The sequence below is a fragment of the Panthera uncia genome (genome assembly GCF_023721935.1).
Source record: "Panthera uncia isolate 11264 chromosome A3 unlocalized genomic scaffold, Puncia_PCG_1.0 HiC_scaffold_11, whole genome shotgun sequence".
NCBI classification, from domain to species: domain Eukaryota; kingdom Metazoa; phylum Chordata; class Mammalia; order Carnivora; family Felidae; genus Panthera; species Panthera uncia.
The window spans coordinates 15,251,325-15,321,995 of record NW_026057578.1 but is presented as its reverse complement, the minus strand read 5'-3'; the positions used below and the strand labels follow the sequence as shown (position 1 = coordinate 15,321,995).

The window sequence follows — 70,671 nt, the reverse complement described above, 5'->3', positions numbered from 1 at the left end:
ATGCAGAAGTACTCGAGGTGCCGCAGCACCGGGTCGTCGCGCATGCCTTCCGTGCCGCGACCCGCGGCCACCGCGGCCACGGCGGCCGCCGCCTCGCGGGGCTGGTACTCGGGCAGGCTGTGGATGCACATGGCGGCGATGGAGGCCAGCACCACGCCGATGGAGACGCAGCTGAAGAGCTTGCTGGGCAGCGAGTAGCCGGGGTTCTCCATGGTGAGCCAGAGGCGGCGGCGCAGGCGGCCGCAGCGCGCGGCCCCGTAGCGCGCCAGCTCGCGCTGCACGTCGGAGATCTCGTCGGGGCACGGGTCCACGCTGCTCGGCGTGTCGCTGTCCTCGTCCCAGTCGCGCGGCCGCGCCACGCGCCGCTCCAGGTAGCGCGCGCGGCAGCAGGAGGCCAGCGCGCTCTCGCCCAGGCCCCAGTAGTCGGCCTCCTGGCCGAAGGCGAAGACGCACAGCTCGTCGAGCACGTGCAGGCGGCCGGTGCGGTAGAAGTGCAGCAGGCCCAGGAAGAAGCCCGGGTGCCGGTCGAAGTAGAACTCGCGCGCCGCCGCGTCGTAGTCGTCGCACAGGCGCCGCGCCTGCTCCTCGGACGCGGCGGCCTGCAGGCGGCCCAGCCGCGTGCCCGGGAAGCGGGCCAGCGCGCGTGCGCTCAGCCGCCGCCTCACGCCGCCCACGTTCACGCGCAGCGCCTCGTCGCTCCGCCGCCAGGGCACGCGGGCGCCGGGCCCCGGGGACTCGCTCACCATGGCCTGTGGACACGGGGAGGGCGGGATGCGGAGCGGGGGTTGTCCCCGGGCCTGACTTCCGGAGGCCCGGTTTAACCCTCCTGCCCCCTCCACCAGCTCTGGTGTGCAGACGGCGCTCGGGAGGTAAGTGCCCTCTGATCTCAGACTAGGGTTTGAATGCCCCTCACTCCCCCGACTCAGAGTCTTTGGCTAAATCATTGAGCCTGTCCCCCGCCCTCCCCCCCCATTTCAATGGCATGGAACAAATGCTGGGATCTATCTTGGGGGGTTATGAAAGTGACTGAATGGCAGGATGTCCTGGCACCCCAGGGTGTGCTCAGATAGGATGTCTCCCTTTTCCAAACTTGGATTTTCATATGCCAGGGGCTTAATGTGGGATCTTGGACACATGAGCACTCTGAACCTCAGTTCCTTCCTCTGCAAAATGGGGATAGTAATACTGACCACCCCTGGGTGGGGGGGGGGGGTGTTGGGAGAATCAGTTTAGACCAGTAGTTCTCAAAGTGTGTCCCCTGCACTTGCAGCATCGGTGCCACCTGGGAATTTGTCAACGATGCAAATTCTCAGCCTGCTCTAGACTTACTGAATCAGAAACTGTGGGGATGGAGTCCAGCAGTTGGGGTTTTAACAAGTATGGAGGGTGACTCTGATACATGGTCAAATTTGAGAGCCGTTGGCTTAGACCATTTGAAGCATCTCTGGAGTCAGTCAGATGGAACACACTGTCTTCTGTGACCAGAGACAAGTCCTGTCACCTCCCTGAGCTTCGGTCAAGTGGAGATAAAAAGATCCACCTCCAAGTGTGGTTAAAAAGATTAATAGAACTATTGTCTTTATCAGGCCTGGCTCCCAGAAGGGGTTCAGTAAATTATCCACCTGTTTCACTGTCTCCCAGAGTCAGCCAAACCTGGGTTTATCTCCATCCCTGATGCCCCCCAGGGCCTTGAGGAAGATGCTTTTCTCCAGGTCTCAGTTTCCTACACAATACCAAATGCAGACAACAGCACCTACCCAAGGCAGGCTGGAGGACTAAAGTAGCTTATGGGGAAAGTGCTTCGCCTTAGTTGACCCCAGAAGATGTTGGGTCCTTCCACTGCCCACGTCTCCGAACTCTACTGGGACTGATGGCTAGTGACTCACCTCCTGATCCTCAGTAATCCCATCTGCCCCATCCCATCAGCAATGCCCGCTTCCCAGGGTGGAATGTACACCATCGAGCGGCTGGCCTGGTGCCTGGCAGGGAGCCAGGTGGGGTGCCCTTCACTCACCCTGGGCTTGGTGTTAAGCTGGTCGGGATCAGGGTGGTGTCCTTACCTCTGTCACTTCTGCGTCCTCAGGCCAGTCTCCTCCTGCTCTCGGCTTTGGGTCTCTTATCTATAGAACAGGGAAAGTAGCAATAGCACTTAGGGTGAAAGCTTACCGTGAATGCATGTGCAAAGCCCCTGGAACACAGTTGGTGCTCAATAAATGTTAATCATTTGCAATTTCTTCTGGTCAGAGCTAGGTTCAAATTCTGAGTCTGCCATTTGCTGACTGTTGACCTTGAGGGGCTCCGTTCTGAGCTTCAGTTTCCCCATCTGTAAACTGGAGGACATCACACTTCCCTTGAGAGGTTATGAGGCTTAACTATGGCAAGATGTTTATGGGCAGCACGGCCCTTGGTTCATAATCTGTGCACAGTAAATACCTGGGACGCGGACGCAGTTCCACTCCCACCTCCTCCATTGCACCTGGTGTCAAAAGATGAAGCTTCTAACCCAGTTGCATCACCCATTATAGCTACATAACGGTGGGCAAATCCCTTTCTCTTTCTGGAACTCACCTTCCTGCTCTATGATTATGAGATCATGAATTCAACAAACCTTCCCTAACAAGAATCTGAATATCAGTAAGAAAGATTAAATGACTTGCTCAACATCACCCAGCTAGTCCATGGCACACAGTTAAGGTTGGAAACTAGGCTTTTCCATTGAAGGCTCTCTCCACAAACTTATTTTGAGCGCCTACTATGTGCTGTTCGCAGGGCTCTATATACAGCTTCACTCGGTTCAATGCCTACACCGACCCTGCTAGGGAGGTTTTCTAATCCCATTTTACAGATGAACCAATAGGACCGACCCCAGGTCACTGCCACCCCACAGCGCTCCCTCCAGGCGAGGGGGAGGGTCTCAAGGAGGGGACTCTGGAGCTGAAAAGGCAGTGCCCCCACCCTCGCCTCCCACTGTGCAGCCCCCGCCCCGGGCCACGCCCCTCCCCAGGGGAGGTCCCTTACCTGTCAAGGCCCCTCCAGGGCGCCCACCAGGTGCTTCAGTCCCCGAGGGCTCCGTGGCTGGGGAGCCGCTGGCCAGGCCGGGATCGTCTCTGTCCCAGCGGCGCCGCCGAACCTCGCTGCTGCCGGAGGCCCCGCCGCCCCTCCTTCCCTGTCTTCCTCTGTCCCCCGCGGGGGAGGCCACATCGATCGCTGCCGGGGGAGGGAGGGAGGGAGACCGCGGGCTGTCAGAGGCGGTGGTTTCTATTCCTGACTCGATTGGGTGGAGATGGTGGCTGGAGACTGGGCCCAACAGCCAGGAACATCCCCATCCCCCCAGTCAGGGGCCAGGGGAGGAGGGGTCATTTAGGAGACTGAGGTGCCACTAGGGAGGGATTTCAGCCCAGGTTTTGCCTACAAAGGAACAACAACAGCAGTAATAATCCCTTCCTTAATTGCGCCCTTGACATGTGTAAGGCACTCTGCTTCAGGTGACTTATCCAAGTCCTTCCTGACACAGACTTGGACGAGGACAGATCACCTGCGCAGGTCACCTAGCTTGGTCTTGTGTCTCATGTCTTCCAGGACTGCAGGTGGGGCTCTGCCTTAGGGAGTTAGAGAAGGGGGCCTTATTCCCCAAGAGCCCCTTGGGGCTGTGAAGCTTGAAACAGATCATTTTGTCCCCCAGAAGTTCTGTCTCCCCCCTAGCTATGGGTCCCTGATTTCCACCTTCCAAGTGGGTTGATAGGGTAAAGGAGAACTGTGTCAGAGCTTTGTCAAGGTTATGTCATCCAGAGTGCCTGGCTGGCTCAGTCCATGGAGTGTGTGAGCCTTGATCTCGGGTTGCAAGTTCGAGCCCCATGTTGGGTATAGAGGTTACTTAAAAATAAAATCTTTTTAAAAAGAAAGATTATATAATCCACAAGCATTCATCAAGTGCCTACTGTGTGTCTGGACGGAGAGAGGGTGCTGGAGACTAGGATCTGGGTTCAAGAAAGGATTTCTATTTCACATATACTAATTGTTATTATTAATAATCATAATAACCAGCATTTTTTAAGACCTTGCCTTGGGCCTCGGGTCCTACAGGCCTCATCTCATTTATGCTGCAAAATGGATAGGTGCTATTATTATTCAAAGATAAGAAATGGAAGACTTTAGGACACCTGGGTGGCTTAGTCAGTTAAATGTCCAACTTTGGCTCAGGTCGTGATCTCACGGTTCATGAGTTTGAACCCTGCATCGGGCTCTGTGCTGACAGCTCAGAGCCTGGACCCTGCTTGGAATTTTGTGTCTCCCTCTCTCTCTGTCCCTCCCCTGCTCACACTCTATCTCTCTCACGAAAATAAATAAACATTAAAAAATATTTAATAAAAAATAGGGGCACCTGGGTGGCTCAGTTGGTTAAGTGTTCGACTTGGGCCCAGGTCATGATCTTGCGGTTTGTGAGTTTGAGCCCAGCGTCAGGCTCTATGCTAACAGCACAGAGCCTGGAGCCTGCTTTGGATTCTAAGTCTCTCTTTCTCTCTGTCCCTCCCCTGCTCTCACTCTGTGTGTGTGTCTCTCTCTCTCAAAAATAAATAAACATTAAAAAAATCTTTAAAAAATTTAATAAAAGAGAAATGCAAGGCTTTGAGAGTGAGGTGACTCACTCCTAAGGTCGTATGGCTAACTTCCGGGACCTCTAGAACAGAACTGTCCACTGAATAGTCTGTGAGCCACATATGTAACTTAAATTTTTCTGATAGCAAGGGGCGCCTGGGTGGCTCAGTCGGTTGAGCATCTGACTTCAGCTCAGGTCATGATCTTGCGGTTCATGAGCCTGAGCCCCATGTCAGGCTCTGTGCTGACAGCTCAGAGCCTGGAGCCTGCTTTGGATACTGTCTCCCTCTCTCTCTGCCCCTCTCCCACTTGCACTCTTTCTCTCTCTCTCTCAGAAATAAATAAACATTAAAAAAATTTTTTAAATAAATGTTTCTGATAGCAACTTAAAAAATTAAAAACAGATGAAATTAATTTTAATAATATATTTTATTTACCGCACTATATTCAAATTAATATAATTTCAACATGAGATCGATAAATTACTAAGAAGGTATTTTACAATTTCATTTTTTTAAATGTTTATTTATTTTTGAGAGAGAGAAAGAGCATGAGTGGGAGGGGGGCAGAGAGAGAGGAAGACACAGAATCTGAAGCAGGCTCCAGGCTCTGAGCTGTCAGCACAGAGCCCGACGTGGGGCTCAAACTCATGGACCACGAGATCATGACCCGAGCCGAAGTCAGACGCTCAACCGACTGAGCCACCCAGGCACCCCACATTTTTGTTCTCGTACTAAGTCTTGGAAATCCAAGATATTCGTTTTTTATTGCTGTGTAACAAATTACAACAAACTTAGCAACTTAAAACAATACAGATTTATTATCTCACAATTCCTCTAGGTCAGAAATCTGAGCACCTCATGGCTGAATTCTCAACCCGGGTCTCACCAGGTTGAAGTCAAGGTATCAGCCAGGGCTGTGGTTCCCATCTGAAGTTCGGGGTTCACTTCTAAGCTCACAGGTTGTTCATTTCCTTGTGGTTGCAGGACTGAGGTCCCCATCTTCCTGCTGGCTATCTGCTGGGGACTCTCAGCCTCTGGAGGCTGCCTGTGGCTCCTTGCCACATGGCCCCATGGGCAGTTCACCACATGGATGTTTGCTTTCTTCCAGGCAACCTAGTGTGTGGACTTCCTCTTCTGTGAGCAGCCAGAGAGAATGCTCTGCTCTTAGACCATCATCTGCTTAGGACAGGCCCACCCAGGACAGTCTCCCTTTCCTCACATAACACATTTCACATGTTCCATCTACACTGCAAGAGGAGGAGGTTATACGGGGGGGAGGGTCACCGGGAATCATCATAGAATTCTGACTCCTATATCCACATACAGTACTTCTCATTTGGAATAATCACATTTCACACACTCAGTAGCCTCATGGGGCCAGTGGCTGCCATACTGGACACTGCAGCTCTAGACTTTACCAGTTCAGTTCTTCCCTCAAAGTAAGAAGTTAGAGCAGGAAGTTCACAAACAACTTGCCCAATTCCCTCATTTTACCAACAAAGGAAATGAAGATCTGCAGAGAAGCAGGTCTCCCATTTCTTGGCCTAGTACTCTCTCTGCAGCCACTTAGAGGTACCCTCTACCCCGGAGTTGGACCAGTAGCTTCCAAAAAGCGAAAAGACAGACCTATTTCCCAAGGGCAGAAGACACTGAATCTAGGATCTGGTTTCATCCCCAGATCACGTGGGAAGTAAATGGAGTGTTGGACGAATTCACCAATGTAGAGTGGGAAGAGGGTCATTATGGGCTTTTGAGGCTAAAAGAGGTATCCGTACCCATTACATTGGGCTGTGCCCCAAATTCTCTTTCAGTCCTGGCCAGAAAGGGCCATCTGGATCCATGAGGCTTTACCCCAAAGAGTAAGTCTGATGTCGCATAAAGTGCAGACATTTTTATACTTGAGTAGAGTCGGTGCATCAGGCAGCTTCTAGAATGTCCCAGTGATGTCTGCCTCCTGGTATGCATGCCCTTGTGTAATCCCTTCCTCTTGAGCATGGATGGGCAGGATTTCCTGATTTGTCTGCAATGAGCAGAATATGGCAAAGGTGAGGGAATGTGGCTTCCAGGATTGAGTAACATAAGATTGACTTCCTGCTGGTTTTGGCGAAGCAAGTTGCCGTGCTGGAAAGGCAAGGACATGAGGCCAACTTCTGGCCAACAACCAGCTAGAAACTGAGGAAGTCAGTCCTACGGCCCTCAAGGAACTGAAATGCTGCCAACAACCTAATGAACTTGAAAGTGGATCCTTCTGCAGTCGAGACTCAGTGAGGTACCAGCCCTAGCTGCTCATCTTTATTTCAGCTTTGTGAGACCCTGAAGCTGAGGACCCAACTAAGTTGTGCCTGGATCCTTGACCCACAGAAACTATGAAATGATAAATGCGTGCTGTTTTAAGCTGCTGCATGGGTGGTAATTTGCTACTCAGTGATAAATAACGAATACAGTGGGTTTGTGTCCTGCCTTTCCCACTAAATCTCTGTGGGACCATGGGCCCAGTGATGTCTCCTCTTGGATTCTCAGCTTCCTCATCTGTAAAATGGGAACAATGCCTGCCTTTCAGGAGCATGGTGAGAAGTAACGCACACTGTCGCTCCTCCATGAACAACTCTTCCTGCCTTTCTTCACCCAGCATCTCAGGTACGATTCAACTTAGCTGCAAGAATGCAAACTGAGCCTTGGTGGCTTAACTGGAGGGGAGGTGACTCTTTTCAGCAGTCCGGGTGCAGCTGTCCGTGAGGGGCACTGAAGACCCAGGCTCCTTGTCGCTTCCTCCTCCACTGTCCTCATGTGGCTCTCATCTTTGTAGCAGGTGAGGACCATGCATTGCCCAGATCAACTCAGATCCCTTTTCCAGTTTTGTGCACACCGGCTCCTAGGATGCTTTCCCTCCTGACAGTATCTGAATCTCTTTGTCAACTGGCATCCTTAAGCCTCCTGCAGCTTGCTATGCCACACACAGGGAGAGCCTGAAGTGCCTGGGAATTTTTTTAAGGTTATTTATTTTGAGAGAGAGAGAGAGAGAAAAATAGAATGAGCTGGGGGGGCGGGGGGCAGACAGAGGATCCTAAGCAAGCTCTGTGCTGATAGCAGAGAGCCTGATGTGGGGCTCAAACCCAAGAACTGTGTGATCATGACTTGAGCCGAAGTTGGACGCTTAATCGACTCAGCCGCCCAGATGTCCCTGAAGTGCCTGGGAATTTATGTCCTCCGTCCCATAGGTACTACTAACTGATGCCTGAGGGATACAGAGGCATAAATGCTCCAGCTCCCTTGCTCTGCGGGACAGCTCTGAAGAGGCACCTGCTCTCATCTCTAGACCCCCCTGTGAGACTTTGCTTGTTGTCACACCCTTACTGGCCTCCTTCCCTTTTTGGTATACTTCTCTGCTCCCAGACCCATTTTTCCTGGAACGTTTCCAGGACATCACCACCCTGTGAACCTTCATCTAAAGATTTGCTTCCAGGGAACCCACTTCAGACAATCACTTATCTCAAAGGCTCTTCTTGTCAAATGGGAATAACAATGGCGACCTTTCTCAGGGTGATGGGATGGATGAATAAGATGATGGTTTAGAGTGTGAGGCATAGAATGGGCACTCGCTAAAGAGAAACAAACATTATCTGAATTCCACAAGCTCTCACTGCTATAGGTCAATAATGAACGCCCCCCTCCGCCCCCAGATCTCACTGGCTTCCTATCACAAACATTTATTTTGCTCTTCCAAGTTAGAGTCTTGACAGCTTCAGCCCAGGCCTGCCCCAGTTATCCTTCATCCTGAGACCAGAGGGCTTCTGGGCAAACACTTCTCATGGCAGAGGGCAGAGGCTCCAAGAAGGCTGGTGCCTTGCCTTGAAATTGGCACACTGTCACTTGCATCCGTGTCCCATCAGTTCCAGGGCCAAGCCCTAACTTTTTGGGCCACGGATGACCTCTCCCCCCACAGAGAAGCCATGGTAACGGTGGGGAAGGAAGAGGCATCTGTGGGCAACAGTACAATATACCGTATTATCTGTTCCAAGCACCTGAATTTACAGATGGGAAACTGAGTCCCAGAAAGACGGGAAATATCCAAGCTCATAGATGATTCTCTTCCCTCTCCTCTCTTGGACTTCACCATGTATCCATACATTAGCATTTGCTCCTCTGGAGTCAACAGCTCAGCCATTTGAACCCCATGAGAAGGACTATGGCAGAGAGGAAGTAGAATCCTTTCCATCTTCCAAAGGGCAAATAGAATCCCTGAGTGGTGACTCACCTGCGACCACACTGCCAGGTCAAGGGAACAAGGAGAGAAGACCCAGGATTCCCAACTTAACCTGCACAGTTGACTTCCCAGCCCCAGATTCTCTTGGGACACAAGAGGAAACCCAGCAGATAAAACAGGGAGAAATCTGCCTGCCTCCTTCCCCTCCCCAAAGCAAATCCTGGGTGAATGGGACAGTCAGGAATCCAGCTGTGTGGGTCCAGGAATGTCCCTTAGCATGTCATTCCCTTGTTGACCCCCTTCTCTGCCCTCTTAGGCCCTGACTATAGACCGGCCCTTGAGAAATCGAGGTAAGTGAGGTATTGCCCAATGGGAGACACACCCTCCCCAAAATAACGACATCCCAACCATTCAAGCAACATTCCCCACATGTGCAGCAATTCGAAATGATCATAGGGTGTACCTGGGTGCAAAATTGTACAACTCAGTTACCCCAGGAGGGAGGTCACAGTTCTGAGATTTGTGTCTTTAACACATCTTTAACCCCCCGCTCATCTTCATTTACAACAGAGACAGCAGCCTTGGCGGGTGGCAGCACTTAGGTAGAATTCAATACCATTATTTAATACCGTGTGATCTGACAAGACCGACTTTAATGGAACTTGGCCATTTTCATTGCATCTGCTGTTACAGTTACATTTTATTTGAGGCAGTCATCCTGCATGTCCCATTTTATAGTGATGGTAGCAAGCTTTTCTTTGGAAATAAATTTATTTATATACAAAAGCGAGTCCACTTAAAGAAAAACATTAGATACATAGTACAGAGAGTACACAAGATATCACAATGCTATTTTGCAGGCGTGGCGAAAGTTGTGGAAAGGGGTATGTGGCTAGGTAATGTCTGGAAAATTCTGCTAGAACATACCTTGGTGGTGGCTGGGCTACCTGAGGGAGGGGCTAGGACCCCCCAAAAGAAGGGCCTATCTGAATTGGGCATTTTAGGAGAAACTGTACGAAGAAATTGTTGGTGGCACAGGGTGACAGGAGTCTATCTGTGCACCTTGACTCCCAGGAAGAGAAACGAGGGGTGGATGGGAAGTGACAGCAGATCAGTGCTCATCAGAAGGTTGGAACTGCCGCTGGCAGAGATAGTGCTGTCTGGGCGGGGTCCCAGGCTCCCCCCATCATCACCTCTTCCTGCTAGGAACCCCATCCTGAATATCCGAAACCAGAATTAGCCTGAGGAGAGAGAAGGAAAGGGTTACCCCACCCACCATATGGCTCTGGGTTCTTTAGAAACTTTGATCCCCCATTCACCCCCCCCCCCCCCCGAGCCCAGCCCTGGGCCACTAAGGCAGGACGGCCCACCCTTCTTCCCAAGGACAAACCAAAGTTCAGAGCTAAAAGTCTAGGGTTGTGGTCCAGGGGACACACAGCAAGGTCCACAAGAGAACGGAGGGTGTCCGCTTCCTCCATGGGCCTGACGAGGACCCCTCCCATCCCACCCTCTTCCCCAGGTCTGGTGTGGGCAGCCCCAGGCCTCTGGGAAGGTGGGTATCCGGTTAGGCTTACCGAACTGGAAGAACGTCTGAGGCAGGGCCTGAGAGAGGGAAAGACCCTGCCACGCATGCGCAGGTAGCGTACCTCGTGCAGGGCTGCGACAGTCACGGCCACAGGCGCCCAGGCAGCAGCGAGCCGAGCCCTTGCAGTCTGAGTCCTGGTGGCACAGATGCTGTACGGGGCTGACGCAGCGCAGGCGGTCCTCCGGGCAGCTGCCGGGCTTGACTGCAACACAGGGGCCTGGCTGAGCCCTGCGTGGGGCTCGGGGCTCGGGCGCTCCGCAAGGTGGGGGACACTTACCTGAGATCTTACGGACACACTGGCGGAAGCAAGCTTTGTAGCAGCATTTCATCCTTGCGGGACACTGGCTGTCATCCACGCAGTGGTCAGGCACCGAAAGGAGGCAGGGCCCGTCGTCCGGTGGGCAGCCCCCAGATTTCTCTATAAGAGAACCCCCCGAATCTTGCAACTGGAGGCAGTCCAGAGTCACGTCATAAAGCACCCACCTGGGAATCACAAGGTCTGAAGTCTCTACCCCTTACTTCTTGCCTGTCGTTTGGCAAGTTTGTTTTTGTTTTTTAGGGCGGGGGTGGGTGGATGGACTTGCTTTTACTTTTATTTAAAATTTTTACTGGGGTATAATTGACATAGCATTGTATTTGTTTCCGGTGTAGAACAAAATGATTCGATATTTGTATATATTGTGAAATGATCACATGTCTAGTTAACACCTGTCCCCACACACAGTTACACATCGTTTTCCTTATGATGAGAACTTCTAAGATCTTCTCGCTTGGCAACTTTCAAGTAAGCAACACAGTATTGTCAACTATAGTCACCAGGCTGTATGTTACATTCCCAGGACTTATTTCTCTTATAACTGGAAGTTTGTACCTTTGACTCCTCTTCACGCATTTCACCCACCTCTCACCCACGCCCCCTGGCAACCATCAATCTGTTCTGTGTACCTATGAGCTTGTTTGTTGTTGTTGTTGTTGTTGTTTTGTTGTTGTTGTTGTTGTTTAGTTTTGATTTTTAGATTCCAATGTGAGATCATACAGTGTTAGTCTTTCTCTGGCTGATTTATTTCACTTAGTGTAATGCCTTCGAGGTCCATTCACAGTGTTACAAATGGCTGGCAAGTGTTATGGTTTTTGGTTTTTTGTTCTTTTGTTTTTTACTGCAAGCGTCAGTGTTCTGTCTGTGCAGTGGAAAACTGGACTCCTTCCTCCCGGAGCTGGTTTGAGACTCCAATGACATGAAGGATAGGAAAAAGTGAAGTTCAAAATCTACACCTGGGCCACCAGGCTGTGCCTGGTCTGGGGCTGCCCACCTCACTGTTCTCAGCCTCCACACCTTCCCGTTTGGGGCTCCTGCTCTGCTTCTGGCTGCTTCTCTTTTCAGAGCCTTGCTTCTGCTGTGCTCTGGCCTACACCCCATTCATCAGGTCTCAGCAGTAGGGAGACCTACCTCTCCGGCCTCTGACTAACCAGGTCAGCCCCGTCCCCCACCCCACACACTCCCAAAGGATCTTTCCTTCAGCGCTGTGACTCCGACTCTATTTGTCTCCTTCTCTCACTTGACTGGAGGCTATGAGAATACACCCCCACCTGCTTCTCTCACCATTAGGCTAAAGTACAGCCCTTAATGCAGAACACCAGTGGCTCAGCGACTATTTGAAAGAAAGGATTTTGAAGGGGGTCCAGCATCGTGACAATGTCAGCTGCTGCCAGCCTGGTGCATTGTCACACAGCCACAGTCAGCCACAACCACACTGTGTGCTTGTCCTGTTCCAAGTGGCGTTGTTTCAGGGATCTGTATTAACTCTGACTTTAAGGTAGTCCTCAGACGGCTCTAGAATTTTTGTCCCAGAGCTTATCCCGCCATTTTTCTTGTTAGCATTTTGGGCCATTTCCAGATGTCATGCAGAAGGCTTGAATCTGTACCTTCTTCCATTGAGAGGGAGAAAGCAACGGTTGATAGGGCACTGACTGCCCAGACCCACAGGGCCTGGGCTAGGACTCTGACTCCTCTGATGACCCACCCCTCTGCTCTGGCCACCATTGAGTCCTGTAGAGAGGATGGAGGCCAGTCCCAGGCCTTCATTTAGTCTAGCATCAGAGAAAAGGTGCAAGAGTCCCCAGCACCAGCTGGATCCGGTGCTGGGACTTTACCTTGTGTCTACCTCCCCCCTCCAGCTCCTGACTGGATGCTGGCCACACACACAGTAGGCACCTTGCTCACACAGTAAGTGCTCAAAACTGACTTCACTGGCTTGGATTGGGTTGTCTTATACTAAATTGCTGCCCCCTGCTGGAGAAAGAACAGCTAGTCTGTGAGGGAGGCCACTACTCAGATTAGCGCCTCTTCCCCAGGCTGGTGGTAGATGGGTGGGAAGACCCTGAGGTCCCTGGGGTAGCCTTGGGGAGTGAGCTGGGAGGAGCTGTCTGAAGTCAGAGAAGGAGCTCCCTGTGGGCTGGGGTTGGGGACCCTATCATACAGCCAGGAGGGCTTCTAGGAGGAGGGACCAGGAGGTAAGACTTGAGGAACAGACAGGAAGAGAGGGTCAGGACTGGCATTTCAAGTGGCTCAGTTTTGTCACCTGCAAAAGGGGGATAAAAATAGTCCCGATCTCTCAGCATCTCAGTGAGGGAGGAATGTGGTGAGGACACATGAATCCCAGCCAGCAGGGGTCTGGCCTTGGAACTTGCTAGCAACCTTCCCTCCTCAGCCTGGGGTCTCTGAGCACTCTACTCCCCAAACCCTGCCTCTGAGGAAGGCACAAGTTAGAGTAGAGGGGGCAGAGAAGATGCAGGGAACTGCTCTCCAGGACCTGTTTAGGAGGGAACCTGTCCCCATTACTGTCTGCTTCCCCCAAGGCAGGGCCAGGGACGAATAGGTGTATGTAGGTCACAGTGTACCCGTCGCAGAAAGACAGGAGGTGGAGACCTTGGCCAGGTGGGGAGGCACCTGTCTAGCTACTCAACAGCCCCATCCTCCCTCACCTGTTGACAGGTAAGCCCCAGGCTTTTCAAGGAGGCTGGGGGAAAAGAGGGGTGAGGGTGGAGCTTCCTAACAACAGATCCCAGAAACCATATCCCTGCCCAGTTCAAGAGTCCCTTGCACAGATTGGGCTCTGGGACAGGAAGGACTCGAGAAAGACGGAAACAAGATGGGCAGGGGCCAGACCCGTCACAACCTTGTTAGCAACAGAAGATGACAGAAAGGGTCATCTCGTTGCCATGGGGGCCCACAGACCCTAATACCTCCATGGAGACAACGTGGGAGAGCAGGTACAGACAAGTTTGCTCCCCCCACCGCAGAGACACAAAGGGATGCGTGTTCACCCATGTACAGGTGCACAGACACACATTGGCCATACCTAAACATACTTGTGCAGACACAGCAAAGACACACACACACACACACACACACACACACACACACACACTACATTGCCTGCTTTCCCCAGACCCTCACTCTCCCCAGAGAGGTAGGAGCTGCCAGGTCCCCAGAGCAGAGAAACCTACCCACACTCACCTCCCTTCCTCCTGGCCAAGGCAGCAGGTAGCTGGCTCCCCAAAGCCAGGAGGGCCACCAGGAGGAGAAGGCCCCAGGCCCTCATGTTTCTGCTGCCGGCACTTAATAAATCCAGGGGCCCTTAAATGAACTCCCGCAGCTCCAGGGAGGCTAGAGCAGCTGAGTCAGGGGAGGAAGGACAGGAGGTGGCTGGAATGGCACCTGTTTGCCTTGTCCTGGCCCCACCCCGTGCCCCAGAGCTCCAGTGCAAGGGCCCTTGTGCAAGAACCAAAGATAGGTGGGAGCAGGTGCTCGGTGTTGGGGGCCAGGATCCAGTCCTGCCTGTATTGCTGACTTGGGCTGTGATCTCAGGCAAGTCTGCTCCCTCTTCAGGCCTCGGTTTTTCTCATTTGTCTAAAGGATGAAGGTTGTTGAGACAGACAATCCCTTTCCTGGCTCTCGAAGGTCTCGAAGCCCCAACAACGGCTTAGGCAGGAGATAGAGGTCGGCTTGGAATGGCAAGAAGGGGGTTGCAGAGTTCTGGATGCCTAGGGGGAATTGGGGTTAAGGTCAGGCAGGCACAGTGAGTGAGGGTAGCTCTGGCCCCTCCTGGGCTTCTGTGGATGGGAGAGAGAGAGATCTCCCCGCCTTTGGTGATGTCATCTCCAGTGGCCTCTGGTAGAACCACCCTCTGCCCTGGGCTGGCTCAGCTGTCTGGGTGGATGTTTGTTTGGCTGAGGTTACCGGTTGCAGCAGATGTAGGTGGCTTTTGGGCCTCTTTCCCTGGCCCTGAGAGATCCTGAGCAAAAAATCATCAGAGCCAAGGACTGCACCTTAGATTTCACATTATTTGGCTCCTGCATTTGGTAGAAGAGGCACTGGGGCTCAGAGTCTTAAGGAGCCCCAAACAGAAACCCCCGTGGAACCATAGCATCTTACCAGGACCGCAGGGGATCTAGGCCTTCCTCATCACCCTCCCATTTGAAAGATGAAGAAACTGTAAGCCGGGGATGGGCGGGGACTGACTCAAGAACCCACAGTTAATTCCTAACTAAGGTGGGACTTCTGTCATTGCCTCCCCATGGTCCCCATCAGTTACCAGGCCTTGGGAGCAAGGTATATAACTTCATCTCACGCCAAGAAAGAAAGAGGATATTCCTTTCAACCCTCACAGTTGGGAAGTTCTTCGTTGGGTTTAACTAGAATCCCTCCTGCTGTCTTTGAAGCTCTCAGGAAAAGAGGGAAGGGCCCTATGTTCTATGATGTGATGTTTCTTTTGGAATAGGAGAATTTTATGGGACTGGTTTTTTTCCCTGATTACGAACTACACATATATATTGAAGAAATGCTTTTTCAATTAAGATGATTTTGCAGACATTTTCCTGTGTCGTGAAGTATTCTCCAGTTTCATCATTTTTAATGGTTACATGGTATTTTGTAAGGCTGATATGCTAAAGCATATAGTTTCCTATTGTAGCACTTAGGTTTCCATTTTCTTCACTCAAATAAAGCCGTGACAGCAACCTTTGTGTATATATTTTGAATCGTCTCTATTTTCTTTCTCTTTTTTTAAGTTGTCACTTTTTTAAGGTTTATTTTTGAGAGAGAGAGAGCACGAGTGAGTGAGGGGGAGAAAGAGAGGGGGGGGGGAGGAGAGAATCCCATGCAGGCTCCACGCTGACAGTGTGGACTGGAAGCGGGGCTCCAGTTCACCTGATGTGGGGCTCGAGCTCATCTGATACAGGACTCAAACTCATGAACCATGAGATCATGACCTGAGCCGAAGTGAGATGCTTAACCAACTGAGCCACCCAGGTGCCCCCACATCTCTATCTTCTTAGGGTAAATTTGTCAAAGTAGAAATGCTAGGTCAGTCAAAAGGCATAAACTTCTAGGCATAAAATAAATAAGCCATGGGGATGTAACATATAGCATGGTGATTATAATTAATAATACGGTATTGCATATTTGAAAGTTGCTAAGAGAGTAGGTCTTAAAAGTTCTTATCGTAAGAAAAATGTTTGTAACTACATGTGGTGATGGACGTTAACTAGACTTATTTTGGTGATCATCTCACAGTACATACAAGTATCAAATCATTACATTGTACATTGGAAACTAATATGTTATATGTCAATTATACCTCAGTAAAGAATCTCAAAACCAAAACCCAATTTTAAAAACCCAAACAAACAAATAACAAACAAAAAGAAACACCAGGTCAACAGCAGTGATCGCTTTTCAGGTTTGGAATACCCGGTCAAATTGCATTTCAGAAAAGATGTAAATGAGTGTGTGAGCCGCTGTTGTTCTGTAGCAGGAATCTCCTGCTTTTGTCTGCCTGGTATCTCGTCCTTTGGTGGAGTCATTGCTCCCCAGTCCTGTAATTCTGGTTGGCTGTCAATCACCAGATACTTCCCCTGCTACAGGTGAGGGCGTTTGACTCAGGCTTGAGTTAACTGGACTCTTCTCTTACCTGCCCACCCCTCCATTCAAATCCTGAATGGAGAAGGCAGTGTCATAAACAGAACAGTCTAAAATTCAGTTGCTGTTGCTTGCGACCCAAGATCCTTAACAGATATACTCAGCAAAGAAAGACAGGATATTAAGAGAGAAGTATATAAAACCTTTACTAATGGAAAAGTATCTCATTTTAATTTACCTTTCCCTGAAATTGGTGACAGCATTTCTTCATATGTTTATACTGACCAAGTGTATTTCCTGTTTTTATACTTTGCCCACTCTTACTGGGAATACATTTATTTTTATTATTGAGTTGTAAAAGCTGTTTACATGTTAGGGACACTACTAACATGTCATACGCAAGAGGCAGTATGGTAAAGTAGTTAGCCAATGTAAACTGGAGTCAGGCAGACCTGGATTTGAATCCAACTGCCGCTAAAAGGGCGGGCCTACACCGGCCGACTCCATCTTGTTCTGTATCCTTCACCTAGACCACGCCTCCTCCCCTTGAGTAACCTCCCGCTCACCCGTTCAAACTTCCTGATCAAAACACGCCCAGCGACCTGCCTAACAGGACTCTGACCCTTCCCCAGCCAATCAGCTGAGGCCACAGCCATTACCTCACCAACTGCCCCTAGACCCCTATAAAACCTTTGTGCTTTTGAAACTCGCTCTCTCTCCCCGGTATCTCACCGTTGCGTCGGTGCAGGTAGGGGATTGAGCTCGAGCTAGCTCAAATAAAGGCTCTTTTGCTTTTGCATCGGACTCGGCTCCCTGGCGGTCTTTGGAGATCACGAATTCTGGGCATAACACCACCAGGTTCTAGCTGTGTGACTTCGGACAAGTCACCTAACTTTTTTTTTTTTCTTTTAATTTTAATGTTTATTTATTTTAGAGAGAGAGAGAGAGAAACAGCACGAGTGGGGGAGGGACAGAGAGAGGGAGACACAGAATCTGAAGCAGGCCAGGCTCTGACCTGTCAGCACAGAGCCCGATGCAGGGCTCGAATTCACGAACCCTGAGATCATGACCTGAGCTAAAGTTGAACGCTTAACCGACTGAGCCACCCAGGTGCCCCAAGTCACCTAACTTTTTTAAACCTCAGTTTACTTTTCTATAAAATAGAGATAATATTTATTTTACAGGATCGTTCTGAGGATTTAATAAGATGAGCTTAATAACCACTTATTTTAATCCCATCCTGCAAATATTTGTTTCTTTGGTTTTGCTTTGGTTTAGCCCTGTGTCAGGCTCTGTGCTGACAGATTCTCTTTCAATCTCTCTCTCTCTCTCTCTCTCTCTCAAAATAAATAAATAAACTTAAAATTAAAAAAAAATTTATAGTCAGTCTACAGGGTGTGAAGTCGTATCTTGTGATTTGGGTTTGCGTTTTCCTAATGGCTAATGATGTTGAGTACCTTCTCACGTGCTCATCAACCTTTTGTCTATCTTCTCCAGAGAAAAGTATATTCTAGTCTTTTGACCATGTTTTAAAATTTTTATTAATTTTTTAAATATAATTTATTGTCAAGTTGGCTAACATACAGTGTGGACAGTGTGCTCTTGGTTTTGGGGGTAGATTCCCGTGGTTCATCGCTTACATACAACACCCAGTGTTTATCCCAATAAGTGCCCTCCTCAATGCCCATCCCCCATTTTTCCCTCTCTCCCACCCCCCCAATCAACCCTCAGTTTGTTCTCTGTATTTAAGAGTCTCTTATGGTTTGCCTCCTTCCCTCTCTGTAATTATTTTTTCCTCTTCCCTTCCCCTATGGTCTTCTGTTAAGTTTCTCAAGTTCCACATATGAGTGAAAACATATGATCTCTCTTTCTCTGACTGACTTATTCTACTCAGCATAATACCCTCCAGTTCTATCCATGTTGCTGCAAATGGCAGGATTTCATTCTTTCTCAACCACATCTTCTTTATCCATTCATCAGTTGATGGACATTTAGGCCTTTGACTATTTTAAAATTGGGTCATTTATCTTTTTATTGTTGTTGGATACTAGGCCCTTATCAGATGCCTGAATGGGAAATCTTTTCTCCCATTCTGCGGGTGGTCTTTTCATTATCCTGATAGTGTTTAACTCTGTTGGAGCTTATTGTGTTTTAAATATCCTTCATCTTGAAACTATTATATGTAAAGCAATCAACGAGCTTACTCTTTTATTTACCTTCCTTCCCCTCTTCCTCCTGTTGATGGAAGTTTTACTGTTTATATGTTCTCGCAGCATGGCATATTTACATACTGTTTGTTACCACTTTGCCTTAGTCTTATTTCCGCAGTTAAAATGTCCAGTGTTCAAATGAGATACCACCTCACACCTGGCAGAATGGCTCACATTAACAACTCAGGCAACAACAGATGTTGGCGAGGATGCGGAGAAAGAGGAACCTGTTGGCACTGCTGGTGGGAATGCAAATTGGTGCAGCCACTCTGGAAAACAGTATGCAGGTTCCTCAAAAAATTAGAAATAGAACTACCCTATGACTCAGAAATTGCACTACTAAGCATTCATCCAAGGGATATAGGTGTGCTGTTTTGAAGGGGCGCATGCACCCCAATATTTATAGCAGCAATGGAAAGAGCCCAAATGTCCACTGATGGATGAACGGATAAAGAAGATGTGGTATCTATATACAATGGAGTATTACTCGGCAATCAAAAAGAATGAAATCTTGCGATTTGCAACTACATGGATGGAACTGGAGGGTATTATGTTAAGTGAAATTAGTCAGAGAAAGACAAAAATCCTATGACTTCACTCATATGAGGACTTTAAGAGACAAAACAGATGAACACAGGGAAGGGAAACAAAAATAATATAAAAACAGGGAGGGGGACAAAACAGAAGAGACTCATAAATATGGAGAACAAACTGAGGGTTACAGGAGGGGTTTTGGGAGGGGGGGATGGACTAAATGGGTCAGGGGCAGTAAGGAATCTACTCCTGAAATCATTGTTGCTCTATATGCTAACTAACTTGGATGTAAATTAAAAAGTAAATTAATTAAAATTAAAAAATAAAAAATAAAATAAAATGTCCAGTGTTCAACATGAGTCATTTTGGTAATTCCTACAAACCTTCTGGGTCGGGTGTATCTCATCCCTTAGAACGCTCAGGAAAGCTCTTGGAAACAATTTTCCTTGAGTTCTTGCATGCTCAGAAATATATTCTTGTAGCCTTTTTACTTAACAGACAGATTAGCTGTGTAAAAAATCCTCAGTGCATATTTTTCTTTCAAGTTTGGCTCTGCTCTTTTCGGGCTATCATTTAATCTGATTAGCTTGGATTTTGGATTTTTTGAGGGGTGATGGCTTCCTAAGGGCTTCTGTTTTCTATCTTTACAGTCTAAATACTTGACTTGCATGCCTTTTGTGTTTTCCACGATGTGAACTTTCAATATGTAGACTCAAGCCTGCTTTTATTTCAGAAATATTTTCCTCAATTACAGTTTTAAATAATTCTTTTATTTTGTTGTTTTGGTTTTCTTCTTTGTGGGACTTGATTTATATGTCTGTTGGGTCTCTACTGACTTTTTTATACTTAAGGCTTTCTCTGTAATCATTTTAAAGCTGTTTTTAATTTTTATTTTGTGTTCTTTGCTTTCCTTATTTTCCTTCCTTAGTTTTTATTTGTGCATTGTTTTTCTCCTTGTCTTCAATTTCTTTTCTGAGCTCTTTCAGATTTCACTTCACATCTTCCTGCTACCTTGCAATCGCTTCTTTGAATTTCCATATTTCTGCTTTATGTGGTTCTTCATACTTTCAATTTGTTTCAGTAATTTTCCATGTTCATTTTAGAATATCCATTTTTTCAGTTTTGTGGTGGCATTTCACTTAGGACTTTTAAAATCCCATTTTAATGTATATATTTTTGAAATTTTATTTATTTATTTTGAGAGGGAGAGAGAGCACGTTAGCGTGTGCGGGGGGAGGGGGGAGGGCAGGGGGGAAGGGCAGAGAGAGAGGGAGAGAGAGAATCCCAAGCAGGCTCTGTGCTGTCAGCACAGCAGGGCTTGAACCCTCAAACTGTGAAATCATGATCTGAGCCAAAATCAAAAGTCAGATGTTTAACCGACTGAGCCACTCAGGCACCCCCAAATCCCATTTTAAATGTTTTTAAGTTTTGCGACTCATTTCTGCTTTCAAAATTAGTATTTTTGTATGGCTTATGTGATTTCCAAATTTCTTTCTTATTTTAAAATCACTAGATTTTCAAGGACCAGCTATTGAAAGGAATATAGTAGGAGCGGGGGTACGGGTGTGGGGGGTTGGGAGGGAGTATGGGGGGTTAGCAAGGGGGTTGGAAGGTGTTTCTTAGTTTCTTAGCTCAAGGGCTCCCTCCTCCGTTGCTACAATAATGGGCAGTTCCTTAAATACTTGGGTTTTTCCCGATTCTTACGTACTGGTCTGAAACAAGAGGTCTCCTACCATCAGCCATGGCCAAAGAGATACTGCTCCGGTGTTTCAAGATGATGACCTCTCTCCTCAATACGTCTCCTCCTTCTCCCGGATGCATTTTCTTATTTCTTTTCTTTGGACACCTCCCAGCACTGTACCTTACCTTTCTTGTTCTCAGCCCTGCTCACCTCAACTTCCCGCTCAAGGTGCACACTCTTCCTTCTAGGAGGTGAATATTTGCTGATGTTTGGAAGTGTAAGTAGGGGATGGACCAGGGGCATGAACAGTGGCAGGAGAAAAAAAGAGTGGATGGTGACATGCACTGTTCAGTGTCTTCATCGATGTGCATTTCAGCTGCTCCCAGCATGCTTTCCTGCAGCAGTTGGAAATCCAGTGATATGTGTCCCAGACTCTTTCATCTCCAGGACTGCAGATGTGATTCAAGTTCTTACAATCAAATGCGTTCACACAATAGCTGGATTCTTCTGCTTGAACTACCTGGACTGATTTCTTTCCACTGCATCTGAATCATACCCGACACTCACTATTATATTTTTACATTATGACACTTATATTTTCAGCACCCCTTATTAACACTGGCACCAATGGTTACATGTGTATATTCCATGTATATAGTTTATTTAGGTGTTACTGTCCGTTATACTCTTTTCTTCATTCACGTGTTGCCTTGAATTCTTTTTTCCTTTTTTAAAAAATTTTTTATTTAATTTTGAGAGAGAGAGACAGAGCATGAGTGGGGGAGGGACAGAGAGAGGGGGAGACACAGAATCCAAAGCAGGCTCCAGGCTCTGAGCTGTCAGCACACAGCCTGATGCTGGGCTCGAACCCACAAACCATGAGATCATGACCTGAGCCGAAGTCAGCTGCTTAATCAACTGAGCCACCCAGGCGCCCCTTGAATTCTTTTTTTTAATTATTGATGCTAATTTTCTTTGATATTTTCGATCACAACAGTGACTTTTTGTTGTGACAAGTGAAAAACTGAGAAACTAGATGTATAATGGAAAACCTAGTTGGGGTGCCTGGGTGGCGCAGTCAGTTAAGCGTCCCTCTCTTGATATCAGCTCAGGCCATGATCTCATGGTTCGTGAGTTCAAGCCCTACGTCGGGCTCTGTACTGACAGCATGGAATCTGCTTCAGATTCTCCCTCTCCCTCTCCCTCTGCCCCTCCCCTTTTCTCTCTCTCTCAAAATAAATAAACACACTTTAAAAAAAAAAGGAAAACTTACTTATCTTGCTTTTTCCTATTCCCATCACAGTGATGTAAGCAATGTTAATAGGGTAGCATATATTCCTTCATAACTTTTTCCTCTTTCCTACATAAATAAAGCCATGCATAGCAGTTGTATGTGTTTCTACCAAAGTATTATCAAACACATATGTTACCCTCTAACTTGTTTTTCTCTGTTGGTAGGATTTCATGAACATTGCTAGGATTCAGTAAACAGATCTAGTGATATTCATCCCTTTTCTATTTATACGTATAATAGGATCACATCAGACATGATGAGTTTTTTGGTGAAACAATACTTTTTTCTTTTATTTACCTTTTTTTCTTCTCCTATCCTACCTTCCTAACCTCTATCCCCTCATCAACTGTTTGGTGAACCTCTACTAATAGGACGTGCAGCCTTCTTAATAGAACCATAGCCAGATTTGTTTAATATAACTCTATTAAGAACACACTCTCACTATGTGCAAAAAAAACCCAAACAATAGGAGGTAATGTCCAGGTAAGACGAGGAAAGGACGGTGGCCTGAGCTGTTCTGAACAGGTCTTAGCATGACATTAAAGTTTTCATTTGCACACCATGCCACAAAGGACCTTTCTCCATCATATATAAAGAGTGCTTAAAAATGAAGAAAAAGGCTAATGAATCTATAGAAAAGTGAGCACAGGAAAAGAAGCTTTCAGAAGAAGAAACGTCAGGGGCTCCTAAAATGTGCAAACATGGAAATGTGAGAGATGCTAACTAAAGCCATCAGTAAAGTATCATTTCTCACCTACCAGACTGAGACATTAGTCTCATCCCCACATCAGACGCACCGTGTGTGCCTGGAATGGCACAGGACGTGTCGCCCGCTGCCGGTGCGGGTACAAAATGGTACAGCCCCCACTGAGCGAATTAAGACAAGATTGTAAAAATCTCAAAAGCACTTAAAAAATGGTAACTCTAGGAGTCGATGGATGTGTTCATGAGCCTGGTTGTGGTAATCGCTTCACAGTGTACACACACGTGAAAACATCATATTGTACACATTAAATAAATATAAAATCCATTTGTTAACCGTACTGCACTATGCCAGGAAAAAAATTCAAATGCATTTAATCTTTGTACTAGCAAATCTGCTTCTGGGAAGCAAGCTTGCAAGTTAATGCAAAAAGTCACATGTGTATTTCGTGATAGTAAAAGACTGGAAACCACTTGAGAGAGCAACAGGTGTGGGTTTATGGAAGGTGAAGATAATTCGTAAATGATTTTACCCCGTAGCCTTGGAAACGCGTGCGCGCGCGCGCGCGCGCACACACACGCACACGTGCGTGCACCCATCCACCCACCCCCACACACTCACACACCCCAAGGGAAATCACCAATCAACCCAAGTACTAGCACATTATCAGAAACCAAAAACTTAAACCAACCTGAGTACTTTTCACCCATCCAGAACGTCTCTTCCCTCACTTCCAGAGTTAACCACGATCCTAGATTTTGTGTGTATATGGCTTCCTCATTTTCATCTACCCCCCGAGTAAATGAGTTTTACCACATATCTAAGTGCGCCTAGACAATCTATTAGTTTGCCTTCGTTTTGAGCCTTAGACACAAGCGTGTCTAAGAACAAAATATGTTCTTGTGAGACTTGAATTTTTCACCCAGCATTAGTTTGATTAGAGTCGCTCTGTGAGATCTAGAATCCCGCCTTCCCTATTACTTTCGTGGTGCATCTCAGAGACTACCCGTTGAAATAGCAAAGTGAGGTGATTTGTCGTTAGACTTTCAAAGCAAATTTCCCTTCAACAGTTTTTCTCAGGGCCAGGAAGGCATGAAAGAAAAGCCTTGATGCTGGGAGGGGCGAACAGTTAGGATGGATCTGGGTGGGGCCGGCAGGAACAGGAGTAATGGGGGAACTCAGAACACTGGACCTGCCAGCCAGCCCTGCTTCTCTGTGAGAAAGGGGGACAGCTCCCAGGCTGATGTGACATGGTATCTGCCATTTCTCTTCTGTGAACAATCCTTGGGGAAAGTCCCACGGCCCCTCCCAGGATAGGGGTGGATACTTCCTGGTAGAATTAAGAAAATGTAGGTCTTGTGCCAGAGACAAGCACAGGCCCGCCCCCTGGCTCCAGGCCACGCTGGACAGCATAAAACGGGGTGGCCTCAGCTCTTGGCCACACGCATCTTCCTGACATCATGAGGCCCAGCAGCTTCTTGGTCCTGGCGGTGTTCCTTATCCTTGGGACTCTGGCAGCACAGGCGGCTGTCACAGGTGAGTAGACAAATGGCCTGGGTGAGGCTGGATTGGGCCCTGGCAGGGAGCACTCTGGGGCAGCAGGCAGGCTGGATCGAATGCTTTGGTCTGTGGCTGCTTCCGCTGTATCCAGAGAGAGCAGAAGTTGTCCAGTAGAATCATGTGCTTTCCATGCTAAGACTGAGCTGTCAGGACCATTGCCGGACAAAGCGTGGCCATGTGGCGTTGGCCTCAGGGGTTGATAGCTGGGCAGAATGTGCAATGAAGTGGGGAACCCCAGGAGTCTGGGTCTGGGTGTGGGGTTTGCCTGTCTGCCCCCAGAAAGCACCTGAGTAATCAGCCTCTAAAAGGAGGTTGCACACCAACAAGACCTCAGAAATCCTGTAGTTTGAAGACCCCCATTTTACCAAGGAGGACATTGATTGTCCAGACAACCTCCAGAGCCAGGAGGGAGCTCAGGGCTCCTGGTGTATGTTTCAGGGCTCTTTCCCCACCCCCCAAGTTGCCTCAGAGATGACAATGTGTCCTTCTCACCTCTGGAAGTCACCCCTGTCTGGCCTCTCCTCCTGAGAGGACTTGTCATGGAGGGCGGGGGGAGAAATGGATACCCAAGGGAACCGTGGTCCTGTAGACCCTCTCCCCAAAGCCCAGAGCACAGCTTTCCTAGGGCACAGACCCCAGCTAGCCCAGATGACCCTGCCCCATCTCCGGCCATGGTTTGGGAAACACGGCAGAGAGCAGCGGTTGGACGAAGAGGAAAGACTAGATAGTGAAGCAGGTGCACTGGGTCTAAATGTGGCTACATTTCTTCTTTCAACCGTTCCTCCTAAAGGGCAAGGCACAGACAAAGGTCATGTTCTGGTCAAAGGACAAGATCCGGTTAGAGGTCAAGATCCAGTCAAAACCAAAGATCTGCTCAAAGTTCCAGTGTCCACTAAGCCTGGCTCCTGCCCCAACATTCTGATGCGGTGCGCCATGATGAACCCCCCTAACCGCTGTTTGAGGGATACCGAGTGCCCCGGGGCCAAGAAGTGCTGTCAGGGCCCTTGTGGGCTGGCCTGCTTGGATCCCCAGTGAGGTGAGAACCTGGTGGAGCAGGAGGAGACCCCGAGGGCACAGAGAAGGCTGAGCAATGGGAATGAGCCTGGGTGGGTGAGAGGGAGGCTGTGGAGAGGGGATGGAGGGACTGAGGCTCTTTGAGCCTGTAACTGACGACCTGAGAGGGCCGTCACGTGGACGTGATCCTGCCCTCCACTGCCTCTGAGTGCTTTGACCTGCCGAATCACTTCTCTGGTCCTCTTCTCTCCCGGCCAGGTGGGGCGTGTCCTTGCTGCCCCTGTGAAGTCCCCAGGGCTGCTGGCCCTGGCCCTGTCGCACCACCCTCTCCGGCCAGCGCATTCTCGCTCTCACTCAGGATGCCCAAGACCGGACTTGGCTGCTTCTCTCGTTGACTTTGCAATAAAAGACCACTTTCTGCTCCATTTGCTTCTGGCTCCCATGATTTTTGTGCTCCTGGAAGCCCCAGGGAGATGGGTGAGGGGCTGAGTGTCCCTCCCCTCAGCGGGATGTGAAGGAGAGCAGGGGTGGAAGAGGCCCATTCCTAGGGCTTAATATGAGAACTCCACTAACTGACCCCACAACTGGAGTCTCCATTTCATTAGGGGATGCTGCCTTTCGCCTAAGGCCAGGGAATAAAAAACAAAAGGTTGCACAGACAGCAGGCGGTTTCTTTCCAATCGACCCCACATCCTGACCCCGCTACTGCCAGCCCGCCAGTGTGACCAGCCAGCTCCAGTGGCCCTCCCTCCTTTCCTTTCTTGTTCCCCAGGGATCTTCTCAAGAGAGACACTGGAAATCCCCTCTTGCTCACCTGTCCGTGCCTGAGATGCCTCCATTAACCCGTAATTCCTCTGGGTTAAGCCATACCCTCCCCCAGCTTTCTATTTTAAGATGTGAATGAGGAGACAAGACGCACTAAGTCCTTGACCCTTTAGTGTGGACGGTGAACAGTGTCCTCCGGAGACACGCAAGGTGGGGGCAGGCAGACTCGAGTAGCGCGGATCGTGGATGGTGCGTGTTAGGCGAACTTGAATGACCTCATGGCTCCGCTGTTGACCCACCTGCTCCACTGCCCTTGAACAAGGAGGCTCTCACAGAAAGAGGAGAATTCGGGGTGGAGTTGAAAGTGCACAGGCTTAGGAATCAGAGGACCTGTGTTCTAGTCCCAGTCCAGCCTCCCCACTTGCTGGACGACCTCGGACAAATGTCTTTCCCTCCCCGAGCTTCATTTGTCTATTAAATTTGAGGGGGTTGGATGTAATTATTCAGAAGTACAGTTTAGCCATTCTGGACCTGAGACAACTCTTTTTGTGTTGAGTTCCTGCTGCGAGTGGAAGTGGGGGGGCAGAGACTCAGGGTGAGAGAGCAGGGAGCGCAGTGTCCTTTGCCCTTTCCAGAAGCATGCAAACCAGGGCTCCCTCTCGTTCTCCAGGGGACCGGCTGCACTGCACTGAAGCCGTGATCCCAGGACATCTTGGACAGTAGGCAAGAGCCGTGCCCAAACTTCTGGCCCGACAAGTGCAAAATGCAGCACTGGCACAAAGATTACTTCATTTTTTTTAATTACATTTTAAAAAACGTTTTTATTTACTTATTTTGAGAGAGAGAGAGCATGAGCAGGGGAGGGGCAGAGAGAGAGGGACACAAAGAGTCCCAAACAGCCTCTGTGCTGACAGCACAGAACTCAACATGGGGCTCAAACCCACGAACTGTGAGATCATGACCTGAGCCAAAACCAAGTGGCTCCGCTTAACCGACTGAGCCACCCAGGCACCCCACGAGGATTACTTTATGTACTATTTCTCTGTTCCAGACCCTATACTAACTGTGTTATATGTACTGTCTTATTTATGTCTCAGAAGAACCCTCTCAAATGGGTATTATCACACATCTTTAATTTTGTTAAAAGATTGAAGCCATGAGAGGTTTGGTAACCACCCAAAGTCACACAGTTAGTAAATGATAAATCCTATTTTTAATATAAACAAGCAATAATCAGAATAAAAAACTTAAAATTGCACTTACACTATCAACAAAATTATACCATTCCTTTATCTATTTTTATTAAAAAAATTTTAATGTTTATTTTTGAAAGAGAGAGAGAGAAAGAGACTGAGTGCAAGTGGGGGAGGGGCAGAGAGAAGGAGACAGAATATGAATCCAAATCAGGCTCCAGGCTCTGAGCTGTCAGCACAGAGACCAGTGCGGGGCTCAAACCCACAAACTGCGAGATCATGACCCGAGCCGAAGGTGGATGCTCAACCACCTGAGCCACAAGGCATCCCTATATCATTCCTTTAAATAAATGTAACAAGAGGCAGGAGGAATTTTAAAAAAGAAACCTATACAAGTGTTCACAAGGTACATAAAAAAAGGACTGAATACTCACTGATCTGTGGGAAGATGCCACATGGTGAAGATACCAATATTTACCTCTTCAATTGACTTTTTTCCCAGCTTTATTGTGATAAAACTGACATATGGTATGATTTGAAGGGTACGTGTGATTATTTGATTCATGTATATATTGCAAAATGTTTACCATGATAAGGGTAGTTAACAAATCCTTCACCTCATATAATTACCATTTTGTTATTTTTATGATGAGGACATTAATACTCTTCTCTCATAGTGACTTTCAAGGATATAATACTACATTATTAACTATATTCACCAAGCTCCACGTTAGCTCCTCAGAATGTATTGGTCTTATAACTGAAAGTTTGTACCCTTTGACCAGGTAATTTCCTCCCCTCTCCCAGCCCCTGGCTATCACCATTTTACTCTGTTTCTATGAGCTGATATTTATAGATTCCCCATAAGTGAAATCATACAGTATTTGCTTTTCTCTGTCTGACGGATTTCATTTAGCCTAATGCCTTCAAGGTCCATCCATGTTGTCAAAAATCCAGGAACTCCTTTTTTTTATATGGCTGAATAATATTCCACTGAATATACCATATTTTCTTCATCCACACATCTGTCAGTGGACACTGACATCTCACTATAACTGGGAAAAAAAATTCACCAGATTTCCAGGGCAGCTGGTGTCCTTGTAAATTTAAATCTCCAAATCCATTCTTCCGTAACTATAGAATTCAACAAGAAGAAGACTAAAACCACATAAACCCCCTGACATCAATGTAGTCAGAAGTCAGGGAACAGCAAAACCTTCAAATTACCTTTACTGAAAAGACTCTTGATTTTCAAGGAGACGTCTCTTGAATTCTTGCTTCTACCCCTTTCCGTGAGAAAAGCGAGGTCCAGAAATATCTGTAAAGAAGACGAGAGGAATGGAGAGCTTAGGACCGAACTAAAATCATTCCAAGAAGATGGCTCCGGTAAGTGTGAAAATACCAGAAAAAAGTCCCGAGTAGAGCATTTCTATGGTACAGGTGCCACAATTAATGAAGCAATATCTATACATTATTGCAAACTAAAGTCCATACTTTATTCTTATTGCCTTATGTTCTTTTTTTTCCCGCCAGAATCCCACCCAGAATATCATGTTACATTTAGCTGTTGAGGGTCTTTAGGCTCCTCTTGGTTGTGACAGTTTCTCAGACCTTCCATGTTTTGATGACCTTGACAGTTTAGAGGGGCACTGGTTAGGCTGTTGGGTGTGTCTGATTGTTCTTCTCATGACTAGACTGGGGTTATGGTTTTTCGGAGGAAGACCACCAAGGCGAAGTGCCCTTCTCATCACTTGACTTAGTGCTGGTGATGCTGACCTGATGATTAGGCTGTCACGTTCGTCAGGCTTCTATGCTGTAAAGTTATTCTTTTTCCTCTCTTTCCATGTTATTCTCTCAGGGAGAAAGTCACTCTGCATACCCCACACTTACGATACTCCTTGAGGGAGAGGAGGCTCAAGACATTCTTTGGAATTAATCTGTATGAAAGATTTGTCTATTCTCCTTAGTTTTTTGCTTTTTTTTTTTTTTTTTTTACTTAACTATCCATTTATATCAATGTAGACTTGCAGACATTATGATTTTGGGTTGTATTTTGTTTTGTGGCTCAAGTTGTCAGAAGGACATTTTTAATGTTAATAACCACAATTCACAGTAAAGATATACAGTTTTTTAAATGTTTATTTATTTCTTTATTTGAGAGAGAGAGAGCCCACAAACAGGGGAGGACCAGAGAGAGAGAGAGAGGGAGACACAGAATCTGAAGCAGGCTCCAGGCCCTGAGCTGTCAGCACAGAGCCCGATGCAGGGCTCAAACCCACAAACCATGAGATCATGACCTGAGCCAAAGTCGGAACTGACTGAGCCACCCAGGTGCCCCTTTTTAAAAATTTAAAAAATAGGGGCGCCTGGGTGGCGCAGTCGGTTAAGCGTCCGACTTCAGCCAGGTCACGATCTCGCGGTCCGTGAGTTCGAGCCCCGCGTCAGGCTCTGGGCTGATGGCTCGGAGCCTGGAGCCTGTTTCCGATTCTGTGTCTCCCTCTCTCTCTGCCCCTCCCCCGTTCATGCTCTGTCTCTCTCTGTCCCAAAAATAAATAAAAAACGTTGAAAAAAAAATTTAAAAAGAAAAATAAATAAATAAAAATAAAAATTTTAAAAATATTTAATTTATTTTTTATTTTCATTTTTTATTTTTTTAAGATATGCATTTTAAGTGTATAAACACCACATAATACATACAGCATGTTCCTTTATAAAGAAGTTACTACAGCGAAACAGACCAGCAAAAAACAGAAACAGACTCATAAATACAGAGAACAAACTGGTGTTGCCAGAGGGGAGGGCAGTGGAGGATGTGCAAAACACGAATAAGAGGTTAAAAGTTCTAGTCATAAAGTAAATAAGTCACGGAGATGAATAGTATAGCATAGGAAATACAGTCAATACTTTTTTTAAATTTTTAAAAAAACATTGTTATTTATTTTGGAGAGACAGAGAGAGAGTGTGAGCAGGGGAGGGGCAGAGAGAGAGCGGGAGACACAGAATCGGAAGCAGGCTCCAGGCTCTGAGAGAGAGCCCCATGCGGGTCTTGAACCCACCAATTGTGAGATCATGACCTGAGCCGAAGCCAGATGCCCAACCGACTGAGCCACCCAGGTGCCCCGTCAATAATATTTTAATAACGTTGTATGGCAACAGACTGCGACGACACTTACTGTGGTGACTATCGCATGATGTATCGAATTGGTGATTCACTATGTTGTGCACCTGGAATTAATATAATATCATATATCAACTGTACTTCAATTAAAAAAAAATCAGGATCTACAGGATATGCAGGGAGACATAGATTGAAGGTTACCCACAGGAGAATTTAACACACCATTGCTGCAAGATGGTTCAAACGGACAACAAAAAATAAGGATACAGAAGATCAGAGGAGAGTATCCTTAAATACTTACATCAGTGAAAAAGGAACAATGGGGGCACCTGGATGGCTCAGTCAGTTAAAGGTCTGATTGTTGATCTCGGCTCAGGTCATGATCTCACAGTTCGTGAGTTCGAGCCCCATGTCAGGCTCTGGCTGACATCACAGAGCCTGCTTGAGATTTTCTCTCTCTGTCCCTCCCCCACTCCAAAATAAATAAATACACATTTTTTAAAAAAACAAGTAGATCAAAATTTACACACACAAACAAAAAGTCAGGAAAAAAAGGACAGAGTAAACCAGAGGACGTTTAAAAAAGTGATAATAATATGGGCAAAATAATAAATTTATGAGGTTGAGCCTAGGAAAACAGTAGCTCTGGTTAATAAATCAAAATCTTATTTTTAAAAATATTTACAAAATAGACAAATCTCTACCTACTTAACTTTGCTTTTTTTAATGTTTATTTTATTTATTATTTATTTATTTATTTATTTATTGAGAGAGAGAGACAGACCATGAGTGGGGTAAGGGGAGAGAGAAAGAGGGAGACACAGAATCAGGAACAGGCTCCAGGCTCCACACTGTCAGCACAGAGCCCGATGCGGGGCTCGAACTCATGAGCTGCGAGATCATGACCTGAGCCGAAGTCGGACACTTAACTGACTGAGCCACCCAGGCGCCCCTCTTTGATAAAAAGAAAGGAAGCAAAAATAAATAAAATGAAGTACAACAGTGGAAAACACTATTGAGAGAGACAAAAATCATCCTGAGACCACTTGGCAGACCAGCTTTCTTCCTCACCGCTTCTGGCTGCTGTCCTCAGGGTGAGGAGGCTGTCAGGTGCTGTGTGCATGGTTGTTGTCAGGGTGAGGACAGAGGGGACCAGCGACTGTCTCTCCCGATGCACAGGCGGGCTGCTATTTTCAAGGCTGATGGGGAATGATGTTTCAGCTTTACAGAGCGGGGCTGGGGACAAATGTCAGGAGAATCCCAGGGCAGACTCTTGAGCTGATCCATGAAACCAATCTGAAAAGGTTTCCTAAACCTGCACCGGATCTCAGCGAGGACCAGCCCAGCAGTCCCAGTGGTCCCAGCAGGACCACTTTCCCTGGCCCGAGAAGGGTGTGGTGACCCTCAGAAGAAGGGTTTTGGTCGCACCACCAGGTAAGCCGCTGAGCGTAACACTGATGGCGGCCAAGGACAAGGAGGCTGTGGAATGCAGTGGCCAGCAGGGTGACGAGGAAGAGTGGCTGTGGGCCTGATGCCAGCAGCAGGGGCTGGCGCTGAAGTTTGTCCCACTCACCCCCATCCTCTGGCGTCTCCCTCCGCAAAAGCATCCATCTGGAGGTACTGCTCCCCAGTGTGACTGCAGCACAAGGCGGGCACTGGGTCTGACTGGGACGGGTGCAGCCCAGACCCCTTCAAGGAGCCCCTCTCGGCCCAGCTGCGCAAGCGTAACTAAATGCTTCTCAGGCACCACCTTGGTGCTCGAGCTGGGGCCCCCCAGCCAGGGACAGGGTAGGGCTATGGTACTTTCTGCCCAAGGGAGGACTCCTCGTGGAAAATGCTTGCTCCAGGGCTCCCGGTGGGGCCGGCAGAGACGCGGTCAGGTCAGCATGGCGCTGGCTCCCTTCGTGGGCCCAGTCCTGCTTCTCTCTGGTACTTTTGCTGGTGGCACTTTGCAGTGGAACTTGCGCCCCTCCCTCTGTCCCAGCCACTGCTACGCTAAGAACCCAGTCTGCAAAATGTGCCTCCAGGGATTTATGAAGATTCGGGCTGAGGGGTGTATCGTAAGAACGAGAGCGTCCAGTGTGACCACAGCCAGAAACACAGCCAGTTCCACAGCTGTGTGATGGGGACACCTGGCTGCCGCACACTCCCCGGGGCCACCGGTGCCCGTGACTCAGGCGCTGGCATGGACAGTGATACTGTGTGGCCCTGGGGAAGAATGCCCCTTTGTCCTTGCTGCTTGGAGCCACTCGGGGAGATGTGACGTGCCAGGGGGAACTTCGGATTTGCTGAGCAGCCCTGGGTGTCGGGGGCGAATGAAAGTGAGTCTGTTTGTTCAGTTCCTGCAGTGGGAAACCGTCTCTGCCTCTCATCCAGACTCAAATACAGACGCAGAAAGAAGGGCGCCCAACATACAAGAAGGGCGTCCCACACAGTGGGCAGTCAACAGACATTAAGTAGCTTCTCCACGGTGGATTTCCATAAGGTTCCAAACTCCCCACGAAGCTCTTTGAGGTGACATTTGCAAAGGGAATGGCATAAAGGTTCCTGCCTCTGAAACAGAGGCCACACTCCCTAGTCACCATGGGAATGTCCTGGGAAAGTGCCTTCTCATACTGAGCTAAATAAACACCAAGACAGCTGTCTTACCAGTTTCTCCCTTGACAGTCATTTATTTCACAAGGCGACTTTTAATAAACCCCAAATCAATTTTCTGCCCCTATTTTAAAAAATTTAATGTTTTATTTTTGAGAGAGAGAGAGAGAGGCAGAATGTGAGCAGGGGAAGGGCAGAGAGAGAGGGAGACAGAATCCCAAGCAGGCTCCAGGCTCCAGGCTCTGAGCTGTCAGCACAGAGCCCGACTCTGGTCTGCTCCTATTTTAATCTTGGTTTACATTCTCCGCTTTTCCACACTACATGGCGCTTGGTCTTCCCCAGTCTGCAGCCTGGTGTTTTTATGGGAACACTTATTCAATAACACTGTCCCACGGTCTTTTCCTCCTGAACCACAATAAAGCACAGCACTGCTGCCTCCGGGCAAGCTGACGTCACATCTTGTTAGCCTACGTGGCCAAAGCCTTGGCCATCGCGTTCACCCCCCTCCCTGGCAGTGAGACGCTGCAGCCATTGGCTGCCGGAATAAATCCTCACTTCTTTCTGTCCCCGTGTCTACTGCTTACTTCCACTAGTCCTCACATCTGTGACAGTCCGTGCATGTGCTGTTTGAACCACACTTGGTGGCTGCAGAGAAGGCAGGGACAGCAGGCATCTGGACTTTCCATCATCTGCGGGGGACCTGGCCTCAGCCTCCCACTGCCAAGACGAGCCTGGCAGGAGACTCCCTCATTACAGGAACGGTGTGTGTACGGTTAGAAGTCAAGAAATGAACGTTGTCTAAAACACTCCCACCTCAAGGGTCTGGCCGAACTTGCTGCCTGTAGTTGAACCACGTGTGAAAAGGAAGGGGATCGGAGCAGGAGGGTCTCCAAGGCCTCTTGGCCGGCATCCTCGAAACCACCCACTGCCTCATAACTCTGCATGTAGTGGTGACGATGGGAAAGGCGGGAAATGAGAGGCTGTGTGATATTAGTGAAATTACCCTGAGAGGTTAATTGGGAACAGCTCAACTGCTACCGCGCTTCTCCTGAAGACATAGCGTTCTCCAGCTGAGGAGTTTTTTTGCTGAGATAAAACCCTGATGTCGTATCTGCAGGCTCTGTGTGCACTTTGGGGGCTGAAAAGGCAGGGTCACTGATAATTTTTGGACATTCTTTGATCGCTTTCTAGGCTCTCCTTGTCCAGAATATCCTCGGATGAGGAGACTCTGTTCCAGTCAGCCATGTGTGTCTGCCCCGAGGAGGTCAGCGTGACAAGGGTCATGCACCGACACCGCGTGCTTCTCAGCTTGTCACAGATGCCCTGAGCTGCAACCTTCTGCTGCATTTGGATTGGAAATCCCCTTCGCCATAATCCAGATTCCTGCAATGGGAAACCTGAAGCCTAGGGGAGCCATCAAAGTCCACACTAGGCGTCAAGGGCACAGCTGGGCCAGGAACTACCTGTCTCGATACTGTTTTTTCTCTTTCCATAGGATGCCGACTAGCTGACTAACCCTGGGGGACCGGTAGCCTTTCCAAAAAGACTTGTTGATCTATTCATTCTACCTGAACCAGAAATCAAGTTCACAGCAGGCATTCCATGGTCACAACATCACTCAAGACAAAGAGTAGAATCAAAGATATGCAGGTTTGGGAAGAAGATAAGAAGACAGTGCACAAAAGGCCCGGGTAGCCATTATCACGAGGCATTCTGCATCATTTTGATGTCCTCACATTGATCTTTCTGCTCTTCTCTTGCCAATTTCCTCCTTACAGGGCAGAGAGACCTTTGCTGAGACTCTTGGAGTGTTTCTCAAGCAAGAAAGGTCCTAAGCGACTAAGCCACCCATTTCACAGTAAGGGAGGCAAAGGCCAGTGACAGACGGAATTGGCCCAAATCAGTGGTGGGGAACCAGTCTCATAGGCCCAAATAAAAAAGGAGTCATGTTTATTTGTTTAAGATTGTATTTTATTTTTTTATTTTTTTAACATTTATTTATTTTTGAGACAGAGAGAGACAGAGCATGAATGGGGGAGGGTCAGAGAGAGAGGGAGACACAGAATCCAAAACAGGCTCCAGTCTCTGAGCTGTCAGCACAGAGCCCGACGCGGGGCTCGAACTCACAGACCGCGAGATCATGACCTGAGCCGAAGTCGGACGCTTAACCGACTGGGCCACCCAGGCGCCCCTCATTTTTCTATTAGGTCATCTCTTTTCTTTATTATTTTATGGAATAAATTTATGGAATGTATATTTCCATCATATGTCTTTACTCTTATTTTTCCAATTTCGAATTGTTTTTCCTACTCTCTGATTGATTTTTGCCCTACAAAAGTTTTCCATTTGTATGTGCTTAGCTATATCAACTGGCTTTCAGAAGGTCGTCTCCATATCAGTAGTATACAAAACTGTAGTCATGTTTTCTTTGAGTATTTTTATAACTTAAATCCTTCATCATCTAAAACTTGTTTTGAGATAATGGATGGGACAGAAATCCAGTATTTCCTGCCGGAATTGCCGACCATCTCTTTCAATATCACGTACTGAATTTTCTGACACTTCTCTGGTGATGTGGAATTCTGTCTTTACCATTTATAAATTCCTATAGGCCCTGAATTTCCCTTTTCTTCCATTGACATGTGTCTGTATGCCCCCACCATTACTGTATGTCCTAACTATGTTGGTGTATTTTTATGATAATTTTGGTTGCATTAATATATGTCATTGAGCTGGGGCACTGGATGGTTCAGTCAGTTGAGCATCTGACTTCAGCTCAAGTCATGATCTCATGGTTCATGAGTTTGAGCCCTGAGTCGGGCTCCAGGCAGCCTGGAGCCTGCTTCGGATTCTGTGTCTCCCTGTCTCTCTGTGCCTCACCCGCTCACACTCTGTCTCTCTCTCAAAATTAAATAAACACTAAAAAAAATTTTATGTGTCCTTGAGCTTACTGTGGTCATCATTTCGCAGTGCATATTTATATCTAGTCATAAGCCGTACACTGGAAGCTAATATAATGTCATGTGTCAATTATACCTCAATAAAATACAAAATAAAATAAAATTCCTGACAGTCTAGCACAAGGGGGAAAATGTGTCATTGGGTAACTCCTCCCATGATAATTTATCATCAGTTTTGTCCTGGCAAATCTCAAATGCTTTCTTTATCAGGTGGCATTTAGAACAATTTTAAATCATTTAGAAACCCTAACTATTGGTTATTTCATTGCAATGCATCAAATTTATAGTGTAAGAAATAGTGTATCTGGGCCACCTGTGTGGCTCAGTAGGTTGAGCATCCAACTCTTGATTTCGGCCCAGGTCATGATCCCAAGGTTGTGGGATCGAGCCCTGCATGGGGCTCTGCACTGAGGGTACGCCCTGCTTGGGATTCTTTCTCTCTTTGTTCCTCTCCCATGCTTGCACACTATCTCTAAAATAATAATAAAAAATTATATATATATATATTATATATATATAATAACAAATTATTTATATATATATATATATATATATATATGTCTGTTTTTGTGAATGGAATCTTATCTTTTGCTATGTTTTCTCACTGGTTATTGAATGTAGGAAAGTTACTTGATCTATGAAATATGGTAATTTCTTATTTAAAATGGCCTCGAGAGCACTAGAAAAGCAGGAAACACACTAGGGCCATTTCAGAAACACTGTCTCTCAAGGGTAAACTGCACAAAGAACCAAATCTGTAACAAAATAAAGATAAAGAGCCTTTAAAAATAGACTGAAAATTTTCAAACAATTTTATGGGTGGACTTAACAGCTGAAGTAAAGGGAGACTTGTCCTGTCCCTTCATAAATAGGCTTCTACTTGAAATAGGGCACTTGCTATGAAAACATTAATTGCAATGGGAAATTCCAGTTAGAAGATTGCAAGCATGTTGCCGAATATGTTCAATGGGCTCTAAAAAGTAAACAAACTAAAAATCAAAACAAACTCCTGGTTTAAAAAATTGATCTTCAAAATAAAACCAAGAGTGGAAGATCTCCTGCTGAGAATCTGGAATCTATGGATTAGGACACCGTTAGGTATTGTGAGCAAGAGAGTCACTGGAAGAACCAAAGTCTCATAAAGATTAAGACACAGGGGCACCTGGGTGGCTCAGTTGGTTGAGCGTCTAACTTCAGCTCAGGTCATGATCTTACGGTTTGTGGATTCAAGCCCTGCATCGGGCTCTTTGCTGACAGCTCAGAGCCTGGAGCCTGCTTCCGATTCTGTGTCTCTTTCTCTCTCTGCTCCTCCCCCGCTCGTGTTCTGTCTCTGACTCTCAAAAATAAGTAAATGTAAAAAAGAAAATTAAAAAAAAAAAGACTAAGATGCAGAAGGACAGCTGACCAAAGTCTGCTTGACACTGATCCTTTCAGGGAGGACTCAACACCCAATCACATCCTTTCCTTAACTGTCCCTGATGAACACAAGTACTGGTCCACGACACCCAACCCTGGATTCTTCAACCTTGGCACTGTTAACATTTTGGGATAGATAATTCTTTTTTTTGTGGGGATCAGAGTTTTCCTGTGCATTGTAGGATGCTTGGCAACATTCCTGGCCTCTGCCTAGATCATCCCCCTGTGGTGTGACTAAATGTCTCCAGGCATTGTCTGGTGTCCTCAGGGGGGCAAAACTGCCCTGGGTGAGAGCACGTTGGATCCCTCCAAATACCAAAAACACTCAAATACTGAAAATTTCTAACAAGCTTAGGTCCTTTCCCATGTCCCAGCCTGTGAGTGTTACTTTAGAAAGATTACCATCATTCTTCCAGGCTGTCTGTTAAGCTGTGTGGCTGTCAGCATCACACCCAGCTTGTAGGCTCCACGAAATTGACAATTGATTGCTCTATTTTTTCCAAACATTCCCTGTGGCAGAAATTGTTTCACAGTTTTATCCAATTATTTGAGCCCCGTTGCAGAAGTAGTCTATGAGGTCAGTCTTTGAGATTTGTTCCCACCCAGGAGGGTTCTTTTTCCATGAATCTCTCAGGGAATTACTAGTTGTAAATTAATCAACTAGTTGGCCTGTCACTGAGCTTTTTGCTCTCACGGAGCTGCCAACTTCTTCTTAATTGCTTACCACCAAAATCTTCATTGTGTTCAAGAGCGCCTATAGGCTTGAACTTTCCCACGTTCTGTTTTAAATAAAGTCAGTTTTGGGGGGAGAGCTTCAGAGCTCTCTGTTGTTACAGACTGCCTCTTACCCTGGGCAGAATCTCTGAGCTACATCCATGGAGCTGTGTTGGAGATAGTGTTCAGTGTGGCTTGTGAGTAAGGAGCCCAGAAAATAGGTCATTGTTTGACACCACCCTCCACAAGAGACCCACAGTTCCCCAGTACCACCTATCTGTTGCTGAGACAAAGAATCAGATACCCCTCTCCAGGGTCTTTGTGCACCCCGGGGTTAGAAGAATGAGTATCGCTATAAGCTTAGCTACACTTGAGCCACTTTCCAGGACCTTGCAGACTCTGTTCTAACCAGCCATGTGTGTCTGTCCCCAGGCATCCAGGTTCTTTGCAGCTCATAACAGATGCCCCAAGCCACAACCCTACATTGAGTTTGGAGTTGAAATCCTTGTGGACAGGATCAGAAAACCACATCCTCCTTACAGATGGAAAACTGTTTAGGAGTCGGGAGCAGAGCTGGGAATGGGAACTATCTGTTCTGATTTCAAATCATTTTTCTTTCCACAGGAGGTAGACCAAGGCAGGGGGATTTAGGAGTTTTTCAAAAACGACCATTGACACATTAGTTTAGCCTGACCCTGAATGAAAGTATAGGGTTATACCTTCCGGTGGCGAGTGATACTTGTCCAGTAGCAATTCCAAACCCATAGAACAATATAAGCCAAAGTGTGGAATTAAAGTAAATGTATTAATTGCAGTATTGTTTGCAAGTGCAAAGTACTGGAAACAAACTAAATGCCCACACACAGGAAGGAGGGTGATTAATCAATGGTGGCACATGTATACGCTGAATTATTATGGCAGCTGTAACCAGGAATGTGGATGAAATATTTACCTTTACTATTGTTCTTTGTTTCTTTTTCTGGTTTGGGATTACTGTGGAGTGTTCTTCCATTTCTCCTCAAGGACTCCATTTAGCATTTCTCATAGGTGATGTCTAGCAATGATGAAATCCTTCAGTTTTTATTTTTCTGGGAGTGTCTTTTTGTTTCTTTTTTTTTTTTTTTTAATTTTTTTTCAACGTTTTTTTATTTATTTTTGAGACAGAGAGAGACAGAGCATGAACGGGGGAGGGGCAGAGAGAGAGGGAGACACAGAATCGGAAACAGGCTCCAGGCTCCGAGCCATCAGCCCAGAGCCTGACGCGGGGCTCGAACTCACGGACCGTGAGATCGTAACCTGGCTGAAGTCGGACGCTTAACCGACTGCGCCACCCAGGCGCCCCTCTGGGAGTGTCTTAATTTCTCTTTCATTTTTGATGGGTAGTCTTGCTAGCTGTAAAACTCTTGGAGATGAACACTACTCCAAATACAAGTGGTAGAGAGGGGTGGGCTTTGCTGTATCAGCTGATCCAAATTATCAGCCCGGTGAATGTCCCTGTCACCCATCCTGCTCCTGTACATGTTAATGTGGGGCTTGAACTTTCTCCGCAACCATTTCTCCTTCCACAGTCTTAAGGAAGTTTCTGCAGGAGCTTTCTACTATGATTTCTCTCATTCTATTGCTCTATATTAAATCATCTAGGCCTAGCGCTTTGTGGCACTAAGGCAAGAGTTGAATAGACAATTTCCCATACCTCTTTCATATTTGTACAGTTTGGGTTTTCTATCTATTCTTAAAGCAATGAGGTAATTCATTCTGTAACATTTTCTATGTTGTCAAGTAATTTTGCATTGAACTGAGCAAAACACTGTAAAATTCCCTCTTTTTTTCCTTTGGGCATATTATTTTCCCATTCTCATATCAAATCTTACATATTTTAATATTTTCCTCCCTCTTCTTGATTTTTCCAGGAGGAGCTTTTCCTTTCCCTATCAAGACATCATACCAAGGACTTATTCACCGATAATACCACTTTTCTGCTTTTGAAAACACTGATTGCTTCTTTCATTTGTATCAATACATTCTTTTTAAATTTTGAAATGCATTTTTTTCAAATTTCATTGAATTCTATTTTTTAAAGTTTTTTTTTTTTGAGAGAGAGAGAGAGTGAGAGAGAGAGAGAGAGAGCAGGGGAGGGGCAGGGAGAGAGGGAGAGAGAATCCCAAGCAGGCTCCATGTTGTCAGCCCTGCTGTCAGCACAGAGCCTGTTGTGGGACTCGATCCCACAGCCATGAGATCATGACCTGAGCTGAAACCAAGAGTCAGGCACTTAACCAACTGAGCCACCTAAGCACCCCTGAATTGTATTCTAATATGAATATCATAATCTCATGCTATTTTTGGTCTGCGATTTTCTGGTTTGTTTTTGTAAATCTTCAGCCCCTTTGTTTTATCTGTATCTTCTGCACACAGGATGCGACAAAGATTTTGTTCTTGGATTCATAACTAAAATTAATGCTGTCAGATCCTTTCTTCTACTGGCCCACCTGGAACAGAGTGGTTTCTGGCATTTTCCTGAGGGAATGGCAGGAAGGAGTACAAAGGTAATTAGGGCACAGTAGGCACTGTAGACAATTATAGTTCAGGAACATTTCAACCTAATCTGCTCAGGTCTCTGCCCAAGGGAAATTTTGCCCCTCAGCTTTTGATATTACCACCCTTGGGGCACACACACATAACCTTGGTGGGAGCTCAGAATGGCTTAGTGAAACCATTTAGCCCACATGCATTATGTTTGACAACTTAGTAATTTTTAATCTCTGTTCTTTACATAAAAAGCTTGGTTGATCTTTCCCTTTACATATGGCATTCCTTACAAGTAGATCAGGATTTTAGGATAGAATGATTGGAAATATGTTGTCAAAGCCATCCTTCCTTCAGAACCACCTTCCATGGTGTTTTGAATCCACACACGGTCACTATTGGAATGCTTCACTGGTCCCGTGGTCTGTCCACTAGCCAATTTCATGGGTCAAAGTAAAGGAATGCTCTTTGGACTATTCAGGACCTTCTCACATTTGCAGAAAGCTGCACTTCTCCAGATAAGTTGGAAATATTCTCTTTGCATCCTCTCTCAGTATATTAATAAATTCATCGATGGTGGCAAACATTCCTCACAGACTATTGGGCTGTAGCTGTTTACTATTGATGCAGGAAATTTTTTTATTAAAAAATTAATTTGGGGGCACCTGGATGGCTCATTCAGTTGGGCATCAGACCCTTGATTTTGGCTTATGTCATGATCTCACAGATCGAGCCCTCTGTTGGGCTCCACAGAGGCTGCTTGGGATTCTCTCTCTCTCCTTCTCTCTTTCTCTCTCTTCCTCTCCCCACCCCCTCTTGGTAAATAAATGAACATTTAAAAAATTTAATTTTGTTGTTTAGGTAGATTTACTGAAAAGAACTCGATAGAAAAACCAACACTCTTCTTTATCCAATACTCATTGCCATCACCATTAAAACCTGTCAAATTCCTCCCATCCTTTGAAAATATCTCTGGAGCTCACCTTACCCACAGGTACAGCCCAGATTCCCATTCCATTGCAAATTCGGACTTCTTGAAAAGACTACTTCTGTTCTCTATCTTCCAACTGACAACTCAACCCAACAATTGTATTAATCTTCTGTAACTAAGGTTACTAGCAGCAGCTGGAGACAGTAAAGCTTTGGGCACATGTCAGTCTTTATTGTGAGGAACTTCACAGTCAGTTTTGTAATTGGTGCCCACTGTTTACTTCTTGAAGTCTTCTTTCTTTGGCTTTCATTTGTCTTCAATGTCTTTCTACCTCTATGACTGTTCCTCCTCAGTGAAATAGAATGTTGTCTCAAGACCATTTTGAAACAAGGAGAAGTACAGGGTTACATTTGTGATGGAGTATTTAAATACTTTTTAAATTTTTTATGTTTATTTATTTATTTATTTGGAGAGAGAGTAAGAGTGAGCAGGAGAGGGGCAGAGAGAGAGAGAGAGAGGGAGAGAAAAAATCCCAATCAGGCTCTGCGCTGTCGGCACAGAGCCCAACAAGGGGCTTGATCTCATGAGCCTGAGCTGAAATCAAGAGTTGGACGCTTAAACCAACTGAGCCACACAGGCGCTTCTGTGATGGAGTATTTAAATGATGGCATCATGGGGGCGCCTGGGTGGCTCAGTCGGTTAGGCATCCGGCTTCGGCTCAGGTCATGATCTCGCGGTCCGTGAGTTCGAGCCACGCGTTGGGCTCTGTGCTGACAGCTCAGAGCCTGGAGCCTGCTTCGGATTCTGTGTCTCCCTCTCTCTCTGACCCTCCCCCGTTCATGCTCTGTCTCTCCCTGTCTCAAAAATAAATAAACGTAAAAAAAAATTAAAAAAAAATAAATGATGGCATCATGGAAGGATTAGTTTTGTAACCTGAAGTAAGTCTCTTTTCTCTGGACTGAGTTTCTTCTGTAAATACAGAAGGCTTAGCATGATGATCTATGAGTGTTGGTAAAGATTTGCTGGAGCTTATAGGGGAAGACAAAGGCCTCCAACATTGTATCCCTTTGCAAAGTCCCTGGGGACTCTGACAGTGGCCCCTGTTGAGCAGGAGTGAGGAAGTTGGCATTTACTGATAAGCGAAGAAAGGGCAGGGCCTTTTGTAACTTTGGCTGACCCCTGACACACACAGTCAAGGGAAGGCATACATGAGAAACTCAACTCAGCTCTCAGCCAAGGCTTTCCTGGCAAGATGAAGTCCGGTATCTTTGTCCTTCCTCTGCTCCTCATTTTTGAGAAGCAAGCAGCTATGAAGGGACTCAGTAGTGAGTGTAGGAGGTGGGCTTAGGGGAAAAGCTAGTCAAGGAGAATGGCTTTTAAGGGTATCCTGGGTGCTAGGAGAGAACCACATACTCTCTTCCCTGATGGGAACTAATTCTTTTTGGGTTTTTTTTTTTTTTTTTTTTTTTTGGAACAAAGTCTTCCACAACACAAACCACACAAACCACAGCCCTTTGGGGAATATCATGAGTGGTTGGGAACAGGTGGGTAGTGGTAAGAAATGGAAGGGAACTTTGGAGACTATTGAGCCCCAAGATTCTTATTATCAATTACCAGATGGATCATATGGATTTCTAAAGAGAAAACAAGGTCCACACGATTCTGGACAAAAAGGCAGACACCAGGCTGGCTCCAAAGACCAACTTTATAGCCTAACTTTAAAGCAAGTATGTGACAGTGATCATAATCAGACACAAAATCCTAATCAAGATCAAGGGCACGGCCTATATACAGTGACATGCCAGGCTAATATCAAGAACAAGAACCATTTGTGGCACCTGGGTGGCTCAGTCAGTTAAGCTTCTGAGTTCCACTCAGGTCATGATCTTGTGGTTTGTGGGTTCAAGCCCCATGCGGGGCTCTGTGCTGACAGCTCAGAGCCTGGAGGCCGCTTCAGATTCTGTGTCTCCTTCTCTCTCTCTCTGCCCCTCCCCCCACAACTCTGTCTCTCTCTCTCTCTCTCTCTCTCTCTCTCTCTCCCAAAAATAAACATTACAAAATTAAAAAACAAAACAAAACAAGAACCACTCAATCATATACAACAAGGTGGACACCAAGAGAGATCCCAAGATAGTGATGGTATCCAACCTGAATAGTAAGTTCATGACAACCATCACAATCTTCCATAAAATCCTAATCGAGATTAAGGATGTGGCCAATATGTAAATGGAGCAGCAGGCCTCTATTCAGAGGCACGTACACAGCCACGCGTGTGTGTGGGCTTCTCGATTCCCATGAATTCTCGTGAATAGGATAGAATCTTCAAAACCTCCTAGACATTTCATTCCCCACTTCCTCCTTTTAGGGTTTGTGGTCAGCCTCTCACTAGTTCCAATTGGTCTCCTTGTCTGAAGAAGCCACGATGTCAAAAGGACTGACCCAGGGAGAGGACTGAGCACAAAAAGCAAGCTCTGAGTTAGGTGGAATAAATACAGGCTCTTCATAAAAAAAAGGAAGGTGCCAGACAGGTCAAATAGTGACAATTTTCTGGAGACGGAGCTTTTGCGTAGCATCAAATCCATTCTCTGTTCCTGCAACTGCCATTCTGCTGGTCCTCAGAGCTACCGCAGCGCAAGCCCGCTGGCCTCCGGGCTGCCGCACAGCCAGGAAGAAAGGGATGGGAACGGGGCAAATCAACTGGTCACAGCGCTCTCTCTTCTCGCTGAGATTCACCTGTTCTTCTTGAATAAAGACTTCATAGATTGTTGCAAGCCTTTGGTAAGCTCCAACATTCTGAAAAGGTTGATTTTGACAATATTTGTAGTGTTCGAACAGCTTTTATGGAGGAGCAGCTCTGACTCCAGCATTCTGAAAGCACTTACCTCCGTAATAGGGATTTCATAGACGCTTGCTATCAAATGAACTCAGTGAACTTCTAACCCTGTGCCAGTATGTTCTTTTACCATCAATAGAGAAATGATTTTTTTTATATATTCTACTGCTGATGTGAAGATGATCATGATTTTCCCTTTATCTGTTAATAAGAAGTATTCTACTGACTTCTGAGAGTTAAACCGACCATATAGTGTTGAAAAAAACCACACCCATGTTAAGCAATTCCGGGAAGAAACAGATTTATGGATACACACAGGAGAATCGGGATCAGCTGTGGGAGGCAGAGAGCTGCAGAAAAGGGCCACCAAGGGGCTCCTGGGTGGCTTGGTGGGTTAAGCGTCCGACTTCGGCTCAGGTCATGATCTCACGGTCTGTGAGTTCGAGCCCCGCGTCAGGCTCTGTGCTGACAACTCACAGCCTGGAGCCTGCTTCAGATTCTGTGTCTCCCTCTCTCTCTGCTCCTCCCCTGTTCATGCTCTGTCTCTCTCTGTCTCAAAAATAAATAAACGTTAAAAAAATTAAAAAAAAGAAAAAAGAAAAGGGCCACCAAGCAAGCAGGGACATCATACACTTTTATGGGAGGGCAGGGAGAGCCAGCACGGTCTTGGGGCCTTGGTTTCACATTCCAAAGTGACCTGCAGTTAGACTTTTGACCTCAGCAGCAAATGAAGTTTATACGAGGTCATGGAGGCATAAAGACCGGGGGTAGAAAACATTCATCACACATCTTAAAGTTCTGTCTCGTCAGTGCCCAATGTATTGATAGTCTCCATAAATCTAGATATTATCTTGCTAATAGCTCATTTTCTTGCCCTGTTTTTGTGCCTGTGTGTGTTTCCAATGTTCATTTGTTCAAAGTAAGCTCTTCAAATGTACCCATTTCTGAAATCTGCTCAGAGGGATGGGTTTTACATCGTTCTGGATACACAGTGAGAAGAGCAGAGTCTGTCCGATCTAACGAGTGCCCCGGGGAAAGCCAGTTCCCTCCTACTGCCTCAAAATCCACTCCATAAAGCACGAAGAATCAGGGGCCAGGCCAGCCCGGACCCTCCCTGAAAAGGCGGGAGCTCTCCTGGGCTCTCGCAAGTTACAAAGTGACGCCTAGGAGTTCTTGCAGAGCCTCTCCTAGGGGGTGTGGGGAAGGAAACCGCTGCTATTTCCCGGTCCCAGAGAGGCACCTGTGACCTTGGACCCTGGGAACCACAGCGCCCCCTGCTGGCGGGCCCCCGCCAGAGGCGATATAAGCCAAGAATCGGCCCGCGCGTTAGGCGCACACTTGGCCGCGCCATGAAGCCGCTTGGCCTCTACGCGCTCGCCGTGATCCTCCTCCTCCTCCTCGTCTGCCTGCACACGGCGCAGCCCGCGAGGCGGAAGCGGCAGAGGCGTGAGTGTGTCCGGGCCCAGCGGGCTCGCGTGTGGCTGGGGTGGGGGAACATTCCTCGGAGCGGTCCCGGGGACCTGCCGGCTTCGATGCCTGGCCACGACGCTCCGGTGCCCCCACCTCACCCTGTGGCATTTCTCCCCAGCTTACCAGAAACCTGGCTATTGCCCAGAGTTTCTTCTTGAATGCCCTTTCACCCTCTTCCCTGCGTGCAAGCGCGATAAGGGTTGCCCCAGGACGAAGAAGTGTTGTTTCTACAACTGCAAGAAGCAGTGTCTGGAGCCCTTGACAAGCTGGGATTGAGGTGAGACACCGCCACCCCCGCGCCACCCCCGCGTCTGCTGCTCTAGCCTCTGCCCCAGGAATGTACCCGAAGAACACGGTGTCCCGGAGGGAATCGAGAACGGTCACTGCCCTGAGAAACCTTGGAGAACAGAGCTTTACAATTGGGATCTACCCTGAAATTCGTCTCGTGGGCCCTAGCGAGGGAGGCCCCAAGACCCCCTTCCGAGGAAAGGCGCAGTTTAATTTCCTGTAATAGACATCACGCCTTTCTTTTGAATGGTGGCGCCGTTTGGATGAGATGATCTCCAAGCCCCTCAACTGTTCCCGAATTTTTAGTATGATTATTTTCAATTGCCATTGTTTTTTCTTACAGCTTATAATAGTGAATCACTTAAAAATATGAGGTAAGGGATTCTAAGATTCTCATTCCTGAGGATGTCTCTCCTGGAATTCTCTCTCCCTTGTCCCTGATTCCTGGGCAGCACCTCCCAATGCCCCTGGGAAGAGAGTAGCTGGCAGGATTCAGGCCCTGGGTGGTCTGGGGACCCAATCTATGCCCCCCACCCCACTACAGTTTGCACCTTCCCACATCTCTGATTCCCTCCTCTCTCCCCAGGTAGAAACCCCTTCTTAACCAGACCTGAGAAGATCCATGGCACCGGCTGAGACCTGGATAACTGACCCCCAATTCCTCCACGCTCTGCTCACTCCCCAAACTTTCTTTCATCAAAAGTTAAATGCTTATTAATATGAAAACAACAGAAAGAAATTGTGTTGTATATTTAAAACTACATGAAAATCTATGACTCCTGGATGTCCCCCCGCCCCCCACCTCGCTTCTCTTTCAGCCTTTGCCCGGGGGGGGGGGTCCTTTAGAGTTTGTAAAAAGGGTAGAAGTTACTGTTTCACATTTCATTTTGGTTGGTTCTTGCACTTCTGTTTTTTCGGATATGTTTCTCTCTCGCAGTGTCTCCTGACCTTCAGGTTTTTTGTTGGTCAGATTCCAGGGGCATTTTTGAGTCATATCTTCTGGGTCTGGATCCTGTGAAAGCTGTACACATTACCCCCAGGTGGATGAGGAAGACGGGTGATTGTCTCTGGTGTTGCTGCCTTTCCACTCGTGCGAGTAGCGTGTTCTCGGGCCACGTCTGGAACTTAGGGCTGGAAATGGAGCAGGTCGTGCCTTTGTTCCAAGCTACTTTAGGGTCTTGAATGTAGACCCATCATAAATCAGGAAAAGAAACACTGTGACCCACTTTAGCTACCTTAAGTCTTAGTGTGGGGGTGCAGCCCCTAAGCTACCTAATAATGAAATGATACCCTTGCATTTCTTACCTTCTGCTATGTGATTCAGTCTTGATTAGGGGTCACACAAGGATTTCAGGTCGGGGAACGTGGCCTTCAAAAAATTTATTTTTCTTGGACACACACACACCTGAAACAAAGTTTTGTGAAGCTGCCGTTGCCTAGAATGTTTTAAGTTGACGTATAATATTTTTCATCATAACTTACATGGTTGCAAGTGCTAAAATTTTAAGGATATGATGAGTATTTTCATTTAAATACAATGGCCTGGGTGGCTCAGTCAGTTAGGCATCCGACTCTTGATTGCAGCTCAGGTCATGATCTCATGGTTCATGAGATCAAGCCCCACGTCAGGCTCTGCAGTGACAGCGGAGCCTGCTTGGGATTCTCTGTCTCCCTCTCTCTCTGCCCCTCCCCCCCTTTCTCTCAAAATAAATAAATCAACTTTTAAAAAATAAATAAATATAACGGGGACCTCACTCTTTCCTTTTGTAATTTTTTTCAATGTTTATTTTTGAGAGACAAAGACAGAGCACGAGCAGGGGAGGGGCAGAGAGAGACACACACACGGAACCCGAAGCAGGCTCCAGTCTCTGAACTGTCAGCACAGAGCCCCATGCAGGGCCTCAAACTCAGGAACAGTGCGATCATGACCTGAGCCGAGGTTGGACACTTAACCCACTGAGCCACCCAGGCACCCACGGGACCTCACTCATTCTAATGTTTCTAATGAAATCTGAAAACCGTCTTCATTTAATAATGATATGTATTAGAAAAACACATGTTCTTACTTTTCCAAAACTTCTTCTGCCTCCGCACTTTCTTTTCCGTCCCTGCTTGAATAATTCAAGTCAAAACAAATGGATGTGTGCGTTCTTTGGAACCTCTGAAAAGCAGATGTCAAGATAAGATTAGATAATCAAGAGTTTTTTGGGAGAAATGCCTGGGGGCAGGGGTGGTCAGTGGGAGGCAAGGAGACAAGGAGAGCCCCCAGACCACAAGGCAGGGCTGCCTCCTCTGGAGGAGGAGCACAAGATGGGGGATGGTGGAGGAAGTCTCAGAACACAGAACAATCTAGAACGTCGGCCGCGCTGACAGAGGGTGCCTGAATGAATTTCACCTACTACATCTCTCCGAGTGGGTCAGAGATGGAGGGGCTCCTGGCTAGCTTGGGAGTGACCTTCTCTTCCTTTCTCAAGGCAGGAGCTCAGTCAAGTCCTTCTACTGGGCAGGCCAAGAAAGGGCACCCTGGCAAACAGTGGCAAGTTCTTTGTGCGGGCCCCATTTCCAAGTGTGTCTGAACCACCTGAAATCATCCTTTGACCAAACAGCTCTGTCTGCCACATTTCCCTCTGTCTCTCTGTTGTCCTTCACCTCACGTATATCTCCACGTATACGTGTCACCTCACGTATATCTCCTTGTCCCCTTATTCTTCACCGCATTCCCTCTCGATATCTATCTGGATTTCTTTTAAGTTCTGGGTCATTTAAATTTTTATTACTGTCTCTCTCTCTCTCTCTCTCTGCCTGTCTTTCTGTCTCTGACTGTCAGTTTTCATCATAATGTTTCCAGATGTTTGTCTTCGTTTCCTCCCTCTCTCTGTTTTTGCCATTCTTTGTTCCGTGTGTCTCTTTCCCTGGGCCAGGAGCACCAGAATCTGAACCCTCTACCTTCCCTCCTGAGCCAGTGACTCTCATTGCCCACCTATCAGTCTGGTCCCTGGCACTCTCTCCTCGCCCGTCTCTGGGTCACGGCTGCTTTGGGTCTTGAAGGATCTTGACACTCCCCCCTTCCTTTGGGCTTCTGGGTACTCCTTTTACCCCCTGGGAAGATGGTCTCTTGCACACTTGTCAAATGCACTCCTTTCTTGTCCCTGTTGTCCTTCTGCAGAAGCAGAAAAAGCTAGAGCCTGCCCCTCTCCCTGGACTGGTGCCAGGTCTGTCGGCCCTCAGCTTTGTGCCAGGATGACCAGCCATGCTCAGAGAAGAAGCGATGCTGGCCTCGTGCTTGTTGCGTGATGTGCAGGAATCCTACGAATGTTCTGGACTTGGGGGAGAAGCTCCTATCTACAAGGAAAGGGCAAAGGCTGAGACTGAGGACAGAGTCTTGGGGTGCAACAGGGCTCGCTCTGTATCTGCTTGGGGACAAGGCCTGGCTAGGTCCCTGCCACTGCCCACGTTGTAAATCTTATTTCTTGACTGAAGGGCAACCACCAGCCGGTCCACCAGGGGGCCCACTGGATTAAAGGAATCAAGCCTTCCTCTACCAGATGGTTCAGCCTGGGGGCACTGGGGAGAGGGGTTGGCTTCTGTGGGGCCGGGTAAGGCGGGGCTGAGGCTCTGGTACAAGGGCTCTGAGGAAGGTAAGAAGGGCTAGGCTCAGATAGAGGACACACCGGCCACCCCCCTCCGCCAGCGTGGCCTAAATCCCCTGACGCTCTGCTGTCCTTGGCCAGGGGCTGCCTCACCCCTAACAACTGACAGAACCTCTGCCTTTCCACACCACCTCCTGCCATCCTCCGGGCGCAGAACCTAGAGGGTCACCTGTGCCTGTGCTTCTAGGCCCGATCTCTCTGACCTGGGCCCTGGGAGGGAGAAGCTTGGAGAAGCAGCCCAGTCACAGGGCTCATGAGACCAAGGTTTGAATGTCCGCTTTGCCTCTGACTTGCTTGTTGCCTCAGGCAGGTGGCAGCACCTCTCTGAGACTCAGTGACACTCAGTTTCTTCGTTATTACCATGGCCATAATCGCATCCTTCAAGGCAACAGTGGTGCAGGGAATCTTGTGTGCTGCGGAGCTCATGTATGCGGAGGGCCATGGCTGTGGTCATTCCCCAGGTCGAATGGGTCTAGTCTGATACCAAGGGCCAAACCCAATAGGACCAGAATATAAAGAACTCCTTGGGGGGCGCCTGGGTGGCGCAGTCGGTTAAGCGTCCGACTTCAGCCAGGTCACGATCTCGCGGTCCGTGAGTTCGAGCCCCGTGTCAGGCTCTGGGCTGATGGCTCGGAGCCTGGAGCCTGTTTCCGATTCTGTGTCTCCCTCTCTCTCTGCCCCTCCCCCGTTCATGCTCTCTCTCTGTCCCAAAAATAAATTAAAAACGTTGAAAAAAAAAATTTTTTAAAGAACTCCTTGGATTAGTCCAATGGCCAGATTTTACAGATGGAAAAATGAAGGCACCGATGCAGTAAAAAGCTAGGATTTGAAGGTCAGCGTCCTGACCTCATGAGCAGTGCTCATGTAACTATACCACCTCCATTCTCCCTCTCTGCTTGGCCTAAGGAAATGCGGGAGGCTGGTGGCCACGGATGCCTATGGACCTGGAGGTAACCTGGCTAGTTCTAGTCTGATCGCTCTGACCTGATTTTCTCTCCACAGACGAATCCCTGGTGTATGTGGTCTCTGAATTCTCTTTCCCCACTAAGCCCCAAAGCTTCCCAAGCGTCCCTGATGAAGCCCTGGTTTTATCACTAATACCTCCTTTGGGTTCCAATCTGGCCTGACTCATCTGTGTGCCCCTAGCAGCCTGGGTAGGACTTGCACACTCTGAGTAACAGAGTGGACACGCTGGAAAGGCCCATTGATCGGAAAATGAACAAATGAACATGCTTCTTCATATACAGCTTCATTGGTCTGGTGGTTGGATGGAGAAAATGAGTGACAGGACATCTGCGTGTGTGGCCTCCCTGCAAAAGCATGTGGACTGTAAAGGATAAGAAGCAGAGGACTTAGAAATAAATTTCACCAAGGAGGTGAAAGATCTGTACACTGAAAACTAAAGACACTGATGGAAGAGACTGAAGAAGACACCAATAAATGGAAAGATACCTTGTGTTCACGGGTTGGAAGAGTTAATATTGCTAAAATGTCCATACTACCCAAGGCCATCTACAGATTCAATGCAACGTCTACCAAAATTCCCATGACATTTTTCACAGAGATGGAAAAGACAATCCTAAGATTCCTATGGAGCCACAGAAGACCCTGGAGCACCAAAGCAATACTGAGAAAGGATAATGCTAGGAGCATCACCCCTCCTGATATCAGACTCTCCTGCAAAGCCATAGCAATAAAAACAGTGTAGTATTGGGGCGCCTGGTTGGCTCAGTTGGTGGAACGTGTAACTCTTGATCGCGGGGTCATGAGTGCAAGCCCCACATTGGGCACAGAGGAAAACAGCATATTACTGGCATGAAGGTGGACACATGGACGAATGGAATGACAGCCCAGAAATGGACCCTCGTATACATGGTTGACTAATGTTTGACGGGGGAGCCAAGAATACTCAGTGGGGAGAGGATAGTCTTTTCAATAGATGGTGTTGGGAAAGCTGGATATCCAGATACAATTGAATGAAATTGGACCCCTATCTGCACCACTCAGAAAAATTAGCTTGAAATGGACCTTAAGCATAAGAAGTGAAATCATATAACTACTAGAACAAAATATAGGGGGAAAGCTTCCTGACATTGGAACCTACAGGATGAGAAAATATTTGCAAACCATATATCTGATATGGGGGTTAATATCCAAAATATATAAAGAATTTATATAACTCAATAGCAAAAAAAAAACCCCTAAACAATTAAAAAGTGGACAGATGACTTGAACAGACATTTTTCCAAAGGCATACAAATGGCTAACAAGTACATGAAAAGGTGCTCAACTTTACTAAACATCACGGAAATGCGAATCAAAGACACAATGAGATACCACCTCATGCCTGATAGAATGGCCATCATCAAAAAAAACAAGAGATAACAAAGTCTGGCAAGATGTAAAGCAAAGGGAGCCCTGGTGCCCTGTTGGTGGGAATGCAAATTGGTACAGCCACTAGGGAACACGGTAGGAGAGTTCCTAAAAAAAAAAAAAAAAAGTAAAAATAGACCTAACATATGATCCAGAAGTCTCACTTCTGAGTATATATCCAAAGGAGATTGAGTTACCATCTCAAAAAGATACCTGCATTCCCATGTTCGCTGCAGCATTATTCACTATAGCCAAGACATAGAAACAACTTAAGTGTCCACTGACAGATGAATGGACGAAGAAAACGTGGTACATACATAAAATGGAATATTCTCTAGACATTAAAAAGGAAGGAAATCCTGCCATTTGTGACAACATGGATGGCCCTTGAGGGCATTATGCTAAGTGGAATAAGCCAGACAAAGACAAACACTATCCCGTCCCACTTACGTTTGGAATCTGAAAACATCAAACTCATAGAAACAGATTAGAATGGTGGTTGCCAGGGGTGGAGGGGTGGGGGAAATGGGAGATAGCCCAAGAGTACAAACGTTCAGTCGTAAGATAACTAAGTTTGGAAATAAAAGAGGAATTAAGTTCCAGGGATCGGTGTAGAGCATGGTGACTGTAGTTCACGGAACTGTATGGTATGCTTGAAAGTTGCTATGAGAGTAGAGCTTTAATGTTCTCGCTCTAATGACAACAACTACAACAAAAATGGTAACTATTTGAGATAAAAGATGTGTTAACTAGTGTTATTGTGGGAAAAACGTTACGGTATGTTCGTGTATCCAATCATCACATTGCACACCTTAAACTTACACATTATAGGTCATTATATCTCAATAAAGCTGGGGGTGAAAAATCAGAATTATATAAAACGCTACAGTTATAGCAGCTTTTTCTCATTCCTCTTCCACCCAATCCCTTTAAGTAACAATTTCACTCATTTATTCATTTATGCTTTATCTTTCTTACATTTTCATTATATATATAATATATAATAATATAAATAATAATAATATATATTATGATATAGAAAAATATATATTCTTATTTGCATTTGTCTCTTATGTGAAGGATAGCTTAGGACATACATTATTTTCACTTAGCAGTGTGACTGAGAATTCATCTCAGCTCATAGAGACCATCACTCGATTTTTTTTTAATGGTGTTGTAATATTGTGTGGAGAGATCATAAGTTTATTTCTCTCATTTCCTTGTCTTGCATTTACAATCTTTGCTATTACAAATGTCACTAATTATGTTAGCATGATTGTTGACATACGTCCTCGGGGGAGATTCCTAGAATGGGATTACTGACAGTATAGATACATACATAATTTGGTTAAACACTGATAAATTCCCATCCCCAGGGACAGCACTCTTTTGGATTCCTACCAGCTATGTCTGAGAAAGACTGCTTCTTCACGGCTGTGCCAATGGAGTTTGCTGTTAAACTTTTAGATTTTTGCCAGTCTGGTAGAAAATGGTATCAGAGCATAATTTCAATGCATGGTTTTCCTATACGAGAGGCTGATATTTATTTTTTCCTTATTTCAAGAGCAATTTTAATTTTTTTCCTATGAATCTTCTATCCTGTGTTTTACCCACATTCCTCTTCGGTTTCTGATCATTTTCTTCTTTATTTTAGAAAGCTTTTGGGGCGCCTGGGTGGCGCAGTTGGTTAAGCGTCCGACTTCAGCCAGGTCACGATCTCGCGGTCCGTGAGTTCGAGCCCCGCGTCGGGCTCTGGGCTGATGGCTCGGAGCCTGGAGCCTGTTTCCGATTCTGTGTCTCCCTCTCTCTCTGCCCCTCCCCCATTCATGCTCTGTCTCTCTCTGTCCCCAAAATAAATAAAAAACGTTGAAAAAAAAAATTTAAAAAAAAAAAAAAAAAGAAAGCTTTTGGGGCGCCTGGGTGGCTCAGTCGGTTAAGCGTCCGACTTCAGCTCAGGTCACAATCTCGCAGTTGGTGAGTTCGAGCCCCGTGTCGGGCTCTGGGCTGATGGCTCAGAGCCTGGAGCCTGCTTCCAATTCTCTGTCTCCCTCTCTCTCTGCCCCTCCCCCGTTCATGCTCTGTCTCTCTCTGTCCCAAAAAAAATAAATAAACGTTAAAAAATAAATAAATAATAAAAAGCTTTTTATATATCAGGGGGATTAGCTCCTTTTCTATGATATTAACGGAGAATATTTGTTGCAAATTTTTCTGTCTTTTGATTTTGTCTATAATTTCTTTTTTCTTTTTCTTTTTTTGTGACATGCATTGAAAAATTATTACAGTTTTCCTTATATCATTTCTCCAGTGACTTGAAATGCCACATTTATCATACATTATATTTCCATTTGTAGCTGAGTCTTCTCTGGAGCTTTCTATTTTGTTCCTTTAACTAATCTATTCGTATACCAATACCACACTGCTTTAACTCTAGAGACATGATACTATCATTTAACATATGGTAAGGCTAGTCCTTTGATACTTTCCTTTTTCAGGGATTTCTTAGTTATTCTTGCTTGTTTACTTTTCATATGAAGTTTAGAATCAATCAACTCCTCTAAGCCCTGGGGGAGAAAAAAAACCTAATCGGTACTTTGTTGAGGTCATGTGAAATTAACTTGAAGAAATTGGACAGTTTTATTATGCTGCAAGCATTCCATCCAAGGAATGTCTTCCTAACTAAGTGTACTTTTGAGTCTTTCAGAAATGCTTTAAAATTTTGGTAATTTCTTACGGTGTTTATTTCTGGTGTTTAAATGTTTTGTTGTGTTATAAATGAAATGTTCCCTTACATTAAATCTTCTAACTTCTTGTTGATACATAAGAAAAGCAATGATTTTTTTAATATTAATAAAAAATTCTTGTATTACAAATACAAAATTGTTGGGTTTAGCATAGAATCTTTTGACTTTGATAGATACACGATCATGTCATCTGCAATGATAATTTTAATTATTTATTTGTAATTTTCATGGGTCTAATTTTTAAAATCCTGTACAACACACTGCTAATTCTTCCAGTATAATATGAAATGGTAGTGAAGTTAGTGGATATCTTTCTTCTTAACCTTAATGGAAAAGGATTTGTGTCTTAACCTTAATGGAAAAGGATTTGGGTCTCTCCATGAAGTAGGTCTTGGTCAATTTTTTAGTTTATCAAATGTGTATATAGTTTTTAAAAAGAATAAATGAGAGTTGACTTTTTGGAAGGTCTTTTCAACATCTGTGAGAAAATTTTATATCTACTTACATAATTCTGTGCAAATAAACCTCTCATGATTTTAGAAACTTTCCTTGTTGAGGGGCACCTGGGTGGCTCAGTTGGTTAAGCGTTTGACTCTGGATTTTGGCTCAGGTCATAAGCTCACAGTTCCTGGGATTGAGTCCCCCATCAGGCTCTGTGCTGACAGCACAGCTGACTGCTTGGAATTCTCTCTCTCCCTCTCTCTCTGCCCCTCCCCTGTTCTCTCTCTCTCTCTCTCTCTCCCCCACTCTCTCTCAAAATAAATAAACTTAAAAAAAAAGAATTTTCCCTGTTGGGTAGGTAGCTATTTTCCCTTGTTATTTCTTATGTTGTGTATTTGTGCTTCCTTACTTTATTGATTAGATTAGCTCGCCATTGATTTATTTTTATGGATCTTTTTCTGAAGATACCATTTTATTGTTTAGTTCAGCATACTTTTGGGGTTCCTAACTTGTTACTTTCTGCTTTTATCTATAGTAATGCTTTTTATTTTTCTCACTTTGGTTTACTTTTGTGTTTCTTTTACACTTTTTGAGCTGGGTATTTATTTTCACCCTTTCAATTTTTTTTTTCTATTCATATTTAAAACTATGGATGCTTCTTGGATTACTGCTTAACTCACATCACTTAGAGTCTCATATACAACATTTTCCTTATGAGTAATTTTTAGAAATTCTGTGATTCTAGTTTTTATTTCCTCTTTGACCCAAGCAACCATTGTTTTACAGAATTTCTAAATTTCTGGGAAGAAAATCACTTAAAAAAACTATTACTAATCTCTTACTACGTTGCATGGCTACTAGAGAATATCGTTTGTATTGTTTCTATTTTATGAGAACATACTGGGGATTTCTTTGTGATTTGGTATATAATGAATATTTTTTAATGTTCCACTGCTTGAGAAACAGTACAGTTTCTGTTATCAGTGTCCAAAATTAAACGCACATCTACAAAAGTACAGTGTGAATTATGTTGTTTAGATCTTCTGTATTTTTACTGTCTTGGTCAGAGGCGTTTTACAGGTGCCATTGGAGACTCACAGACTTCGCTAGAATTGTTTTTCTTTAAGGGGAAGAAAAATGAAATAATAAGGCAATTCATCTCTGGAAGAAACAAAAATTGTACGAAGAATGAAATGTAATCATGGCATACAACTTGACCCAGTAGTGACAATTATCCTTGTTATCCTTGAGTACGAATTTTACCAATAAAAGTAGCATTTTAACCTTCAAGCTGTGTACTGCATTGCTATGTTAAGGAAAACAAATTAATTTGAGGTACTCTAGACAGTATAGTTCCAATTTTGTAAAATAACACACAGAACAAAAGCTGGGGTGGGGCGCCTGGGTAGCCCAGTTGGTTAAGCGTCCGACTTTGGCTCAGGTCATGATCTTGCAGTTTGTGAGTTCGAGCCCTGCATCGAGCTCTGTGCTGACAGCTCAGAGCCTGGAGCCTGCTTAGGATTCTGTGTCTCCCTCTCTCTGCCCCTCCCCTGCTTGTGCTCTTACTCTCTCAAAAATAAATAAACATTAAAAAAAGAAGAAGAACAAAAGCTGGGGTAAATACATGAGAATATTGAGTATCTATAATGAAACAGCTGGCAAGCTTTATCTTCTCATTTATGCTTTCTGGCAGGTTATAGTCTTCCAGTGCGGTCCCAGCACCCTTAACAGAGCTTCTGTGCTGGGGGTTATGTGGTTGGGGGACTGGCTGAGTCCCCCAACTGTCCCACCGTGTCCTCTCTGCTGGCTCCCCAGACGATCGTACTTTCTCTTTCCCTCACCACCCTCCAGGGCCACTCCCCTGGGGACCCATTTCAGTTCCCATTTCAGCAGAGACTTGGGGCAGTGCCTAGGAGGGAATTGAATTCAGCTTTGTCAAAACCTCCAAAATTCAAACCAGGAAGAATCTGGCTGTGGGGATCGATGAGGCTGTGAGGACGGTAGGAAGTCTTGGGGTCACAGCTGTCTCCCTCTGATGATTGGGAAGGATCTTAGTTATTTATTTTTTTGTATTTTATTTTATTTTATTTTATTTTTTTTTTTTTTTTTTTTTTAATTCCAGTATAGCTAATATACAGTGTTATGGGAAGAATTTTATCTGTAAGACTCCCTGTTTTTTGCCCACTCTTTCCAAATCTCTCTGTGGCACTGGTCTCAGGTTTCTTTCCTGGAGCCTCCACGTGCACTCAGATCTTGACCCAAAGAAGGATTCTCTACTTGTCCTATCTCTGAACTGGCATAATTGCCTTTAAAAATATATATAGCCTTGGGGCACCTGGGTGGCTCAGTGGCTCAGTCGGTTAAGTGTCTGACTTTAGCTCAGGTCGTGATTTCATGAGACCGAGCCCCGCATGGGGCTCTGTGCTGACCGTCAGAGCCTGCTTTGGATCCTCTGTCTCTCTCTCTCTCTCTCTCTGCCCCTCCCCTTCCCTCTCTCTCTCTCTCTGTCTCTCAAAAATAAATAAACATAAAAAAAAGAAGAAATACTGAAGTCCCGTTTTTAAAAAAATAGCCTTCTTAAATAACATGGAATAAAATGACAATATCTGGACAAGGTCAGGTGGCCCCAGGCACAGCCACAAGTTGGTGACACAGTGTCAGTGGGTCGGGGGGAGGAAGGGACTTGCAGCCAAGGCAAAGTGGCATGTGCTGGTCAGAGCAGAGAGAAACAGATCCAAGAGCGGGCAGGAGGTGGATGGCACAGAACAACCGCAGTGCAGACACCACGGCCTGAGGCCCCGAATGCAGTTCAGCAGCACCCGCTGCGGTGATGTGTGCGGGGCCCTTAAGGTAAAAATCATAGCCACTATTTACTGACGGTGACGGTGACGGTGACGGCTTTCTATGTGATAACAACTCTACCGAGTGAGGAAGTTAAAGCCCTCCTTGGAGGCAAGAGGAGACCGTGCCTCAGAAGGCTGGTGATTCTTCCAGCATCACAGAGGTGGTTGGTTGCGGCATCGGGACTTTCCAGAAGGTGCTCCAGCTTCGTGGGTGCAGGAACCCCCACAGTCACACTGGGGTGAATCTCTGCTGCCCCCACCTTGAAATCCTTAACGGTTTCTAACAAGGGGCTTTGCATTTTTGGTTTGCACTGGGCCCCGCAGATTACGTAGCTGGCACAGGTAGGTTCTGGGTCGTCCTTCTTCTCTCCACACTTGACCTGGTGTATGTGCCTTGTGCCCGGAGGAGCCGCCCAAAGTCTGTTCGTTGATTATGGAAACTTTTATAATGAAATTCACCTGGAGGCATTACTATTCCATCTTGATTACTTCTTTATAGGTATTTGAATTTCTTGAATCCCTCAGCCCCACTGGTGTTCTGACGTTTGTGATTGCCTCTGGGAGGGGAGGATGAAAATGAGTGTGGTCGTGTCAGAGGAGACCTATATTTTGCTTTTAGTGGGTTTTTTTTTTTTTTGCTTTTTTTTTAAAGAACGTTTTTACTTTTTGTAATGTTATATATTTACTTTGAGAAAGAGAGAGTGAGCTAGCACGAGTGGGGGAGGGGCAGAGAGAGAGGGTGAAAATTTCCAGCAGGCTCCACACTGTCAGCACAGAGCCCTACTCAGGGCTGCATCCCATCAACCGTGAATCATCTCCTGAGCTGAAATCCAGAGTCCGGGCTTAACCAACTGAGCCACCCAGGTGCCCCTAGTGGTTTGTTATTTTTAAATTAAGTTTCCAGGGGTGGCTCAGTTGGTTAAGCATCTGACTCTTGGTTTTGGCTCAGGTCATGATCTCACAGTTTCGTGAGTTCGGGTCCTGGGTGGGGCTCTGTTCATGGCATGGAGCCTGCTTGGGATTCTCTCTCTCCCTCTCTCTCTCTCTCTCTCTGCCCATCCCCCACTCAGGTGCCTTGTGTCTCTGAAAATAAATAAACTTAAAAAAAAATAAATTTCTGATCTAATTGCAGGTGAAACCTTTCTGCCCTCTTCACTCTAAAATCACTTACAACATGGGGCACCTGGGTGGCTCAGTCAGTTAAGCACCTGACCTCAATTCAGGTCATGATCTCACGGTTCATGAGTTCGAGCCCCACGTCGGGCCCTGTGCTGACAGCATGGAGCCTCCCAGGGATTCTCCCTCCTTCTCTCTCCCTGCCCTTCCCCTACTTGCACTTCCCATCTCTCTCAAAAATAAACATTTTTAAAAAGAAATAAAAAGATCTATTGCTTTTAAAAAATAATAATATGTGATCAGACTTTAAAATTTTTATCAATCACTGATGAAAACTGAGGTCTTCTTTCATTTTACATACATGATTATTTATGAGGCCAAATATATATTCAAGAACTCCAATAGTCACGACATAATCAATATCCATGTACTTGGTGCTGCATTAGCAAGCAATTGCAAAGTCTTCATGGCATGGCACTGTGCAAGTTTATTTCCACAGACTCAACAGATTTGTGGGGGTGGTCGAGAGGTCTTTCAAACCTTCTGTAAGCTTCAAAAGACCCTTCTAGGGTCTAGCTCTTCTAGGAAGAGCCGGGTAGGGAAAACCTGAGCAGGAAGGACTTCATCTGTAAAGTTCATTTCCGGTGGGAGGAGATCTGACAGCTACCATTGTCCATCAGATCGTTGGTAGAGAGGGGGTGTGGTTGATGTGATGCTCCCTTATTTTTTACCCCATTTCTCAATCTGTACCTTCTGGCTCAGTCCAGCAGGTTTGTATCCTGACACCCTCCACCAACGTGTTGGCACCAGGCCACCATCTCAAGTGACCTGCCTCACGGTAGAGGCACCCTTCGTTCCCCTTAGAGATTGTTGTTAGCGTGTTTCAGAGAACCTCTTCCAAATATAAGAAAGGAGCACTACAAATCCGGACTTGAATGAGTGTCCCCAAGGACTACCATGAATTGGGAAGGGGGGACTCATGCTTGGCTAATGGCTGTTCCAGGCTTCCTTCATTAGTTCATTCAATGAATTATTTATTGTTTCACTCATTCAATATGTACCGTGTCATGTTCCTGAACTACATAAGAGGTATTGTCTTTGGTCTGATGACAGTTGCAGTCTACATATGCCAGTCATTGAGCTAGGTGCTGGGATATATCTTTTTGGTTGAGTTATTCTGGAAGCAGACCCTGGGGCAGTAATTTGAGGACAAGTAACTTATTTAGGAGGTGATCCAAGGAACACTATTCAGAGAATAGGTTTGTGAGACAGGGAAGAAGGAAGCCAAGAAGAGTGCAATACTGAGAAGATAGCTATTATGGGCAACTGGGGCTCAATACTATCAGAAAACTCTGGAAGGTGGTATAGAACCCGCCTTGGAATTTCCCATCCAGGGTAAAAAGATGGGGTATTTATCCTCCAGTTCCTATCTGTCACTGGCTGAAGCATTTGGCTCCCCTGACTTGGGCTGAGAGACAACCTTTAGGCAGGATAGCCCAGGTACTTATATTAGATGCCACTAGAAGGTACCGGGATGGTGAATGCCTTGAAATTATGGACAGGGCACAGACAGGGTCAGCTATAAAACTTAATTGTAAACTATAGTCAAAAAACTTGAGCTGGAATCAAGATTTACTATAAAGCTAATGTCTTAATCTGCTCTGGCTGCTATAAGAAAATATCCTAAACTGGGTGGCTTAAGCAGCAGAAATTGATTTCTCACAGTTCTGAAGCCTGGGAAGTCCAAAATCAAGGGGCTGGCAGGTTTGGGGTCTGGTGAGAACCTTCTTCCCGGTTTGCAGATGGACACCTTCCTACTGTGTCTTCACATGACAGAGAGAGAGAGATCATCTCTCTCATATCTCTTCTTATAATAGCACTAATCCCATTCATGAGGGCTTCACCCTCATGACCTAAACATCTCCCAAAGGCCTTACTTCCTGGTGCCACTACAATGGGGACCAAGGCTTCAACGCATGAATTTTGAGGAAACACAGACATTCAGTCCATAGCACTACAGCAACGCAGGCATTGTGGTACTGGCCAAAAGACAGGCCTGTGCATCGATAGGGGGTGCAGAAAGAGATTTATGGAAATAGAATCAATTGTTAACAAAAGTACAAAGAGAATTCACTGGAGGAAAGAAAATGGTTTTTTCAGCAAACGATGCCAGAACAACTGAACATCCATATATATATAAATATTAACCTTGATCCATGCTTCACATCATTTATAAAAACTAACTCAAAATCGATCACAGACATAATCGCAAAAATTACCACTATAAAACTTTGAAAAGAAAGCATACGGAGAAAATCTTTGCGGCTTTGGGCTATACAAAGATTTCTCAGGTGCAACAGCAAAATCATAATGAAGAAAAAATGATAAGTGGTATCTCATCAAAATTAAAAACTTCTGGGGGCGCCTGGGTGGCTCAGTCGGTTAAGTGTCCAACTTCGGCTCAAGTCATGACCTTACGGCTTGTGAGTTCAGGCCTTGCATCGGGCTCTGTGCTGAGTGCTGACAGTTCAGAGCCTGGAGCCTGCTTAGGATTCTGTGTCTCCCTCTCTCTCTCTGCCCCTCTGCCCCTCGCTCTCTCTCTCTCTCAAAAATAAATAAGAACATTAAAAATTTAACAAAAATTTTAAAAACTTCTGATCTTTGTTTTCTTAAAATTTTTTTTTAATGTTTATTTATTTTTGAGACAGAGAGAGACAGAGCATGAACAGGGGAGGGGCAGAGAGAGAGGGAGACACAGAATCCGAAACAGACTCCAGGCTCTGAGCTGTCAGCACAGAGCCCAACGCGGGGCTCGAACTCACGGACCGTGAGATCATGACCTGAGCTGAAGTCGGACGCTTAACCAACCGAGCCACCCAGGCGCCCCTAAAACTTCTGATCTTTGAAAACCATTGTTAAGAAAATAAAGACGGGCCGCCAATTGGGGAGAACTACCGGCAAAATGCATATCTGATAAAGTGTTTGTATATAGAATATATACAAAGACTTCAGAATTCAGTAATAAGAAAACCCAATAAAAATGGGTAAAAGATTTGAACAGACACTTCACCAAAGAATACATACAGATGGGAGATCAGCACACAAAAATCATCACTTCGCGATTAGTCTTTAGGGAAATGTAAAGTAAAAGCTCGATGAAATCTACTACCTATTTATTAGGATGGCCCAAAGCAAGCAGACAAACAAAAACAAAAACCCCAAAAAACAACAAAAAAACACCAAAACCCAAAACAACAACAACAACAAAAAGCAAGCAAACAAACAAAACCACACACACACCATCAATACCAAGTGCTGTCAGTGATGCGAAGCGATGACAGGTCTGGTGGGAATCCACTGCTGGTGGAAATGCAAAATGGTACAGCCACTCCGGAGATGGCCATTTCGTATAAAGTTAACACACATTTCTTCGCTACCTATCAATCTGCTTCTAGAAATTACCCAAGAGAAATGTAAGTCACATGAACACAAAAACCTGTCCGTGAATACTGACAACAGTTTTGTTCTCATCATACCAAAAACTAGGAGTAATCCAAAATTCCTTGCACTGGGGAATGCCTAAGCTGGGACATTTCCATCCAATGGGAATACTGCTAAGCCTTGCAAAGGAACGAACTCCTGGGACCATAGACATTCTGCTAAGTGAAAGAAGGCAGACTCAACAGGTTACATCCTGTTTGATTCCGTTCATATGACACCCTCCAAAAGGCAAAATGAGAGGGACAGAAAACACACCAATTGTTGCCAAGAGCTGAAGGCGGAGCACAGGATCGACTCCAAAGGTGCCTGAGAATTTTAAAGGGGGATGGAACTCTTCTCTCTCTTGGTTGTGATGGTGGTTATGTGGCTTCGCACCTTTGTCAAGATTCAGAACCGCACACGAAACTGGTTGAGTTTTGGGGCACCTGGGTGGCTCAGTTGGTTAAGGGTCCGACTTCAGCTCGGGTCATGATCTCACAGTCTGTGAGTTCGAGCCCCGCATCCGGCTCTGGGCTGACAGCTCAGAGCCTGGAGCCTGTTTCCGATTCTGCGTCTCCCTCTCTCTCTGCCCCTCCCCCACTCATGCTCTGTCTCTCTCTCCCTCTCTCAAAAATAAATTTTAAAAAATTAGCATAAAAAAAAAAGAAAAAAAGAAAATAAGATTTCGTCCCGTCCTTTGCCCCCTTCGGCCTCTAGCACACAGGCTCACCCTTCCCTCCCCTCCCTCCCGGGAGGGTCCTGTGACAATTTGATGAGATCAGCACTACTGTTTACATTACTATGCCTGTGTGAACACCAGCCACAGCTGAGCTAGGAGCAAACCGCCTACTTCTCCTTTCTGCCGCAACTTTGTATTTTCTTTGACATGAAAAATTGTCAGGGGGTGTGTTTGGTTGGTTTTCCAGCACATACCGCTTTTCAACTGCACGCTCTTCGCTGGTTGCCGAAATCTTCTCCGCATGAGCTCATATGCATCAGGTGTGTTATTAATTTCACCTTCCAGAAGGTGAATTTCCTGGAGCCCTCTGACCCTTTCCAGTCTGGCCTGGCTATCCCATGCATTTTTTTTTTCTTGGTTACGCCGTAATGGGCTTCCTTTTGATATTTAGAAATGTTCCACACGAACTCCTTGCCACACAGCCAATGCTCAGTAAAATGAGAACCTTCGTGTAATTATGAAAGCACGGTGGAGGTAATTTGGGATGTGGGGAAACTTTCTGAGCACGTTAAACGACCCTCCTTGCTTACCCGGCTGTTCAGTTGACAGCTGGGAAGAGTTCTATGGGTTCATCTCAGGGCCAAGCAGCTCAAAATGGGTGTATTCCCATGCACTTCGCCTCCACCCAGTGCTCGGGGAAAGTGTTCCCTCTCCTCCAGCCTCTTCCACCCCCTTTATCTCCAGTCCTGCTCAGTGACCCAGTTGGGTATTATTACCCCATCTCTTAGATGGGAAGACTGAGGCCTGAAGTGGTTTGGGTTGTTGTCCTCTCTTCACCATCCTACAGGCGCTCTTTGAGAAACCCCGGTGGGACTGGCCGAGTGCCTGGAACTGTATGTGTTACGTGAAAACAAGTCTGGAGCGAGCAGGCGAATCTGTCCCCTGATGTCTGGGAAAGGGAGTGACCCCGGTAATCCAGGGGTGTGGGACAGTCAAGGCAAGTAGAGAGGCTCCTTTGTAATGTCCTTCTGTTCCACCCTGTGCTCTCCCCTCGTGGCCCCTCCCCCACTCCACTCCAAAGGCCAAAGGCAGGTGGTTCCAGAAGTTTCCTGACCAGCCTGGTGACAACCCCCCCACCCCACCCCCGTTCTACACATGTCCCTCCTGGGGGATAGAGCCATCGATACAGTGGAGTTCCTGTTTTCCCCTGAATTTCCTGCTTACAAAGAGCAGCTGGGAGGGCCCAGGGCAGTTCTGGAAAGACCACACCCTCAGGCAGAGGTACAAAGGGAGAGGCTGACTCTGGCCACCACTGCCCCATCTGCCGTCACTATGAAACCCAGCAGCCTCATCACCTTCACGGTGCTCCTTGCCCTTGAAATCCTCACGCCCTGGACTGCAGAAGGTACTAGCACAGGTGAGTTGGAGTCTCTCAGGCCGTATCCAGGTGCCAGGGTCAGTGATGGCTCCGCATGGCGGTAGCCTCTTCCTGCTAATCCAGGGACTGACCCTGTAGCCACCTTTCCAGTGGTCCAGCCCATGGCCCCTAATTTCTTTAAAAGAATTTTTTTTTTACATTTATTTATTTTTGAGAGACAGCGTGAGACAGAGCACAAGCCGGGGAGGGACAGAGAGAGAAGGAGGCACAGAATCCAAAGCAGGCTCCAGGCTCCAAGCAAGCTGTCAGCACAGAGCCCGATGCGGGGCTCGAACCCACAAACTATGAGATCGTGACCTGAGCCGACGTCGGTCACTTAACCAACTGAGCCACCCAGGCGCCCCTCCTGGTCCCTAATTTCAAGTGTCTCTCTGAAGACTTCAGCTAAGAGTTTCTGGGCGTCCAGAAACCCACCTTCTGCCAGATGGACCGGTTGACTCCAGCCCCGTATTGCTTGCTTTTCTTTGTCTACAGTTTCTTCTTTACCATTTGGTCTTTTTCTCTGTCACATCATTTCAGTCTCTGTCTGGTCACTCTTCCAAAATGTTCTTTTTTTCTCTTACTGTTTCTTTTTTCAAGGTCGCTCTCTTTCTCTATCTTCTTGTCAACCGATCTGCAATCTTCCCTTCGGGCTCTGACGAGTCGCCTCTCCTGCTATGGCAGTCCCTCTCTGCCTCCCTCCCAGTCAATCCCCGGCTGGGAGCACCTGACCATGAGCTCTATCCGGCTGCGTGCCGGAGGTGGCTCATACTGGCTCGCAACAGCTGAAGGCTACACTTTCAAGACTTTTTGAGCCAGTCCACGTTGCATTGGTAGCTGGGAATCAGCCATGGTGGCAGTCCAGGATGGTGGTCATGACTCAGAATCATCTCCTTCTTCTTCCTTTGTTCTTGCCCGTAGAAAAAGTTAAGAGTGGAGCCTGCCCCTTCAGACCTCATGGCCTATGCCTTGTGTACGAGCCCCACGAATGCCTGAATGACTGGCAGTGTCCAAAGGATCAGAAATGCTGTCCCAGCATTTGCAGCAACAAATGCATGGATCCTGTAGACCCATCGGAGCAAGGTGAGGAAACAGAGTCCTGGAAGAGAGGACCAGAGGGATTTTAACTTGAGGACACACATCTTGGAGAAGTTGCGGAAGGCGGGGGGGGGGGGGGGGGGGGGGAGGCAGCCGGCCAGCCCCTCAGCCACTCATTCAGCTAATGAGTCACTCTGTCTGTCAGACACTTGCAGCACTGGTTAGGGCCCCCTTGGCGGAAAGGGGGCTCCTTCGGGACACTCACTGGCCTCAGTCTGGGTGCTGAGGTAGAGAGGAAGTGATTGGCATGCCTTGTTCTCACCAGTTAAGGTCAATCCTGGGAGGTGTCCACTGGTCATTGGCGAGTGTAAGGAGCCCAACCCCCTAGACACCTGCCTGAATGACGGTGACTGCCTGACCGGTCTGAAGTGCTGCAAGGGGCCATGTGGGAATTCATGTGTTGACCCACTGAAAGGTAAGATCTGGCACAGACCCGTATTCCCTAGCCGACGACAGGTCTCAACTCCCTGGTGCTCTTCCATGTGAAGGAGGATGCTTGGCCTCTCCCTACGTATCCTCCCCACCCACCACGCAGACCCACTGCCCTTCGACACCATTCACCCCCAGTTTTCTAAACAAGCAGTCCCCAGGGCCACCTATGACTGGCAGTTCTGGGTCCTGGGAGGGAAGGATTCCTGGAATGAGCCAGGCGAAAGGAGCCATGATACCAAAGGCAAGAAGTTGATCTTTTCCTATCACCTCTACCTCTGGCTGACTATGTGACGGTGAGCAATGCCTGTATCCTTCTTAGCTCCAGTGTCCCCATCTGTAAAGTGGATATAAGTATGTCCACTGAGATACTACATGTAAAAGTGTCTCTTAAAACTTGAAGTGCCGTGTGCATTGAGAGAGCGTTGCCATGGTTGTGGCCTCGCTAGGGCTAGGTCACCTGGAACCATAAGAAAGCCCAGTGTGATGCCCAGGTGTAGAGGCCATTCCTGAATTATCTGGCCCAATGTCCTGATTTTACTAGAATGAAGATGGAAGCTGAGAGTCAACGGGCAACCTGGATTCGTTCTTGATTCCTAGATCAAAGACCACTGCTGTTTTGACCATTCCAGCACCGTGTTCTCTCTCTTATCCCAAGGAACACAGGGCCCTCTGAAAGGAGGACCTTCTGGGTGGGAGGAACACGAGGATCACTGGGATTGTTCCTGTGCTGAGGTTCTGTTTTATTTTCTTTCCACAGACACGTTCTCACCACTTCAACAAGATTAGGACTTCCTGGTATGTGTGGTTGGAGGATTCCTTTTATCCCCAAACCAGAGAAAGAGGAAAGTGCCTTGATGAATGTGTGGCTTTGGGACCAACACCTCCAGGGGCCTAAGGTCAGGCTTGGTTTATCTGCGTGTGCCCAGCAGCCAACGTGAGGCTTGGCACACAAGAGGGAAATGTCTACTGGTTCTTGAAAAAATAAATACACCGTTTTCTCTGCATCTCTGTCTTCCTTGACTCATTGCGTCTGGTCTAGGGGATGAGGGGTGAGGTGAAGAAAGACAGATCTGCGTGTGTGTGGTTTTATCCCCCAAGCTAGGAAATGGAAAAGAAGAGAGCATTTCAGAGCCAAGCAGATATGGCTTTAAATCCTGCATCTGGGAGCGCCTGGGTGACTCAGTCAGTTGGGCGTCTGACTCTTGATTTAGGCTCAGGTCATGATCGAGTCCCTTGTTGGGCTCCGCATTGAGCATGCAGCCTGCTTGGGATTCCGTCTCCCTGTCTCCTTCTTCCCCTCTCCCCACGCCCTCTCTTTCTCAAATAAAATTTAAAAAGAAAAATAAAAAAGAAATCCTGCATCTGTACATTACGGGCTCTGTAATTCGAGGCAAATCTGTGGGACTTGGTCCCACTGAGTCTCTGTTTTGTCATCTGTAACATGGGGAGGATAATAGCAGTGTGAATTCTATAAAATTATAAGGATGGGAGGTACAACACGTGAAATGAGTAACCCATTGACTGTCCCCTAATGACAGGAAATGGTGAAAAGCTGCTCGCTAATGGTGAGGTTCCCGTCACCTCAGCGGCACCCCAGCCTCACTCCCCCCAGCTGCAGACCTTCTGCAGCCAGGCCTAAAGCCATCAGGCAGAGACTGAGAGGATCCTTCTCTGGAAAAGCTGGACTACTCCAGAGCAAAGATCCTGCAGCCACAGAGAGACGGCACTCAAGATAACTAACCTTAGCGATCGCCAGTACCCACGGTGCCCACTTTTCCCCGGGCACACGGCTAGGCTGAGTTTTTCACCTCCCTTTTCAATTGAGTATAGCTAGTGACTGAGCTCTGGTCAGTGAAAAGAGAGTGGGAGTGATGTGTTCCAGTTCTGGACCTGCCCCATAAAACTCTCTCGCCGTCTGCTGGCGTCATGGAGAGGACGTCAAGGACCTGGAGGACGGAGTCTGGGATTCCTAATTTCTGTGTGGATCATGGCCTGTCCTCCCCACTTGCTTGGGACTACTACATGAGCAAGAAATAAATTTGTGCTGGGCTAAGGCACTGAGATTTGGAATTTGTGTGTTACGTGAATCGTACGGTTCCTGACTGCTGTTTGGAGTCTGTTTTCAGCCCCCTGGGTGGCCTTGCTTCATTTCCTGCCTTTGAGTTCTTTGTAATGCTTCATTTCATCATGGATGCCATATGAAAGGGCCTCTAGTCCATCTCTGGGTGGGGTTGGGGATGGGAAAGAAGAGAGAAGAACCTGAAACCTCAGTTTTGCTCTCTCTGGCCAGGTTGTCAACTGCAGGTGAGAACCTTCCCTGATGCAACATTATGTGCGACAGATCATGAGCGGGGTTAGACAGTCTCACCAGGCATTTCCATCTGTAGCCATGCTGAGCTGCTGGAGGAGAGGCAGATGTTCACCCTCTGCTCTCTTAGACCGCACAGTGCCTTCCCCGGCTCCTGCTCTGGGGCCAGGCCTTCTGGGGCATCCCTGTGGATAGGCCCTAGAACTCTGGAGGACTCCCCAAGTGTTCCTTCCTTCCCAGCTCTTTTTCAAAGCCTTTTCCTTTTTTATGAAGTTCCCTTCTCTGTGCTACTGTATCTCCTTTTCCTGGAGTATGTCATCCCTCACGACAGGAATACCATGCATCGACACGTGACCCACCCCCTCCAGTCCACTAAATAGCAAGTAACTTTCTCACCTATGCTTCTGGTGTTTGGTGGGGAGGCATGGGACTCAAATTTCAGTGTCTGTGGATTCTGTGTGGCCAGAGCAGTGATCGTCTAGAAGAGGGGAGGGAGAAAAAACAATCTTTTGGAGGTAAGGGGAAAAGGTTGCAATCTTTCACCCTGGCTCAAGGTCACTTGAGAGCGAGCAGCTTGTCTAAAATCCAATACCTAGACCACAAAATTAATCTGAATTTTTCCCAGAAAGTCTCTTGAGGTTTATATGAAGGAATCTGACCTTATGACATGGGGTCTATTAATTCTGACCTTATTACGCTAAGAGAGTGTGTGCGTCTCCAGCACTCTGGGTACGTTTTGAACTTGCCCTCCACTGACCGACAGCTCTGTGCTCAAGCTGCTTCTTTCCAATCCCCTGGTTTTTCCCCTTCTTAAGAAGAGGATAGGGAAAATCTCCTCTCATCCTGACTCTTTTCAAATAGATCTCCTTTCGTGGAAGTTGGCTGGAGGGGGCATCCCTTTCTTTCAGCCAAAACAAACCTTGACTCAGTCTCCGGAGGTATAGGTGGCGGGGACATTGAGAAACCACCTTGCCAGGCTTCAGGAATTATGGTTGTCCCCAGATCTGCTGTTGACTCAGTGTGTGATATTGGACATGACCTCTCATTTGTGTAATGAAGGGTTGGTTCAGCTGACTTTCAATGCCACACGTTGTTCTGCTGTTTTACAAACTAATGATTCATAGAAGTACCTTTGAGGGAAACCCCCGATAAGATAGGCCACCTCATCTTGTTCTAGGAACTCCCCCAATCTCTTGGCCTCACCTCAGCCTCCTCTTCTCTGGCTACCATGGCCAGCTTCCAGGACACTTGCTTGCCTCGTGATTGTGACTTATGAGTGTCCCAATTAGCCACAACTAGAAAAATCAGAGGCTGTCTGTCTAGTAATACCTAGAAAATCAGAGGCTGTCTGTCTAGTAATGTCTTAGTGGATAGATGGGGAAAGTGAGGTCCAAAGAGAGGATGAGCCTGAGATCATGCAACAAATCAGTGGTGGAACTCAAAGCCTCACATTCTTTTTCTTTATTTGCAAGTTTATATTTTTCAGATGATATAGTGGATGCTGTGGTGTGCCGTCCAGATCCTCCCACGGGACTGAGGTGCCCATGCCTTTGAGTGCAGGGAGGATTGGCTGCTGACGCACACAGCTGAGTCCCTCCCTGGGAATTTCTCCAGCCAAAGTGATCTGCTTCATCCAAGGGTAATGCCCCGTTCCCAGGGGCAACCTGTGTCTGCTGACTGGTGGATGTTGGGGGCACAAAGGCCTAGCTTCCTAGTTCGACTAGGGACACCTTTGAAGGGCCCTTGTAACTCCTGAGCTCCCCATGGGATCGGCTGAACCCCTGTTGTAACTGCATCACAAGTGCACTTGTCCTTCTACCCAGCCCTGCTTCTTCTACTTCTCACAGCTGTTATTCCTCAGAATACACCCCAGTAAACCTCTTGCACGTAAATCTCTGCCTCTGACACATTTCTCAGGGCATCTGACCTAAGGAAGAATATTCAAAGGGACCACTGCAAAAACATTCATTAAAGTTAAAAAAAA

The 70,671-nt window shown here is 46.6% G+C and overlaps 3 protein-coding genes and 1 long non-coding RNA gene across 4 annotated transcripts in view; 3 read left to right on the top strand and 1 right to left on the bottom strand.

Annotated features, from left to right (window-relative positions):
- KCNS1 (potassium voltage-gated channel modifier subfamily S member 1) overlaps positions 1-872 on the bottom strand; it is a 6,220-nt gene extending 5,348 nt beyond the window's left edge. The window contains exon 1 of the mRNA XM_049650716.1: positions 1-872. This exon is cut by the window's left edge and continues 280 nt beyond it. Coding sequence (XP_049506673.1) covers positions 1-746 — 746 coding nt within the window. The 5' untranslated portion in view covers positions 747-872.
- Positions 873-24,161: 23,289 nt separating this feature from the next.
- PI3 (peptidase inhibitor 3) lies at positions 24,162-25,728 on the top strand. Its single transcript, XM_049650715.1, has 3 exons — positions 24,162-24,265; positions 25,080-25,325; positions 25,562-25,728. Exons 1-2 carry the CDS (start codon positions 24,190-24,192, stop codon positions 25,322-25,324), a joined length of 321 nt encoding a protein of 106 aa, XP_049506672.1. The 5' UTR covers positions 24,162-24,189; the 3' UTR covers position 25,325; positions 25,562-25,728.
- A 19,904-nt stretch (positions 25,729-45,632) lies between these two features.
- LOC125936554 (uncharacterized) lies at positions 45,633-48,245 on the top strand. The gene is made up of 4 exons (XR_007462058.1): positions 45,633-45,797; positions 45,940-46,098; positions 46,453-46,483; positions 46,696-48,245. It is a non-coding gene; the product is annotated as an uncharacterized LOC125936554 (long non-coding RNA).
- Positions 48,246-64,745: 16,500 nt separating this feature from the next.
- LOC125936294 (antileukoproteinase-like) lies at positions 64,746-67,383 on the top strand. Its single transcript, XM_049650349.1, has 4 exons — positions 64,746-64,849; positions 65,771-65,932; positions 66,213-66,362; positions 67,137-67,383. The coding sequence occupies exons 1-4, from the start codon at positions 64,765-64,767 to the stop codon at positions 67,163-67,165; spliced, it is 426 nt and encodes a 141-aa protein (XP_049506306.1). The 5' UTR covers positions 64,746-64,764; the 3' UTR covers positions 67,166-67,383.
- Positions 67,384-70,671: the final 3,288 nt, after the last annotated feature.

Bases quoted from the DNA above. Each gene is read 5' to 3' on its own strand.
- PI3 (XM_049650715.1), top strand. From the start codon at position 24,190: ATGAGGCCCAGCAGCTTCTTGGTCCTGGCGGTGTTCCTTATCCTTGGG. The intron at 24,266-25,079 runs GTGAGTAGACAA...TTCCTCCTAAAG, and splicing joins AGCACAGGCGGCTGTCACAG to GGCAAGGCACAGACAAAGGT.
- LOC125936294 (XM_049650349.1), top strand. From the start codon at position 64,765: ATGAAACCCAGCAGCCTCATCACCTTCACGGTGCTCCTTGCCCTTGAA. The intron at 64,850-65,770 runs GTGAGTTGGAGT...TCTTGCCCGTAG, and splicing joins TGCAGAAGGTACTAGCACAG to AAAAAGTTAAGAGTGGAGCC. The intron at 66,363-67,136 runs GTAAGATCTGGC...TTCTTTCCACAG, and splicing joins ATGTGTTGACCCACTGAAAG to ACACGTTCTCACCACTTCAA.